This window comes from Nicotiana tomentosiformis, chromosome 7, assembly GCF_000390325.3.
Source record: "Nicotiana tomentosiformis chromosome 7, ASM39032v3, whole genome shotgun sequence".
Taxonomy (NCBI): domain Eukaryota; kingdom Viridiplantae; phylum Streptophyta; class Magnoliopsida; order Solanales; family Solanaceae; genus Nicotiana; species Nicotiana tomentosiformis.
In genome coordinates, this window is record NC_090818.1 from 56,373,411 (window position 1) to 56,445,499 (window position 72,089).

General features: G+C 40.7%; 3 protein-coding genes across 3 annotated transcripts; 1 reads left to right on the plus strand and 2 right to left on the minus strand.

The window, feature by feature from the left end:
- The first annotated feature begins 31,282 nt into the window (after positions 1-31,282).
- Positions 31,283-42,770, plus strand: LOC104101608 (non-specific lipid transfer protein GPI-anchored 11). Its single transcript, XM_009609090.4, has 3 exons — positions 31,283-31,755; positions 32,647-32,673; positions 42,406-42,770. The coding sequence occupies exons 1-3, from the start codon at positions 31,398-31,400 to the stop codon at positions 42,573-42,575; spliced, it is 555 nt and encodes a 184-aa protein (XP_009607385.1). The 5' UTR covers positions 31,283-31,397; the 3' UTR covers positions 42,576-42,770.
- Positions 42,771-43,551: 781 nt separating this feature from the next.
- LOC104101609 (sulfate transporter 1.3-like) lies at positions 43,552-48,313 on the minus strand. Its single transcript, XM_033657480.2, has 14 exons — positions 48,214-48,313; positions 47,444-47,786; positions 47,296-47,344; positions 46,485-46,692; positions 45,886-46,060; positions 45,741-45,806; positions 45,529-45,642; positions 45,312-45,428; positions 45,096-45,222; positions 44,715-45,001; positions 44,427-44,617; positions 44,274-44,359; positions 44,112-44,188; positions 43,552-44,023 (listed from the first exon to the last, which is right to left on the minus strand). Exons 2-14 carry the CDS (start codon positions 47,777-47,779, stop codon positions 43,886-43,888), a joined length of 1,971 nt encoding a protein of 656 aa, XP_033513371.1. The 5' UTR covers positions 47,780-47,786; positions 48,214-48,313; the 3' UTR covers positions 43,552-43,885.
- Positions 48,314-51,264: 2,951 nt separating this feature from the next.
- Positions 51,265-59,814, minus strand: LOC138895633 (uncharacterized). The gene is made up of 2 exons (XM_070180343.1): positions 59,515-59,814; positions 51,265-51,351 (listed from the first exon to the last, which is right to left on the minus strand). Exons 1-2 carry the CDS (start codon positions 59,812-59,814, stop codon positions 51,265-51,267), a joined length of 387 nt encoding a protein of 128 aa, XP_070036444.1.
- Between the last annotated feature and the right edge of the window lie 12,275 nt (positions 59,815-72,089).

A 72,089-nucleotide genomic window follows, 5' to 3' on the forward strand; every position in this document is an offset into this window, starting at 1 on the left:
TCACGATCCAAATCCTACTATATACTGTTATGGCGCCTACTGTCGTCGTTAGTTAAGCCAACAATTAAATCATCACATTGATAGTTAATCCAAAATGTTATTCGGAACAATTAAAGAAATAAGGAGTGGATAATGTTCGTTTTAAAGATAATATAAATATTATTATTTTCAATGTTCGAATAAGGTTAAAATATAAACCAAAAAATCATAGCGGAATACAATTAAGAGAAAAAATTTAAATCTCCAAAACCCGGTGTCACAAGTGCATGAGCATCTAGTAGACTATACAATACTACTACAATAACTATCTGGAATTGGAAGTAGACAATACAATAAATGGATAGATCAGGGACTTTGTGTGCTGCGGATCGTACATAGTAAGCATCTCACCACAAACTCTCCTCAGCAATTGCACCTATGCGCCCAAATGACCATCAAAAGTACATATCTCAATACCTGCATAATTAGTGCAGAAGTGTGGCATGCGTACGTAAATCAACACGTACCTAGTAAGTAACTAGTCTAACCCTGAAGAAGTAGTGATGAGGGGTCGATATTTGACATTTAGTAGTGGTCCAATAAATCATGTATAATGAAAGTAGACATGCATGAAGCATACGAAATAAAATTGTTAGAGCAGATACCTATATACGTAATACGATCACTAACTGGATGGTAAATACGAAGTTCACAAATATGGGATACTTCATGTAACGACCAACCGGTCGTTTTGAATATTTTAGCCCTATTCCCCTATTTATTGCTCTGCTATGTTCAATTGTGGCTATGTGACTTATCGAGGTTATTGGTTTGGTTTTGGGTGTATTTCAAAATGAATTGGTAATTTTGTATTTAGGCATATGTCCTAATATTGAGTTGAAGTTCCATAGGTTGATTTGTTGCTTTTTGGCGAAAGTTGACAAGTTGAAGGTTTGGAAGGTTGATAGGTTTAACCAAGGGTTGACTTTATTGATATCGGGCTCGGATTGCAAAATATGAGCTCATTCAAAGTAGGTTAGATAAGATTCGACATTAGTTTCAGAAGTTGAATGTTCATTGGTTTAATAGACTTGAATTGGTGTTTGATTCGTAGATTTTATGTTGTTTGATGTGATTTAAGGCCTAGGCATTCCCCCCTTTAGGCCTCTTTCTCATACCATGACTTGTGGTCAGAATTCTTTCAATTTCGTAACTATTGTTACCTTCTATCATGCAGCTTGTACGACTCTGACCTTGTATGTGCGCCTATGCGACTCTTCTCTCCTCTTTCCTCCAGCTTTTAGCCAATCTCTAGGCCTCACTTTGTAAACATATATATATCTTGACAAGATGTCCCTCTGGGCATTATAGGTATACTGAAGTTCTTCGCTCGGTACTTTGTTGAACTTACGGATATTGCTATATCTTATTTCATAGCATCCCAATGTGATTCACCTTACGTGAGTATTTTAATCATGTACAATTCATGAAATCCCTTCAAATCATCACTCAATCGAAGGCCCAAACGTCATCCTTCATTTATCACAATTACATCCTCATTCTACTACCAGGGCAGCATTCCATCTCTTTTAAATGCGATTAGTCTTAGACTCCTTTGAGTTCATTCAGGCTATACTGAGCTTTCTATAACTTAGAGAAACCATCAACTCTCTTATTTTCATGAGCTTAATCCCGAGGATTTATCTATTCTGGTCACCTTCTCACTCGCCTTTTCTTATCCTTACTCCTGTCTTCCTAAAACCTTGTCGCTCTACCATACTTTAGCTTGTGACCTACACATATCTATTAATACTACTCACAATCTTCCTTCAACTTGCTTGCACCATAGTTTCCTTATGTTATTCTGAAACATCAAGCGAGACATCACATTGTCTCAAACTCTTCTTTACTCTCTTAACTAGGCCTCTTAGTACCTAGAAACTATAGGCTGGAAGATATGCCACTGACGACGCCGCTATCACTCCTGGATACCGAATCCCAGCGCTTCTAGCCTTCTATCCGAAGTATGGACTATTCACGATCTTCTGCATTTGAGTATCTCATACATTGTTCACCTTTATCTTACTTACCTTAAAATCTCGCATCATATCTTCTATTTCTTTCATGACCTCCCTTCCATATAGTTATGATTCACATCCACAACTTGAAGCTCTATTATAATACTTGTACCCCTGGCGCATACACAATCCGGTAGGAGCTTCATACTGAAATCTTATGAGGCTGGTACTCTTCTAACTGGCTTTATCATAGAGTTATTATAGAATATGGCTACTGCACTATCTCTTTTGTACCTCTGATATTAAAAGTGATTCTACATTGTTCTCAATCACGATTTCTATAATTTTCTGGGTCTAATAATCAGACTCCTGATTTACTTAGTTGATGTAACTCTTTAGTTTCCTCTTCCCTCTGGTTAACCTTTATGTAGGCTTAAGCTATCTTCCGATCTGCGACTTATGGTATTAGTTATTACTTTAGCCTTTCATGGATGCTATGGAATATCCATGATATAATCTTCTAACAATTCAATCCTTTGTCTATGACCTGGACTCCATTCTTTCCTTTAACTTATACCGGAGTCTTCTACGACTATATGATTGTCAACATATATGTTACATGGATAATAATTCGAAATCTTAAATGCGTTCATAATGTAACTAACTCTGGATCATTGATCGAATAATTCCTTTCGTTCCTTCTCAGCTTTCTTTAAACGTAAGCTATTACTTTTCCTGGTCTTTCTTCCCCTTGTTGTGTGCATACTTAGCTTATCTTAATTCCCACCCATGCCGGAATTTTTGTGCAACTCATTTGATCTCGAATCCTACCTTTGATTTTACTTTACGTTCATTAGCCACGGTAGGTGCCACTTTTTTTTTGGAGTGCATACAATTTTGTAGTGGGACTGTTTTCACATGGCCATTTCTCCTTCAAGTTACCATGTTTAGGTTGAAGCTTTCTTCCTTATTTTCTCAGCTAGCCTTTCATTGTAGTACTTAGAGAGGACCCTTTGACTCTTGTAAAGCCGCAAGCTTATTACATCCTATACTTGACGGAATTTGTTTTTTGATGTCCTCCCTCGCCTATAATTATCCGTAGTTACTTACCTCCATGCCTTTATACTTGTAGGGTTGCTCCTGAACTGATATTTTGACTGTTTTCCCAGTGGCACTTTCTTTTATTACCATAACACTCATACGGTATCTTTAACTACCCCAACTTCTATCTGAATATTTCTCAAGGTCACGATGTCATATCTACGAGACTGGATTCTCCATGTTGGGGTTCACTCTGTTTATCTAGCACGATTTATTGATTTGTCTGTATCCTCTTGTCTAGCCATAACTAGGCCCTTCCTGAATCAACTACTAATTACTCGTTGGCCCATTCTCATATCAATATTCCGCATAATCTTTCTTGTGTCATTTCCTTTATCTTAAATTACATCCCGCACTAGCTCTTTATCTACCAATAACATTTCGGGCAGGAACCCTTACTTCCTCTCCTTGACGTCGTATTTGCATAATGTTCTGGAATCGTAGCATATCCGTAGGATTTGAGTAAGTGCAATCTCATCCCTTTCTCATTTTTATCGCATTCTTCCTTTACCATTCCATAGTTACTAGAACCACTTAATTTTAACTTAATGCCACATCACTCCATATTCCCCCCCCCCCCTTTTAGGGGTGTACTAAGATTTAGTGCTACGACGATCTACCTATAGATGTTTTACCTCTTTATCTTTGGCGTCTTTCCACATCATCGATGACCCTTACTCACCTTGCGGTAATCCTTCTGTACCAAGGATAACAAAATTCCTTACTCGCGAGGGTGACACATAGTGTAACTGGCACACACAGTCCCTTAAGCTTAACTGTACTCACATTGCTTGCTTTAGGGAAGCGTCTTCCTGAATGACCATTCTCTGAATTTCTCATGAATCTTCTTCTATTGTCCATTCTATTATCGCTGGAATGAAATCTGAAATTCCCATGATATCGACCATTATCAAATCACTCAGTCCCTAATTCATGTTCAGTTTATCTTGTTCACCAGCCCATCCTGATTTCTATTATTTTGGGGTCTAACTTTTCCTTCTGGTAGTCGCATTGGAGTCACGAACTTATTTCTCGAAATAAGGATATGACTTTATGGCCTATAATCTTTTGTTGCCTCAAGGCCTGTCACCTCTCGTCTTTTCCTTCACTTGACTATAGACTCTATAATACTGTCATTTTTTTAATCTACCGTTTTCATCCATGTATCACATCTTACTCATAATGCTTCATTAACTCTCTTCTTATTTCCCGCTAACCTTTATGTCTATCACTTTATTCTGAAAACTTCAACAAGACATTCTTTTGCTTTTAGATCCCCTTGCTCTATCCACTGGCTCTTCGGGTTGCCTAACATTCTCTCTCTACTAGGGACGGGAGTCACACTAAGATAATATTTATCCCTTCCAGGCTTCCAGTGCCTATCTTTGCAATACTCATATCTAGTTGTATTATTTTAGGGTGCACCATCTGGGCGTCTCACAAAGAAATCTATTAGCATATTTGCAATATCCTTTGGAAATGTCAACTAACGCAAACAATCCATCCACCATTTTGGGTTACTCTAATCCTAGCCGGATCTTGATATCCCGTCTTTCTCTTAAACCATATCTGTTAGCTCCCATAGGGCATATCTGAGATGGGTGTGGCCAATTGTACATACATCTGTTATTGTTAAAGATAACTGAAAATGCTTATATCTCTCTTCCTGAATTGTAGATAATGATCATCTTCACTAACTGGGTACCTCGTACCCTTCTTCACCTTGCTTCTTTTACTTATTGAAACTTGTATCTACCTTCTAAATCTCTCATTTCTTTCCACCATATGGATGGATAAATATTCTTGCCTTAGGGACCCTTATCAAGAAGCTTTACATGTCTTAGTACATACATGTTCTATTGGAGACCTTACACTTATTCATCATAAGCATGATGCAAAATCGAGTTCCTCTAACTCAACTCTTCCACAGTCATATTCAATCCCTTAACAACCGTATTTCTAGATATAGGCATCATCGTATTATGAATAAGATAGAGTTTAGGAAATTGAGTTCTTATAACTGAGCTCTACCACATGATCTAGAGTAAGAATAAAAAGTGACAGTCCTAAATGCCCTGTAGCCTCCTGCTTATAAGTGTGGTTCACAACACACCCATAAACAAGACTCTACTAGACACGGCTCACAGACTCCCTAGGACAGAACTGCTCTGATACCACTTTTGTCACGACCCAAACCGATGGGCCGTGACGGGCACCCGGTGCCTTACTCAATCGAGTACCAACGTAATATATCTTTCTTATCGTACAATTATTGGAAAATGGGCCAAACGGGTCGTCATGGGCTAACCACAAGAAACATAAGGGAATACTCAATATAGGACAACCCAAGCTGATATAAAAACATATACATGTGACAAACGGGCCTATAAGGCCAAAATGAGCACTCACACACTGAACATAGGCCGACAAGGCCATATAATCTTTCATATACATGACATCTGTCTACAAGCCCCTAAGAATACATAATTATCATAAAGGTCGAGACATAGCCCCGCCATACCAAACAATACACATCTAAATCATACAGACCAAACAAGCAACTTCGGAGCAAATGGAGCGCACCAACATCTTCTACTGAGCTGATAGCCTACTTGGAGGACTCTTGACCTGTCTATCGGGACTTGCAGGCATAAAACGCAGTGTCCCCAGGCAATAGGGACATCAGTACAAATAATGTACCGAGTAGGTAAGGAATGAACATCAGTAAATAATAGACATGAGAGAAACATGGAGTAAAAGACTCAACATGTAAGTCTGAATAACTCTGTGAATTATTAATATTTATAATGCCATGCATATGCGTATAAATGTCATACCATGCATAGGTAATGCGTACATAACATTATCAAGCCTCTGAGGGCATCCCATCATATCATCTCAGCCACTGTGGGCAAATCATCAACGTATACCAACTGATCAGGTGGTAGTGTGTATATAACGTCGTAACCTTTTACCATATCCCATATACATATATAAATACATATATACGCGTATATAACGCCATCTGGTCATGGTCAATGTACAAGTATAAATGAATACAATACATGAGAAGTACGTCAATAAAATCTTTCGGAATGTCATAAGACCATTATGTCTTTGATTAATATCATGAAATAAACTTTATCAACTTACATATTTTTCTGAGACCCATGAACAGATGATAGAACAATAGGACACATGGGGAATCAAGAACATAAGCATCTCTAGCATTTCTATAAATAGAGCCATTTATGAAAGTTGTGCATTTGCTCGTTTCGTTTGTATCGTATTGATCATGCCAAAAAAAAAGAAGAAGGGATAGCCTTAACATACCTGAGTCGATTCTCTTGATAATCCCTCTAACACACGTCTTTTGTGTAAAACACGTAACGGCGGATCGAAGTAGGATAAAATCCATATGATATTCTTGAGAAAGATTATACTGGGCTTCCTTAGAATTTGCAATTTGCACCTTGTAGGGGTTCATCAGAGTTCCTTGAGAATTCCATCTGTTAGCAAATAACAGGCCTATCTATTTCCTTAGTGAATTAGGGATCCTTGTAGGGGTTCACAAGAATTCCTTGAGAATTCCATCCGTTAGCAAATAGCAAGCCTATGTATTTCCTTAGTGAATTAGGGATCTCTTAAATGATATATAACAATCTCTTATCTTTGAGATTTGTGGGCCCCACCCTTTTGTGATGACTAAGCCACAATAATCCTCCAAATATATGAACTTAAGAGTCACAATTTGGGTCCTTAATCCTTGTTCCAATTGCTACCACGTTGGCTTAACTAAGCTTATCCATTATTTTTTTAATTAATTTGTTAATCCCTCATTAACCAATAATTATCCAATTATCCATATAATTAAGAATTATCTCAAATTACTTAAAATACTACTCATTTTTAACACACTTTGCACACCTTACTATTATGGTCATGTGGTACCTTGTATGGTACCAGTCCATAAATATCGTGTATTATAGCTCGGACCGTATTTTATCCCAAAATATTAAACTTCGATGAAACTCATTTTCTTCGATTCGCATACCCTCTCACCTTCACGAATTTACTTATCACTTGTTTTAAAATAGCATAAATCCTTATAACCTCAAAATAATCCCATTCTCGTGCTTGCGTCGATTAACTTACGACGAAACTTTAACGTACGACAATGCGGGATGTAATATCTCATTTCCGAGCTTTAATCAATTTACTTATGGCATACTTTTACGTACGAAAACATGGGGTGTAACACTGATACTGCTCTGCATTTCTTGTGCAGATTTTGATACCGATCCTAGCTGAACGTGAGGTTTAGCAGCTTGGATTTGCTATCAGGAGACCCAAAGTAGATCTGCTGGCGTCCGCAGACCCTGGAGTCTCTTCCTAGTTTTATCATTTACTGTTTCCTTACTCCAAAACAGTGTATTTTTCCTTTTCAGACTCTGTTTGTAGTAAATTATAGTAGCTCGTGAGTTGTGACTCCTGATCCAGTTGGTAGTATTTAATGAAGTTTTTATATTATTCCGCACTCATTGTATTTCATTTTAGCTTATTTGTTGTTATTTACTGAATTGAATAAGAATTGGCTTAATAATTCTCTAACGTCGGCTTGCCTAGCAAGTGGAATATTAGGTGCCATCACGGTCCCAACGGTAGGAATTCCGGGTCGTGACATAGATATGCTCTGCACTTGTACTATTATGGTTTCCTAGGAGCATGTTCCCTATAAATAGAAAAATACATATTGATAGGGGGCATATAATATTCATTTTTAAAGAATACATATTGACTTAAAGATTCAACTCTCACTTACTAAGATACAAACATCACATTTTCACTGAGATTCTTGTACATACTTTTTTACTAGATCCGAGAATAACTCGAATATTCAAGGGATTGTCTATCATTCATCATTGTCGTGAAGAACATTCATTTATTCCATCTTTTCTTGGGTGACTCATTCCCTCTATTTACTTAAATGTCATTTATTTCTATTCATTGTTATTAAATGCAACATTATTATTTGTGATTTGTAGAATATTTACTACATATCACTGTTACTGACCGACCACATTTGCGTGATGTTTATTGATCCTTTAAGAACCTCGTCTAAGGATATTATTATTAGCTAAGATTAACCCCTATTTACATCAATTTAATTATTTGAACCAAGATCTATATTTTTTGGTCAAACAATTTGGCGTCGTCTGTGGGGATTTATTAGTTAATTTTTAGTTTCCTCTAGATCTACAATTAACGCAAGTCACCAATGTCAAAAAATCCCGATATCTATTTTCTTTGTGTGTGCAAAACCCTACATGGCAGGTAACCGAGAAGAAAGGATGAGAATAACAGGTGACTTACCAACCAACCTCTTAAACGTCATCAATGAAAGCTATGAAATGGTAGGTGAGGACACGACGCCCAGTACATCCCCTAAGCGAGAGCAGTCACCGCTCTCACACTGCAGCATAACAAAACCCAATGGGAAAGGGGCCTCCACGTCTGCAGAGGAAGGGACACCACCAGCTGTGAAAAAACTACTCGAAGCATGGCTAACTGACATACTAACAAGCGTCCTCAACAAACTCACTCCAGGCATGAATGCAGAAGGCGCGAGGAATGGCATGATACAACAAATAGACGAGCAGTAGAACCGATCCTTCTTCCCAACGATAGGTATAACTCACAATGTTATTGATAATGCAAGTGACAATGCCCTCGCTACCATTCTAAAAAGGATGGAAGAAATGGAGAATGAAAACAAGGCACTCCGAGATCAGATGAAGGAACACCAAGAGCGAGTCGATAAGATACCGGGCGCTCCTAAGCTGCTACCGAAAAGGGACGCCGGCCGGTTCGTAGAGAAACCGTATAGTGATGATGCTACCCCGCATGCTATACCAAAGACCTTCAAAATGCTGCCCTACCTCAGGATATACGATGAAATGATCGATCCTGAAGATCATGTGACCCACTACGTCACCGTTGTGAAAGGCAACGATCTCGCCAAGGAACAAGTTCCTCTATTTTGCTGAAGAAGTTTGGCGAGACTCTCACATGAGGGGCATTAACATGGTATTCACAGCTACCAACATGCTCCGTAGAAAATTTCAAAATAATGGCTAATAAGTTCGTAACCGCCTATGCCATAGCCAAGAAGGCCTAGGCGAGAGTAAATGACATATTTGCTATTAAGAAGTCCCTGAGCGAGGGACTGAAGGACTGATTTGCCTGGTTCAACAGAGTAAGGATGAGCCTGCCCAACGTATCCGAAGGGATGGCGGTCACAACTTTTCAGAATGGGCTGAATCGAGAGGGTTCGAGAGCAACTAGAAAATTGTTTAGTCGATTGATGAAGTATCCCCCAACCACTTGGGATGAAATCCACTACGCTTATTGTGCTGAGGTCCGAGCATACGAGGACGATCTCAATGGACCAACTCATCGGCTAACCTCGGTACAAGCCGAATCCAGAAAAGAACGAAGAGACAGTACTAGAAGAGATCACCTGATTCCACCACCTAACATGGAACGGCACCAGCCCTATGTCAGGGCGGCCACTGCTTCCTTCCTCCACTATGAAGAAGGCCCACCCATACCAAGGACAGGGACTCATCGAAATGAAAGAGGTATGCCTCCTTTATTGTCTGCTCGCAATTTTTATGTATTGCCTATAGAGATAGTCTGCGCCCTGGAGAAACTCTGAACAAAAGTGAAGTGGCCGCCAAAGATGAGATCAGACCCTTACACCAGAAAGTCCGATGCCCTCTGTGAGTTCCACTAGGAACGCGGGCACAAAATAGAAGATTGCATCGCCCTCAAATAGGAAGCCGTAAACATGTTACGGCAAGGGCAGCTCAAAGAACCGTTAAGCGAAAAAGGGAGAACCAACTTCGCTAGAGGACGTGAATATCATAGACCGCCAAAGCCGCCTTCCCCAGCTTGTACCATCAACATGATCATCAGCGACAGTGACGATGCCTCTATCAACAGCGTAAATTTCACCACCACTCACAAACTCAAGCGATCGATCACCTGCGAACGACATGACGAACTCGAAGAGAGTATCATCTTCGACGAGTCAGACGCCGACGGTTTGACTTTTCCTCATAATGATGCCCTTGTTATTACTTTACGCATTTTAGATGCCGATGTGAAATACATCATGGTGGACGATGGAAGCGGTGCATGCATTATCCATCCCCGAGTCCTTACCCAAATGAGGCTCGAGGATAAAATAGTGTCATGCTGCATTACGCTAACTAGTTTTAATAATGCAGTTGAGCGAACGTCCGGGGAAATTACACTACCCGTCCTGGCCGGCAGCGTAACTCTAGAGAAAACATTCCACATCATGGACTAGGCCACTGCATACAATGCCATAGTGGGTCGACCATAGATACATCCCAAGAGAGTCGTCCCCTCTGGCCTATACCAAGTGATCAAATTCCCAACAACATAGGGATTATTCAAGATACGCGGAGAGCAGCGCACATCCTGGGAATGCTACCGCATTGCCTTAGACATCACGGCCACCAACAGAGAAAAGACAAGGGAAAAGAGATATAGCAATCAGCAAGGTCGAGGTCGGAGCAAGATGAGACCGAGGACGTCATCAAGCATCTCGACACGGTCGAAGCTGCAGGATCAACCATAGAAATCCTCGACCCCATTCAATTGGACCTCAACGATCATAGCAAGAAAGCCTATATCGGCTGCAAACTTCGGGAACCAGGTAAATTTCGTCAATTCTTAACAGCTAACACAGACTTGTTTGCTTTCAGCCATGCAGATATGCCAGGTATCCCAAAGGAAATTGCCGCGCATAAATTAAATGTCGACCCATTCCACCCCCCAGTGAGATAGGTCAAACATAAATTCAACCCCGCTATCAATGACGCAATCCGCGAGGAGGTGGAAAAGTTGTTAGAAAATGGTTCCATCAGGGAGTCAAAGTACCCTAAGTGGGTCGCCAACGTAGTGATGGTTAAAAGAAAAATGGGAAATGGCAGATATGCATGGATTTCACATATTTGAACAAAGCATGTCCTAAAGATTCATTTCCATTACCTCATATTGACTAACTCATCGGCGCAACAGCCGGGCACGAGCTACTAAGTTTCTTGGACGCCTACTCAGGCTATAATCAGATCCTCATGGAAGAAGAAGATCAGGAAAAGACCATGTTCATCACCCACCAAGGAACGTATTGCTATAGGGTCATGCCGTTTGGACTAAAAAATGTAGGGGCTACTTATCAAAGATTGGTAACAAAGATGTTCAAAGACCAGCTCGGCAAAACAATGGAGGCATATATAAACGACATGCTGGTCAAGTCCTAAAGGGGAGAAGACCACATAGACCATTTGAAAGAAACTTTCGACATACTCAGACGGTACGGAATGAAGCTAAACCTAGAGAAATGTGCATTCAGTGTAGCCTTGGGAAAGTTCTTGGGTTTTCTGGTATCGCAACGAGGGATCGAGGTCAACCCATACCAAATCAAAGCCATTGAGGGGATACCAGAACTCTTAACCACCAAAAAACAAGTCCAAAGGTTGACTGGTCGTATCGCCACCTTATCAAGGTTCATCTCGCAGTCGTCAGATAGGTGCCATAAATTCTTTGGCGTACTCAATAAAGACATCGACCTTGAATGGACTACCAAGTGTGTCCAGGCTCTGTGAGAATTGAAGGCATACCTGTCCTTACCACCCTTGCTTTCGAAATCCAAACATGGGGAGCAGCTCCTCGTCTATCTAGCCGTATTTGAGGTAGTAGTAAGCGCAGTCTTGATCTGCAAAAACAAAGGTACGCAATATCCCATTTATTACATTAGAAAAACACTCATTGACGTCAAAACGAGATACCCGCACCTCGAAAAATTGTCTCTAGCCTTGGTCGTAGCTTTACAAAAGCTTAGACCTTATTTCCAAGGTCACCCCATCTCGGTCGTCACAACTTTCCCCCTGAGGAGCATTTTGCATAAACCCGAGCAATCGGGAAGGCTGGCCAAATGGGTCATCATGCTAAGTGAGCACGATATCAAATGCCAGCCGCAAATGACGATAAAGTCACAAGTGCTCGCCGACTTTGTCGCCGACTTCTGCGCAAAAATAATGCCTGAAGTCGAAAAGGAAGCCATCCAAACTTCCATCCAAACACAAGACCTCTGGGTCCTATACACCGACGGCGCATCCAACGTATCAGGGCCCGGACAGGTACTCGTACTCGAGGTCCCAACAGGCAAAGTAATTCGTTTGTCCATAAGGTGCCCATATATAACTAACCATGAGGCTGAGTATGAGGTCGTAATTGCAGGAGTAAGGTTGGCACTTAAATATGGGAAAAAACGGTTAAAACTCGATTGTGACTCCTAACTCGTAGTCAATCAAGTCACGGGGAATTTCCAAATCAAGGAACAAAGATTGCAAAAATACCAGACCGAAATTTGCAGGCTATTTCCTCAGTTCGACGAATGCCAACTCGATCAAATCCCATGAGCATAGAATGCCGAAGCAGATGGCCTCGCTAAATTAGTTGCAGCTACCTAAGCATCATGACTCGAGATAAAAGCATAGACTACCTTCTCAATTCATCACTGGACCAAGTCGAGATAAGAATCATAAACTTAACTTGGGACTCGTGCAATCGTATTATCGCATATTTGCAGGACGGCACACTCCCAGGAAACAAAAAAGAGGCCAAAAAACTAAGAATGCAGTCGGCCAGATACAACCTCCTCCATAACGACCTGTACAAGAGGACTTACGGTGGCCCACTGGCGAAGTTCTTGGGCCCAAACCAAACCCAGCGCGTCCTCGAAGAAGTGCATGAAGGCCATTGCGGAGCTCACTCCAGTAATCGAGCACTAGTCAGATGCCTCATACGGGCGGGATAATACTGGCCCACCATGAAGAAGGATCTCGCAGATTTCGTGAGGAAATACGAACAATGCCAAAAGTACACCTTAGTGATTCACCAAGCGGGCAAACACCTCCACTCGGTCACCTCCCCTTGGATGTTCATCAAATGGGTAATGGACATTGTTTTTTCCCCTACCAACGGAGCGAGGTAACATGTGATTCCTTTTGGTTTTAACTGACTACTTCTCTAAATGGGTGGAAACAGGAGCATTCGCCCAAATACGGGAACAAGAGATAATCACCTTTATATGGAGAAACGTCATATGGTGATTTGGCATACCCAAGGAAATAGTTGTGACAACGGACCCTAGTTCACAGGAAATAAAATCGCCGAGTTATTTGAAAAATGGCATATCAATAGAATACTCTCAACCCCATACCATCCAATGGGTAACGGCTAAGTAGAATCCTCCAATAAGTCTATACTAAACATCATGAAGAAAAAACTCGAAGACGCCAAGGGATTATGGCCAGAGATGTTACCAGAAGTATTATGGGCCTACCGAACAACTCTGAAGACGAGCACATGAGAGACGCCCTACTCTTTGGTCTACGGGACTGAGGCAATAATACCGGTCGAGGTCAGAGAACCCAGTCTAAGGTACTCCCATAAAAGCGGCGCAAGTAACGACGAGAGCAGAAGGCAAGATCTAGACGAACAGAGAGACATCGCCTACATAAGAATGGTTGCCCAAAAACAACAAGCAGAACATTATTACAACAAGAAAGCAAAGGTACGGCCGCTTAAAGTCGGGGACTACGCACTGAAAGCAAAAACTCTAGCGAGCAAAGATCCCTGAGAAGGAAAGCTGGGAACGAACTGGGACGGTCCGTACAAAATCACAGAAAAAGCAAATAAGGGTTCATTCCAACTAGAGACAATGGAAGGAAAGCTACTACCAAACAACTGGAATATCAACCACCTCAAATACTTCAACTTCTTAGAGAAAAAGCGTCCCCCAAGTCTTACTTGTTTTTCCCTCACCTTGAGTTTTGTCCCATTTGGGTTTTCTCAAGGAGGTTTTTAACGAGGCGACGGAGGGAACACTTCGAGTCGAAGTATGCGAAGGAAGGGTCGTGATTACTATTTCATTGATCGACCTCTCAATACTCTCCAGGTTAACCAATGAAGGGACAAGATAGATTGGGACTGGGACTGGGACTGGAAAGCCAGCCAACACCCAAAAATCTGTAAATTTCTCCAAGTATGTAACCAAAGCAACAACATCAAAGCAATAAGAAATTTACGCTTACCAGCACACCTCTTCCGTGTTAAGGCTACGTTTGACATCGCTCGAATGAACACCTATCGGCCCTCGGCCGCAATACTAATAAAAGGTTACGTTTAACCTTGCACGAACAAACACGTATCGGCCCTCAGTCGTAATCTAATGAAAGGTTACGTTCGACCTCGCTCGAACGAACACCTATCGGCCCTCGGGCGCAATACTAATGAAAGGTTACGTTCAACCCTGTATGAACAAACACCTATCGGCCCCCAGTCGAAATCTAATGAAAGGTTACGTTCAACCCCGCTCGAGCAAACACCTATCGGACCTCGACCGCAATCTAATGAAAGGTTACGTTCTACCACACTCGAGCAAACACCTGTCGGCCCTTGACCACAAACTAAGGAAAGTTTACGCTCGACCCCATTCGAGCAAACACCTATCAGCCCTCGACCACACTTTAATGAAAGATTTTGTTTGACCCTACTCGAACAAATACCTACCGCCCCTGTCCGCAATTTAACAAAAGGTCACAATCGATTAAGATCAAACAAACACCTACCAGGCCTCGACCACGATCTAACAAAATGTTCCGCTTGACCCCACTTGAACAAACACCTATCGGCCCTCGGCCACATCTCAAAACAAAAAATAGAAAAGGAGAAAAAAGAAAAAATAACGCGTAATCGGCTTCAAGGCCATGACCAGCTAAAAGACAACACCAACGAGGGAAAGAGCGAAACAGGCAAATAATAGAAGCAAACAAACATACAAGTACAGAAACTAAACCACAGGAAGGGAAGAAGATGCAAAGAGTAAATTTGATATCACATACTTAAACATTTTACAAAGGCCCATGAAGACGCCGGCAAAAATACACAAAACATTATAAGGCAAAAATAAAACTACTGATCGCCACCATCACGATCTTTAGTGCCTTCACCACCTTGGCCACCGATTCCCTCACCATCCCGACCCCCTCACCATCGCCGCATACAAATCTCAAAAGACATCCAACTGAGCCTCGGCGTGAATCCATTCCTCATATAACTTCCGAGGAACATTGGGAAAATCTGAAGTACGGGAAGAAGATGGATGTGCAAGCAGTTGGGCCTTCTCAGCTTCCAAAGCGGCCACCTAATCATGAAGGATGGAGTTATCCTTCTCTAGCTCTCCTCTCCTCTCCTCTAGTCATTTTTCTTTAGCTTTCGTCATGGACTGTTTATTCTCTCGCTCGACTCGAAGGGCCCTGTTCGCCAACTCAAGCATCTTTGACTTCCTCCGAGCATCCAAACGGAAGGATTCTGCCTTCTCAAGCTCACTCTGTTTCTCAGCAACATCACCATTAAGGGCCTCCAGCTGAAGCCTTTATTGTTCTAATTGCCCGCGCAGCTCAACCACTTGTGCTTGAAGGTCACTGCATTGGGCCTCCACGCCCCTGCTGACCTCCAGCTCCTCTTCCCTACTCCTCAATGTCCCCTCAAGGATGCTACACTTCTCTATGGCTTTCACCAGCTCATCGTCCTTCTCTTTCAACTTATCGCGAAGGGCCTGCATATTGCCGCCTTCATGAAATCGCCTACGAAGCTGTCGGTACTTGCTGCGATACTCGAAGTAAATGTTTTTCAACCTCACAAATATTTCTCTATGCCTCTCCTCCCTTCGAGCGCTCTTGATCTCAAAAATCACCGTCTACAATCACAAAAAGAAAAAAAGTAAGTCAGAAACGAAAACGCCCCGAGAAACAAAGACAAAAAAGAGGAGAAGGACAAAACACAAAACACTCACTCTAAGAGCAAGACTGGCAATGCTCCTCACAAAGCGACGTCATCTAACTCTTTGAGATTCTTACCCTCTATCTCGGAACAAAGAGGACCGAGGGCAGGGACTATGTCCTCGGTGTTCTTCACCAAGTCACGATTCATATGGATCGCAATGGTCCTCGTAGACCTTTTCAACCTTATCTCAAGTTGGGTAAAACCTTCCTCCATCATCTTCAGGTCGTCCGCATCAACGTCTGACCCCGACTCATCACCCTCCTTAGCGACACCTTTGCCTCTCTCGTTGGTCGGTAATGAAGTATTAGCAGCTGGTCAGGAAGTCGATGCCTCCTCTCACCTTGAAGTGTCGAGACCGTCAGCGGCCGGTCCTTCTGCCTCCGTTACTGTAGAAGGAAGGAGCATACCCACGTCGGCTTCTGCCAACCTTGGAATATCGACTCAGGCTCGATATCGTCTCCAATGAGAATTGTCTTCGTCTCACACAGTGAAAAATCACCCTCCATTAAGTCAACGACTCGGGCGACTCCGTAACCAGCATCTACAAACCTCCTCTTCCCAAGAAGGAGATCACCATCACTAGGAAAAGTTTTGTCATCCTCGTCGATGAGAGAGTGCAACGGAGAAACCGAAGTCTCTACGGTTAGAACTGGAGCAACTTCAGATAAAGCAACATAGTAAAATGGGACAGAGGAAGGATGAGCCAAGACCGAAGTAGGGACAGAAACTGAGGACGCAATGGCTTTCCTCTTTCTGAACGAAGGCGTAGGAGCCCTCGACCTCCTCGTAGATCCCCTAGTCGAGGGTAAGAAAGAACAAGAAAAGAGAAAATTAATGAAGGTAAACAAAAAAATGAGGTTAAGACACAAATGGTAAAAGGGACTTACCAGTCGAAGAGAGAGCAAACCCAAACTTTTTGAAAAAACCTAGCCATTCGTGAATCCCAACGATATAAGGGAGGAGCCGATTGACCCAGTCAGAAATGTTGTCGACCAAAGGAGGAGGCGAGGTCTTGGCTGCATGAGAAGAAGACGGGATCAAAACACACGACCAAACCCAAGATAAAATCGAATACTTACAAGCAAGGAAATTAGGTACTTATGAGCATAGTTCCAAGCCTCTGGAAAACCGTCGACATTGGCCACCAAGTCCTCGGTTTTGATAAAAAAGAAGTTGAACCAGAATTGATAGTTGGCTTTGTCTCCCATCTTCACTACCAAGCAGTGCCTCCTCGATGGTGAAGATTTAACATCGTTCCCCTATAAAAGCTGGGGGCAAACAGGTATATTAAGTGTCGAAGTGTCAACTCGACCTCGGCTAGCTCGACAAATTTTGTAAGCATCTTTATAAGCTCGTAGACATAAGGCACAAGCTGAGCTATGCAAATTCCATAATAGCGACAGAACTTCTCAACCAATGGTAGAAGAGGAAGGGAATAGCCGATTTGGAAGGGGTATGCGTAGAAGGCACAATACACAGGACGATGAACCTGCACTGTATCCCACCCCGCCGAAATTAGCTCAATGTGATTGGGAAGGCCAAATTTAGCCTTAAGCTCTCCCAACTCCTTCACCGTCGCCACTGACCGAAAAGCTCCAGACTCAGCATTAGGTGATTTGGTAAAATCAGACCTAGACTCGGGGTTGCGTGGAATCAACTCCTCTACCGACGGAAAGGTTCTGTCCTCAATGGCGACAGGAACGCCCTCCTCAAGGGAAGGGAACACCACTGCAAGAGGGCCACATGACTTCCCTCGCCGGACTCAGAATGTAGGTTAAACATAGCTCAATGTAAGAGAGAAAAGTATCAAACGAAGAAGAACGAAGAACAATATAGATCTCAGAAATAGACAGAAAGAGGCTTTGCAAAGAAGATAAGAGATAAGCTAGTGCTAGAGGGGAAGGAAGAGTTTGAAAAGTTCCAAAATCGGAAAACCTTCTCCTATTTATAAGTTTTGGAGGCACCAGAATTGAAAGTGTATGGGTCATTATTAGCACGAAAATTGAACCAACAGAGCCAATCAAGAGTCACACCTAAATTGATGCAATGCATCGGGAAACGACGTCATCATGACGCATGATATCATGACGTCACCACTTTTCTTGGACTAGATGACTCCAATAAGCTTCCCACGTAATTCAAAAAATTCAAAATATGCGGACCTCAGAAGGCCAGGTAGTCCCGTCTCCACGACCACAACCTCCGCCAATTATGAAAGACAACGTCCGCTCATCGACCCCGTCCGCGGGGACGACCTCGATAAGAAGAGGGAATAACATTCATGCGATGCCGCATGTCGAAATGATCTAATTATCAATATTGCTAAGTGAAACATTCCAGCGATGCAGCGCGTCGAAATGATCTAATTATCAACAATGGTCGTGGTCGAAGACTTAGTGGGTCGTCGTAAAATAATCATCGAAGTCGAAGTCGCAGAGTCGTCATCAAGGCCGAGGTCGAGCATCCTTAATGGAGTTATAATGGTTAGTTTCAAGACAGGACATTAAAGAGAATATTCTAGTGGATATTCTCTGCACTTGTACTATTAGGGTTTCCTAGCAGCATGTTCCCTGTAAATAGGAAAAGATATATTGATAAGGGGCATGTGAAATTCATTTGTAAAGAACACATTTTGACTTAAAGATTCGGCCCTCACTTAGTAAGATACAAACATCACCTTTTCACTGAGATTCTTGTCCATACTTTTCCACTAGATTCGAGAATAACTCGAATATTCAAGGGATTGTCTATCATTCATCATTGTCACGAAGAACATTCATTTATTCCATCTTTTCTTGGGTGAATCATTCCCTCTATTTACTTAAATATCATTTATTGCTATTCATTGTTATTAAATTCAACATTATTATTTCTGATTTGTAGAATATTTACTACATATCAGTGTTACTGACCGACCATATTTGCATGATGTTTATTGCTCCTTTAAGAACCTCATCTAAGGATATAATTATTAGCTAAGATTAGCCCATATTTACATAAATTTAATTATTTGAACCAAGATCTATATTGTTTGGTCAAACAAATATAACTCCTAAATTTAAAAGGACTAGACGCTTAAATTTAAAAGGACTAGATGCTTAAATTTAAAAGGACTAATCCCTTCAGAGATTGGATTACCTCTAGTATTTCTCGATGGAATAGTTGATAGAGGATACAATTTAAAAGTCAAGTTTAAAACTTTGAATTTGCATTTGGTGGGCCAATAAGGGACTAGACGCTCCCTGTGAGATTTTCCATTTTGATGCTTTTAATAACAAATTTCTAATTAAGATGAAGTAACTGCTTTATTTACCCTAAACTTCGAGTAGCAATTAAACTTATTTAATTGTTTTAAGGATACATGATTTTATCCAATACCAATAACAAACAAGGAATTGAATAAATAATCTGAATAGTAAAATAAATCAAACCAGTATTTTAGCAGCGCTTTCGACCTCGATTCGAGATGGTCTCGAGGTTGGGTAAGAAGAACAGTAAAGAGCGGAAGATAAATAATGATGAACGGTAATGGATAGTAAGTAAAATAAAGAGCAATGTTTTTGTATATCTTTATCAGTAAATCAATGCCCCTTACAAATGAATAGGGCCCCTCTTTATATAGTAGAGGAATCCTAAATAAGGTATAATTCTAATAACAGAAACAGATCACATGATTGGCATCAATAACCGCTTGATTCGATCTGTTTCGGAATTTCCACTGAGATCTTCGGTCAGTTGCTAATATTTTGCCATTTCGTTATTATGCCTTACTCGAAGTCGGTCATGCTCGGTCTCGATCTTCAGTGAGCACTTCGATCTTCATGCTGTAAACTCTGCCATTGAGCTCGAGCCTGGTCTATCATGAGCTTACCCTCAAGGCAGCTCCTTGTGCCTACGAAATCTGACATGCCCGATTTCGACCGTATGCAGATAGTCCCCGCGTTTCTTGGAATAAAATGATAAGAAACTATTTGAGCCTTGATTTATCGAAACCTCGATTATGACATCGTCCTTATGACGTAAGTAACGGATGTGATCGAAACGTCCCATCAGTTCAGTTCCTCAAATCATTAATGCTTGTCAGTTAGCGGTTGGCCACTAACGCCACCAAACCGTCGCCGTGAATCTATAAATACCCGCTCCTTTATTAAATCAAACTTTACTTTGCTATAATCAATCCTCTAAATATTCTCACTTTTTTCGTCTCCTCCCTTTCACCGTCTGTAGAGCCACCGTCTATAGGACCGAAACCACCAGTTTTTCATCTTTTTTCGCTCTTCTTTACTTATACAAATGGCAAAAACTTCAAAGACTTTACCGTAGAAGGAGAAAGCTTCTTGCTCCTCTTCCCGGCCATCCGACGGCAAGGCGTTGGTGGAGCCGCTTCCCCATGAATATGTTCCCGGCCCGTGTACTCTAAAATCCGACTTCAAGGTCGAAAACCCTTCATCGATCCCGAGCCGATGTGAGCATGTGTCGATGTACATGTGTTTAATATCGAAGAGCCACCTCGAGGCCGTGAAGAGGGACTGCAACTGGGGTCTTGAGGTCATGGTGCAAATTCCTGCTCCCAAAGAGAGCATCACCGCTTATGTGGAGGGGTTCTTAAGTGTTTACATTTACCCCTTCACATTGGGTCCCCTCGACCCAGTGATTATTGATCTCTGTAAAAGATATCAGGTCACCCTCGGCCAAATCCACCCCTCTCTATGGCGCATAATAATCATGTTGCGCTTCTTCTCTAGCAAGGTCTAGGGGCTAGAGTTCACTCTAAATCACCTCATGCGATTGTACCGGCCTCGAATCTACTGAAGACTAATCAGGCTCCAATGCCGGGCAACGAAGGCCTTGATCTCGAGCATCGATGAGGACAAGGCTCGGGGTTGGATGAGCCATTTTAGAAGAGAAGACCTGCAACATTATCCCAGAAGAGGACATGTGACATTATCCCAGAAGAGAAGATGTCGTTCCCTGAAGAGTGGAACTTCAACCGGAAGTGATCTTTTAAACTTTGTCCTTCGTATATTCTTTGACTTCGCCTGACATCCCCTTTCGACATGCAGTTGTTCCTTGGATGCCTCAAGCGGTACCTAACCTCGAAGATTGGGTTTGGAAGTTAGCCTCAACTTCCATATATGCCGAACGCGCATGGCGTGATTTGGCAAAGGGCAGATGGGAGGCCAAGAACCATGGTAAGGATCTCCTTTTTCATGTTATGAAACACTTTTTATACTCCATTCGTCACTAATTTTCTTTCATGTAGGCCTAATTAAGGATGCCATTTTGAGGCCTTCAAGTGGCGAGGAAGAAACCATGTCTCCGGTTCCGAAGACGAGGGAAGACAAGAAGAGGAAAACTGCCTCGCAGTCCGAGGACCCCAGGCCCAAACCTCGAAGGGTGAGGAGGAAAATAATCGCTCTCATGATGGACTCGGTCAAAAAACTGAGAGAAGAAGAAGAAGAAGAAGAGGAAAATGCCTCGGCACTGACGGTTCGACCTAGGAAAGTCATCGAGGTCACCAAACCTTCTGAGCTAACGGCGGCTGCTAAAATCAAGCCTCATGTCGAGGAGGCTTCCAAAAGGAAATCAGATGAGGATCCCGAATTACCAGAGGTCGAGACCATTTCTCGGCCATTTGTAATTACACCGGACGGGGCCGGTTCTGATACCCCGAAGATCGATCAGAGCATCCCGAGCGACTTGCTCGGGACAATGACAGCAGGTCACTTGCTTTCTTTTCCGACCTTTTTTGAGGAGGCACTAAGGGAAGCTTGAGAGTTGAAGACCCCTGATATAGGCGGAGGCTCTAGTGTAGGGGATCCCTTTCGGGATTGCTTTGCTGGAGTTGATGATGCCTCTGATATCGGTGATGCCTCTATTCTTTTAGAAGAGGCCCAACATCTCTTATCTTTGGTAAGAATTAGTTTACTACACTTTCTTTTCTTTACTCCTTTTTCACTAAATCTGACTTGTATTTTTCTTTTTTGTATAGGCCTTTGCCAATTTTCGAGCTGACCTCAGCTAGTGTGAAACCGAGTTCCAAAAGGTCTCGGAGGAGAGGAATGCTCTGAAGCTTCTTTGTGGACAAAAAGGATGAAACTATAAAGGACCTTCAGGCGGATTTGGCCAAGGCTCATGAGGAAGAAGCCGAGTTAGATAAGCAGGTGAGCATCCTTTTGATAAAGTACGGGCTCGACCCAACTGTGGAGGCTAATGCTTTATTATCTCAGCTGCAGCAAAAGGTTGAAAGGATCGAGCTACTTTGGGGAGAAGTCGATCAGGTAAAGGCTGATTGTGATTGGCGGAGGGAGAATATGGACCGCCTGGTTGTGGAAAAAGAAACCACCTCGGCCAAACTGTCATCGGTCGAGGTTCAACTTTGAGGCATCAAAGAAAAAAGTTTGGCCCAAGTTAAGAAGATCGAGGAGCTTGAAACTGGGCTTGCTAAGGCCAAGGCGGAGATCGCGAAGACAAAAGTCATGGCGGATAAGTCCATTTCCATGTACCGGGCCGATGCTGAGGCTGCTCAAAAGTAGCTAAGGAAGGCTTCTGACCGAGAGCAATAGATCATTGACTTGGCAAAGTGTCAATCCTGGAGGGAAACCCTAGAGGAAATCCATACTCGAGGTTTTGACCTCTCCGAGGAGATAGCCCGAGCCAAGGTGCTTGAGGCTGAAGCCAGGCAGCTTGCCTCCTTTAACGACGAAGACGATGATGAAGAAGGCAGTCAAGGTAGATCCGATGAGGGGCCTGAAGGAGAAGTTGCTCCCGAAGAAAAGATCGAAACCGGCCGTATTTAGGACTTAGTTTCTCTTTTTGTAAGACCTTGATTGGCCTCTTGTACATAACCTTTTCTATCAATATATAATAGAAAAACTTCTTTTGAATGTCTTCTCAATTTTATGTGCAAACGTATTTTGTGCTTTTGCCTTGTGAAAGTTTTATTGTTGCAGCCTCCGTAATCGAGTGAACACTAGTTCGAACTTAGAACAAAACCCTTAGGTTTTTTAGACATGCAAGGGCGAGTCCCCGAGCTCAATAATATATTCAAGATTTCGGATGGCTTGATCGATGCCATGACTGCATTATTTTTATAACTGAGTTCGAGTATGTTTGGAACTTAGAATAGGATAAACCCTTAGGTGTTTTATCAAATAATGGGTAATTTTCGAACTTACAGTAACATACCCCTTAAGGTTTTATGGCGAATCCTTGAGCTAAGTTCAAATCAACTTTATTTGAACTCGGAATAGTGGAACTCGTAGGTCTGAGTTGAGTGAGAACAAAGTATCGAACTCTAAATGTATTGGCCCTTAGGCTCTTTTAGGTTGGGCCCATATGGCCTCTAAAAGACGGCTATTATTTCCCCCTTTCGGCTTATTACCTATTGAGTTTTTTGAGGGTCAGATGTCGGTTGAAACCCTTTTGCTTTTTATGCCTTAGCACGTTTGTGTTAAAGATAATTTGATACATATTAAGGTTTTTCGAGGGCTGATTTTATCGAAGACCTTTCTGATTATTTGCCGAGGGTAGCCTTTTTTAACCGGGTTTTCAGAGAACTTGAAGGCCTATCGTTATTACGGAATTCGGACGTCTCCGAGCCGCGTTATTTAGGCCGTAGCCTTTAGTTTGCCCGTAGCCTTCGGGTACGCCTCTTGAGCTTATTTCCCACTAATATTTTGAACTTGTTTGAAATATCAGTCCTCGAGAATGGTGGCCTTGGCCTATAGATCGAGGGGTGTCTCTTTGATGTCTTATGCATTTGTGTTTAGATAACTCGAATATGCCTATCATCGATGGTAGTCCCCGAGTGTATATTTGAACTTTGGCTCTTGAACAGTTTCTTGCAATATCATAAGCATGAGGTTTGTATAGTAGATAATTTTCTTCGAGACACAAAATGTTTAAATGAAGAGAGAATGCCTCTTTGAATAGTTTATACATGCGCACATGTTTTGCCATCGGGGCTCGACTAATTTATATGGACACAGTTCACTTGACCGTTTAGTCCATTACAAAGCTTCCCTATCGAGGCCCTTTGACATGAAGTACTATTCTCGAGAATACAACATCCGAGGGTGATGCCCTCCAATATTCGAGGTTGATTGCAAAGAAGCCTTGGATACTATTGAATTGTCCTCAGGTAGCACATAATTGTTGCCTCATTTAAAACCTCGCCGGGAAAACCCAGTTGGGACAAAAATCGATCTAAGAGAAAAAGAGTGCAACACGTACTTTAAAACCTGAGGTATCGATGTCTTTGGTCGAACTCCTGCAATGAGTTAGCACCGAATATATATAAACGAAAGAAGGGAGAAAGTCATACCTTAACAATAATATTATTTGAGAAGTGATATGTTCCAGTTGTTTGGTAATGGTTCGTCATCCATCGTTCCCAGTTTATAAGACCCTTTTCTGACTATATCGAGGACTTGATAGGGTCCTTCCCAATTTGGGCCGAGCTTCCCTTCATTAGGATCTCGAGTGTTAATTGTGACCTTCCTTAGGACTAAGTTCCTGATCTTGAAGTGGTAAAGGTTGGTTCTTCTATTGTAGTACCTTTCGATTCATTGCTTTTGTGTAGCCATTCGAACAAGTGCCGCTTCTCGTTTTTCATCTAATAATTCGAGGCTAGTATTCATAGCCTCGCGGTTTGATTCCTCCGATGTATGTCGAAACCTTGCGTTGGGTTCTCCGATTTTGACTGGAATTAAGGCTTCGGAGCCATACACTAAGGAAAACGGAGTTGCCCCTGTACTGGACTTCGATGTTGTTTGATATGCCCAAAGGACTTCGGGCAGAATTCCTCTCCATTTCCCTTTATCTTCGTTCAACCTTTTCTTCAGGTTTTGGATGATAGTCTTGTTCGTCGATTCGGCATGTCCGTTCCTACTAGGGTGATACGGTGTTGACAATATCCTTTTTATTTTATGGTCTTCAAGAAATTTCATCGCTTTACTACCGATAAATTGCTTACCATTGTCGCATACTATTTCTGCGGGTATCCCAAATCGACACACGATGTGATCCCACATGAAGTCTATAATCTCTTTTTCTCTCACTTTCTCAAACGCCTGTGCTTCAACCCATTTAGAAAAATAGTCAGTCATAAATAAAATGAACTTAGCTTTACCTGGTGCCGATAGAAGGGGCCGACGATATCTATCCCCCATTTCATGAATGGCCATGAAGATAGGACTGAATGATGTTGTTCTCCGGGCTGATGGATCATTAGAGCAAACCTTTGAGCTTAATCACATTTTCGAACAAACTCCTTAGTATCTTTTTCCATGCTATCCCAGTAGTATCCTGCTCTAATGATTTTGTGAATCAGTGATTCAGCGACAGAGAGGTTCCCACAAGTGCCTTCATGTACCTCTCATAAAACATAATCGGTGCCTCCTGGCCCTAAGAACACTGCCGATGGTCCATCGAATGTTCTTCTGTATAATGTTCCATCTTCAGCCAATGTGAATCGAGTAGCTTTGGTTCGTAAGGTCCTCGACTCTTTAGGGTCCGATGGAAGCTTTCCATTCTTCAAGTATTCAATATATTTGTTCCTCCAATCCCAGGTTAAGCTTGTAGAGTTTACCTCGGCATGGCCTTTCTCGATCATGGATCTCGAGAGTTGAACGACAGTCCTCGAGCTGATCTCATCTTCCTCGACCAATGACCCAAGTTTGCAAGAGCATCGACCTCACTATTTTGTTCTCGAGGTACATGCTGTAAAGTTCATTCCTTGAAACGGTGCAAAGTTACCTGCAACTTGTCCAAATACCTTTGCATTCTATTCTCTCAAACTTCGAAGGTTTTATTTACTTGGTTCACCACCAGTAAAGAGTCACGCTTGGCTTCAATGACTTCTGCCCCCAGAATTTTAGCTAGCTCGAGACCTGCAATCATGGCCTTGTACTCGGCCTCATTGTTAGTCAACCTAGAAGTTTTGATAGATTGCCTAATAGTGCTACCCATGGGCGGATTCAAAATGATGCCTAGCACGGGCCCCTTCACATTTGAAGCACCGTCTGTGAAAAGGGTCCATGGCCCCGATGACGTACCCGATTTTAACAAGAGTTCCTTTTTAACTTCGGGTACGAGGGTTGGCATGAAATCGGCCATGAAGTTCGCTAAAATTTGAGACTTGATGGTCGTCCGGGGTTGATATTCGATGTCATACCCACTGAGCTCGACGGCCCATTTGGCCAATCGGTCCGACAGTTTGGGTTTGTTCAAAATATTACGAAGTGGGCAAGTGTTAATACGCATACGGGGTGACACTAAAAGTATGGTCTTAACTTTCTAGAGGCGCTTATCAGTGCAAGTGCCAAATTTTCTAATTGTGGATATCTAGTTTCTACTTCTCCTGAGGTTCGACTTACATAATAAACGGGAAATTGCGTACCTTGATCTTCCCGAACTAAGACACCATTTACCGCGATTTATGATACTGCCAAGTACAAGTAAAGTTTCCCATCTGCCTTTGGAGTGTGAAGCAGTAGTGGGCTCGATAGGTATCACTTTAACTATTCCAATGCATGTTGGCATTCCGGGGTCCAGGCAAAATCGCTCTTCTTTTTGAGTAAAGAGAAAAATCTATGGCTTCGATCCGATGACCTTGAAATGAATAGGCCTAAGGCAGCTATCCGTCCAGTTAGCCTTTTTACGGCCTTTACACTATCCACGACGGCGATGTCTTCGATGGCCTTGATTTTATCGGGGTTGATCTCGATCCCCCGATTTGATACCATGAAGCCAAGGAACTTGCCCGAAGTAACCCCTAAAGCATATTTCTCGGGGTTGAGTTTTATGTTGTATTTCCTTAAAATCTCAAACGTTTCCTGCAAATGAGCCAAATGGTCCTTTGCGCGCAGGGACTTAACTAGCATGTTATCAATATAAACCTCCATTGATTTACCTATTTGTTCTTCAAACATTTTATTCACTAGGCGTTGGTAAGTAGCTCCTGCATTTTTTAGCCCGAACGGCATTACATTATAACAATATGTTCCATACTTCGTGATAAATGAAGTCTTTTCTTGGTCTTCCGGGTTCATTTGGATTTGATTGTACTAGGAATAGGCATCGAGAAAAGTAAGGATCTCGTGGCCGGCCGTGGCATCGATCATGCGATCGATGTTAGGAAGTGGAAAAGAATCTTTGGGGCACGCCTTGTTTAAATCCTTATAATCTACACACATTCTAAGTTTATCCCCTTTTTTAGGGACTACAACTACATTGGCTAACCATTCGGGATATTTCACCTCCCGAATGGATCCTATTTTGAGAGGTTTAGTTACCTCGTCCTTTATGAATATGTGCTTTACTTAGGACTGGGGTCTTCTCTTTTGCTTCACCGATTTGAATCTAGGGTCCAGGCTTAGCCGATGTGTCGTTTCCTCCAGTGGAATCCTTGTCATGTCTAAATGGGACCAAGCAAAACAATCTATATTATCAACAAGAAATTGGATAAGTGTTTTCCTGAGTTCGGGGGTTAATCCCGTTCCTAGGTATACCTTTCGCTCGGGCAGGTACTCGATCAATATAACCTGTTCCAGCTCTTCGACCATTGATTTGGTAGCGTCAGTATCTTTGGGAACAACAAAAGTTCGAGGGGTCAGAAAATCCTCCTCTTCTTCTTCTATCTCCCGCTGCCCTGATTCGGTCGAGGCTGGTGGCTGTGATTACTATTTGACTTCCTTTTTAACTTTGATGTTCGAACTTTTCAAGGTTGATAGTGTCAATATCGAGGTCATCTCATCGACCGCAAACAATTCCTTTGCAGCATGCTGCTCCCCGTATATTGTTTTTACACCGTCCGACGTCGGGAATTTCATCATTTGGTGGAGAGTCGAAGGGACTGCCCTCATATTGTGGATCCAAGGCCTTTCGAGCGGGGCATTGTACCTCATGTCGCCTTCGATTACATGGAACTTGGTATCTTGAATGGTTCCAGCCATGTTCACTGGTAGAATAATCTCCCATTAAGTTGTTTCACTAGCCATATTGAAGCTGTTTAAGACTCGAGTTGCGGGTACGATTTGACTTTGTAGGCCAAGCTGCTCCATGGCCCTCGATCGGATGATATTTGCTGAGCTACCTGGATCCACTAAAACATGCTTAACTTGAACTTTATTTAATAAGATAGAAATTACCAGAGCATCATTGTGGGGCTGAGAAATGCCTTATGTTTCTTCGTTGTTGAATGATAAAGTACCTTCGGGAACATAATCTCGTGTTCTTTTTTCCCTAGTGATTGACACCTTAGTGCGTTTGAATATGGGTTCCTATGGGATGTCGACCCCTCCGACGATCATATGAATGACATGTTGGGGTTCCTCCTGTTCATTTTTCCTGTTGGCGTCTCTTTCTCTTAAATGATTCTTAGCTCGATCGCTGAGGAACTCCCGAAGGTGACCCTCATTGAATAGACGGGCTACCTCCTCCCTTAATTTCCTGCAATCCTCGGTCTTGTGACCATGCGTGCCATGATACTTGCACATCAAATTTGGGTTTCTTTGGGAAGGATCGATTTGTATGGGTTTGGGCCACCTAGTATCTCTGATCCTTCCGATTGCCGAATCAATACCCGATGCATGGATGCTAAAAGTTATATTCCGATAACCAAGGTGCCTCTGTGGGATCGGCATACTTGTCGAAACCACTTTTGCTCATAAGTCCCCGAGAATTCTGTCCACGATCATTTCTTCGATCGTTTCGGGCGGAATTGCATCCTGAACCATTGTTCCTTCGATCTGCGGTATATGGTTGATATCGGTCCCTGTTCGACCTTGACTCCCTGTCGACGTCCCTCTGGTTTTTAACTGTTGACCTATTTGGATATACTGAACCGGAAGGGGCTCCTAATTGGTCGACCTCGACCCTGATCTTCGACTGATATCGATTGTGTACATCTGCCCAAGTTATAGCTGGATACTCAATCAAATTTTGTTTCAACTGCCGTGATGCTATCAAACTCCGTTCGTTCAACCCTTGGGTGAAAGCTTGAACGGCCCAATCATCTGTGACTGGTGGCAACTCCATGCGTTCCATTTGAAATCGGGACACGAACTCCCTTAGCATTTCATTATCCCTTTGTCTTACCTTGAAAAGGTCCGACTTTCTCGTTGCGGCCTTTATGGCTCCGGCATGTGCCTTTACAAAAGAATCTGCTAACATGGCAAATGAATCGATGGAATTTGGTGGCAGGTTGTGATACCAAATCATTGCTCCCTTCGAAAGGGTCTCTCCGAATTTTTTTAACAGCACGAATTTGATTTCATCATCCTCTAAATCGTTACCCTTGATGGCGCATGTATATGAAGTAACATGCTCGTTGGGATCGGTAGTCCCATTGTATTTGGGTATGTCTGGCATACGAAACTTCTTTGGAATAGGCTTCGGAGCCGCACTTGGAGGAAACGACTTTTGTACAAACTTCTTCGAATCCATCCCTCTCAAGATTGGTGGTGCCCCTAGTATCTGATCAACTCGAGAGTTGTATGTCTCCACTTTTTTATCGTTGGTTTCGATTCTCTTCTCCCCTGATTCAATTCTTTTTGTGAGCTCCTCAAGCATTTTCATTACTACAAGATTAGTCTCTGATTCATTACCATTCGACCTTTCCGGTACTGGCTCGGTACGGCAAGTAATTTTCGGCTCGACCCTATTCGGAACTCTATGTTGATTTTGTAACTGAGCAATAGCGGCTTGCTGAGCCTGAAGCATCTCGAATATCAATTGGAGACTGACGCCTTCGTCTTTTCTGCCATGTGTTCCTTGGTCACTAGATCGGCCTTCTCTGTGTACACTCCCATCGAGATCTGCGCCTAGGTCCGCGTTTAGAGCAACGTGCGAACTGACATCGACTGGGTTGACAACCGGTGTTGCACCGAGATTAGCCTGTGGCACCTCGATTCCTGGAGCGATCACATTTTTGTTTTCATCATGGAATCCGAGGCCATTGTTACCGTGTGTGGATGCGTTTTGTGAGTTTGACATCTTTTAACCTGAAAGCAAAGATACTCAACAAGAACAAACGTAAAATAGAGTATTTTACCAGAATTAGTACTGAACAATCACTATTATCCTTAGCCCCACGGTGGGCGCCAAACTGTTTACCCTAAAATTCGAGTAACAATTAAACTTATTTAGTGGTTTTAATGATACGTGATTTTATCCAATACCAATTGACAAACAAGGAATTGAATAAATAATCTGAATAGTAAAATAAATTAAACCAGTGTTCTAGCAGTGCTTTCGACCTCGATTCGAGATGGTCTCGAGGTTGGGTAAGAAGAACAGTAAAGAGCGGAAGATAAACAATGATGAACAGTAATGGATAGTAAGTAAAATAGAGAACAACATTTTTGTATATCTTTATCAGTGAATCAATGCCTCTTACAAATGAATAAGGTCCCTCTTTATATAGTAGAGGAATCCTAAATAAGGTACAATTCTAATAACGGAAACAAATCCCATGATTGGCGTCAATAACCGCTTGATTCGATCTGTTCTGGGATTTCCGCCGAGATCTTCGGTCGGTTGCTAATATTTTGCCATTCCGTTATTACTCGAAGTCGGTCATGCTCGGTCTCAATCTTCAGCGAGCACTTCGATCTTCATGCTCCATACTCTGCCATTGAGCTCGAGCCTGGTCTATCATGAGCTTACCCTCGAGGCAGCTCCTCGTGCCTACAAAATCTGACATGCCCGATTTCGACCGTATATATGTTTGAATCTGAATTGAATTAACAATGAGGAGCGATCAAATCAGTAACAATAACATTATGATCCTTCAGTACAGTATGCCACCAGCTGCCCTACTTTTAGATTAGTAATAGATAAAATAGATGAGAGAAGGTCTGAGGGACGATAAGATCAATTTTGTTTTTCATATTCAATCATGAAAGGGCAATTTGAGCAATCAAAACTATGCCTTCTGCATTGCTTACTATGAAGTATGAACAGTTAACAATCAATAATTTTTAATTTACTAAGCCAGTTCAGTAAGTTAAGATTGATGCTTGAAAATGTAAAATCCCTTAGTGGTATTTAATTTTGTTTGATAGTGAAAGAATTTTTACACAAATGAGTGCGAAGAGGAATTAGTAATTATCGCAACGTGTCTCTCTACATTCACATCGTAACCTTCTTTCAGCCCACTCCCACAGGACCCGAGTCCGGGAAAAAGCAACCGATTCTCTTTCTTAACAATAAATACGGCCCTCCCTTTCCCATCTTCTCCACTTTATATATATTTATCACTGACACTCGTTTCTCCACAACGCATCAACTCGAAACCTTTCCCATTTCCTTACAACTCACCAACTTTTACACCCAAAAAAAGAAAAAAAAATGGCTTGTGGGTTCAACTCAGTTACGGCTCTGTTATGCCTTGTTTCATTCTGGATTTTCACTTTCATTGCTGTGGAGTCAGCAGCACACCAATCGGCACCTGCTCCAGCAGCAGATTGCAACAACCTGATACTCAACTTGGCCGACTGTTTGTCTTTCGTGACCAACGGCAGTACGGAGAAGAAACCAGCGGGTTCTTGTTGTTCTGGTCTAAAAATGGTGTTGAAAACAGACGCTGAGTGTCTCTGTGAAGGATTCAAGAACAGTGCTCAGTTGGGTGTTGCTCTTAATATCACAAAGGCCTTATCTTTGCCTTCCGCTTGCCATGTCTCTGCTCCTTCTGTTACCAATTGTGGTTGTGAGTTACCCCGTTTACCCCATCTATCTCTTTATTTCTTTCTTAATCACATGCATAATATATTTGTTTTGTTATGGTGATTTCTCACCTGCTCTGTGATTTCATTTCTTTCCCCATATACTACCATCTATCTCCCCGTCTCTCTTTTTCTGTTGTCTGTCAGATTCTGAGAATGTGTTTTATCTAGCATCTGCAGTTGTTTATGGTTCTCATTTTGTACGGAAAAAATGTCTATACATCACTTTTAGAAATCATTATTCTGAGTTAAATGATATCCATACAATTAATGGTAATGTTGGATATAAATATATATGTTTTTATGAAATTCTTGCTTATTGAAGGTTGACAACAACTATGTCTAATTGTTGAATGAACATTTTATATTCTGGAATATTTGTTATAGACAACAATATATTTTTCAATTTTAGTGGAAAATGAAGAAAATATATATACTAAGGCCAGCCGGTGCACTAAGCTTCCGCTATGCGCGGGGTTCGGGTAAGGGCCGAACCACAATGGTGTATTGTCTGCAATAGGCTGTTTTACGGCTCGAACGTTAGAAGAAAATATATATACTGCAGTACCAAAATTCAAAGTAACCAAACAATGATTTCATTAAGTAAAATATTTTCCTTATTCTATGCTTTAGGAGAGAGACACATGTATGTTTTCCTCCTATATCTCTTCTGTTATCTTCTATACATAATAGTTTCTTTTTTTGGGATTCGATTTCTTGGCGTCTCTGTTGACTAATAGCTTTTAGGAGGCCGTTAACAGCTTTTTGCTTAATGAATAACAAAATTTTAAACTTAAAATTAGAGTAGTGTTCGCAATTCATTTCGAGATTTGAGTTGATATTTCAATTGAATAATTTCCTTTGTGTTTTTACAGTGAGTATTGGCTCTGGAGCTGCACCTGGTATGTACAATTTAAGCTTCTTTTCTGATTTTAATTTCGTTTCTCTACTTGCATTTGCGGCCTGCTTCTTTGGCTAAATAGAAAATTGCAACGTGCTTGAACAAGATTAAATGCCACACTAAGTCCTCAATATTTGCGAACACGAGTGAAGAAATAATCTTTTTTATGATACGCTTTATATTTCAAATTCTTAGGGCTTGACCTCTAGATGTATAAACAACAACAACAACATACCCAGTATTATCTCATACCGTAGGGTCTTGGGAGGTTAGTGTGTACGCAGACCTTACCCCTACTTTGTGAGTATAGAGTGTCTATTTCCAATATAGAGTCTATTTCCAATATACCCTCCGGAGGTATACCAGGCAAGTATTCAATCTATCCAAAAGAGATTCCTTTTCTCTTTTTTTCTTTTTGCTTTGAGTGTAAGTTTAAGGTGATATGCACTAATTTTTCTCTTTTTATGTTCCGAGGGGCCCTAAATTTAGTGTGTGTACAGTTCATAAAAAGCTGATTGTTCTGTTAAAATGGACCCAACCCTATTTTCACATTAGTCCATTCGATTGAAGATTGGTTTTGCACTAGTTCATTGACTAAATTAAAGTTTTTTTCTTACGTCTAAATCCGATATTCAACTTTTCTGTTCCACGGTGGATTAGACAACTTTGGGAAGTTGGAAGTTGATTAGTTTGTTTGTTGAAAACACTTTGTACCGAACAAGATAGTTGGGAAAATACTTAGAGTACGGAATTTTAGAATGAATTATTTGTATAAAATGAAGTTTTGATTATGGAGTTTTTGTTTAACCATGTACATGATTTTGAATGAGTCAATCCACCTTCTTGACAAGGATTCATTTGGAATCATTTAACGCACCATGATTAACCAGGATGTTTTGAGTGACCCACATTTATATTGCATTCACATATTAGCTTTGACCGCAGGAATGGGAAAGTTTTTCTTGAGGACATAACTATTGTAATATTTTGGGATTAATATATGATATATTTCCAGAGGGTATAGGAAGTACGTTTCAGTTGCCATCATGGCATATGATTCCTTTCAACTTTCGTGTTTCACTCTCATTTTAACTTTTATTGTTGGGAAGCCTCCACAATGCGATGAAAGTATGTTACTTTACATTTCAAACTTGCTTATATATCCTGGAAAAAGGTCTCGCGTTTGGGTTGCAATGATGTGACTGTTTTTCCGAAAAACGGATTGAGTTAAATTTGTACGTAGTTCTAAGAGTATGTGGTATAACTTGACACAAATCGTAAGAATGAATAGAAATATCAAGTGTTGACTATAGAGAATGAAAAATAAGCAAAGTTGGGAAGAAGATGATTTATAGATTAAGCAAGATGAATCTATTTATGGAGCTATAAAAGGATAACTCTTCAATATAGGACTTTATGATATCTCAGTTACAATGTATGCAAAACCTTGGTCCTTATAGAAATAACAAACATCCCCTTTATAGTGGAGGGATCCTACTTTAGATATAATTAAAAATTCATAGTGGGAGACCCATGATAAATCAGGTTTTCCATAATTCCTGCCAGGATTCTCTCTTCTAGTGGGATTGCAACGACTCTTGTCTATGATCTCGATATTGACTCGAGCTTGGTATCGACTCGAGCCCTCGATCTTGACTCGGATCCTTGTATTGATTCGGGGTCAGTGTTGGTCGGTCTCTGCCTCATAAGCTCGATAAGTTCATCATAGTTTGATTTGGACTCGAGCTCGACATTGATCGGTCCCTAGGGCTCGAAGTTTGGTGACCTGACTTCGGACCTCAACCTGATATTATGAAGACGCTTCTCCGATCCAATGCATTACCATTTCAACCAGTTCGTACGAAAGACTAACCGATTTTTACCGTATACAGATAGTCCCCTCGTTTCTCGGAAAGGATACAACGAGAAACGACATGATTTCTCAACGGCTCGATCAGATATAAGCTGACGTTTACATTGGGCTCGATCATGACGCACATGATAGCTGTCTCGCCGGTTTAGCTTTTCAAGGCATTTAATGCGTGTGAGACGGTGGTCGGCCATTATCGAAACTGAACCGCCATTGCTATACCTATAAATAACCCCTTTTTTGCTTTTAATCACTTTTACATCTTCAAACTCTAAATTTCTTAACTTCTTTCTCACACTTTCTGAATTTACTCGCAAATCTGTGATTCTTCTCTGCAAAATCTTTCTTCAAAACAATCAAATCTTTATTACCTCCTTCTATTCTCGATATTTTAATCCAAAAATGACGAAAACATCAAAAACCATTCCTCAGAAAGAAAAAGCTTCTTCTTTACAGCCTGCCGCCGACAAAACACCGGTGGAGCCATGGCCTGAGAAATACGTTCATGGGGCATGTGTTCTTACGTCTGATTTTAAGGTCGACAAAGGCTCGTCGGTTCCCGGCCGATGTGAGCCAGTATCGAGGTATATGTGTTCGATAACCGAGAGGCACCTCGAACAGCTAAAGAAAGATTGCAATTGGGAGAACAAAGAAATAGTAATCCCGTCTTCTGAAGAATATATCACCACTTATGTGAAAGGGTTTTTAAGTGTGTATACTTACCCTTTCACGTTAGGTCCCCTCGACCCTGTTATTATTAATTTCTGCCGTCAATACCAAATAACCCTAGGTCGGATCCATCCTTCTTTTTGGTAGATCGTTATTTTGATCCGTTACTTTGTGAACAAAATCGAGGGAATGCCTTTTACCCTCGACTATCTCATCCGATTGTACTGCCCTCGCCTCTTTCTAGGCGGATTAATAAAGCTTCAACGTCGGGCTACCAAGGTCCTGTTCTCGAGTATAGATGAGGACAGGGATCGAGGCTAGATCAGCAGGTTCGTTCGAGTAAATACTTCAGACCTGATTCCGACTGAAGTGGAACATGAAGCGTAAGTGTAATTCTGTTGTTATCTTCTACTATTTTGCCCCTTCATTCCTTTTCTCACCGATATGCCCCTTTTGTGATGCAGCGGTTCCTTGGATGCCCGGTGCAGTCCCCGATCTCAAGAACTGGGTACGGGATCTAGCTTCGACCTCCACATACGCCGAGCGCTTGTGGTGTGATTTGTCAAAGGGCCGATGGGAGGCCAAAAATCATGGTGAGCCTCTTTCTCGTATCTTTGGTAGTTCGAACGAGATGTTTTCCATATATTTAAATCAATTTTCATGTATGTAGGTGTGGGCAAAGATGCGGTTTTGAGGCCCTCATCCGTCGAGGAAGAGGCTTCGGCCTCTGATCCAAAGCCGGTGAAGGATAATAAGAGAAAAAGGGCCTCCGCCTCTGAAGATCCAAAATCGAAGATGAGGATGACTCGAAAGCCGAGGAAGAATACCATTCCTTTGACCGTAGAATCAGTACTGCGTCTAAGGGATGAAGACGAAGAAGAAGAAAACGACGGGTCCGTGTTGGTGGCCCGAATGAAGAAATCCATCGATGCCCCAAAGGCAGCTGAATCGATGGTGATTTATAAAGCTCCGCCTCAGACTGAGGAGATGTCGAGGGAAGGTTCGGGCAGAGTCCCCAAATCATTGGAGATCGAGGATGCTTCCCACCGAAGTCAACAACCGGTGGGTATATCGGAATGGGCCGGTCCTGAAGCTCTCTGAACTGAGGAGAACGCCCCAAGTGAGTCGCTTGGGGCAATAGTAATCGGAGACTTGCCCACTCTCCCTGCCTTTTCCGAATGGGCGATTCGGGAAGCCCAAGCTTTGGGGGCCCTTGAGATGAGCTGGTCTCATGAAGGGGAGGACCCCTTCAGTGGTTTGTTTACTGGGGTCGAGGACGCTGCTAGCCCTAGTGATGTGTCGGGACTTTTCTGCGAAATGCAGCAAGCTCTGAATCGGGTAAGCTTTAACTCTCTTCGTTGATATTATTTTTATGTTTGCTATTCTTTTCTAACTTATTTTCTTCTTTCTTCGCAGGCCGTCGCGATTCATCGAGAAGCATGTTCTCGGTCTCGAGCTGAGCTACATCGATTCGAGGCCGACCTCCGACGAGTTACAGAGGAGAGGAATGTCCTCAGACTCCTTTCCGATCAAAGAGAAGAAGAAATCAAAGGCATTCGAACTGAGTTGGCCAAGGCTCATCAAGACCAGACCGACCTGACCGAGCAGGTAATGATAATATTAAGAACTCATGAGCTTGATTCAGGATTGGAGGCTAATATTTCAATCTCACAACTGCAGTAGAAACTCTAGACGATCGGGCAGCTTCGTGAGGAAGTTGATATAATAAGGGCGGAGACCATGGGATGGAAAGATGGCATGGACTATCTTGCTAAAGAAAAGGAGATTGTTCGGACCCAATTGTCATCGACTGCAAGCCAACTTCAAGTCATGAAGGTGAAGAGCTCGGTTCAAGCGAGACAAATTGAGGAACTCGAGGCTCGGTTGGCCTCCGAACTTGCCAAGGCCAAATCTGATGCCAGAAAGGCAAAGTCCTAAGCGAATGTATTAGTGGCCGTCTATCGGGCGGATGTTAAAGCTTCTCAGGTACAAGCAAGAGAGGTAGCCTAGACCGCCAATACTCGAGCATATTGGGTTGCCGAACTTGCTAAATGCCGATCTCTGAGGGAGACCCTCGAAGAGATCCATGCTCAAGGCTTCGATCTCACCGAAGAGATAAAAAGAGCAAAAGAGCTTGAAGCCGATGCTGAAGCCTTGGCATCCGATGATGATGATGGTGGTGATGATGATGATGTCAATGATGGGAGCAAGAGTGGGTCCGAGAGCGGGGAGGAGCCCGATGGAGAAGAGACTGCCCCCGTAGATAACCAAGAAACTTATCCCTTAGTTTTCATTTTGGTTTTTTTGTGTAGTGTCCTGTTCGGACATTGTAAATATTCTTGTATATATAAAGATCTTTTCTTTTCCTGATTCGGCTCCGCTTTATTCTCTGCCTTTAGAAGATTTTGTTTTATCCATGTCTTATGAAGGTTTTCATAAGGTTTTGGCAATTTGATCGAATTTGGATCTTGTAGCCTTCATAACCGAGTGACTACTTGCTCAAAACTCGAAATAAGGTAGCCCATAGGCTTAGTAGTCGAGTTGAGTGATTGTTTGAACCTGAAGTAATGTGGCCCGTAGACTTAATGGTCGAGTGAGAGTTTGCTCGAACTCGAAATAAGAGTAGCCCGTAGGCTTAGTAGTCGAGTGAGTGATTCGAACTTGAGGTAATGTAGCCCATAGGCTTAATGGTCGAGTGACTGATTCGAACTTGAAGTAATGTAGCTCGTAGGTTTAATGGTCGAGTGAGTGGTTGCTCAAACTCGAGATGATGTAGCCCGTAGGCTTATTAGTCGAGTGAGTGATTCGAACTCGAGGTAATATAGCATGTAGGCTTAATGGTCGAGTGAGTGTTTGCTCGAACTCCAAATAAGGTAGCCCGTAGGCTTAGTAGTCGAGTGAGTGATTCGAACTCGAAGTAATGTAGCCCGTAGGCTTAATGGTCGAGTAGTGATTGCTCAAACTCGAGATGATATAGCCCGTAGGCTTATTAGTCGAGTGAGTGATTCGAACTCGAGGTAATGTAGCCCGTAGGCTTAATGGTCGAGTGAGTGTTTGCTCGAATTCGAAATAAGGTAGCCCGTAGGCTTAGTAGTCGAGTGAGTGATTCGAACTCGAAGTAATGTTGCCCTTAGGCTTAATGGTCGAGTGACTGATTCGAACTCGAAATAATGTAGCCCGTAGGCTAAATGGTCGAGTGAGTGTTTGCTCGAACTCGAAATAAGGTAGCCCGTAGGCTTATTGGTCGAGTGAGTGATTCGAACTCGAAGTAATGTAGCCCGTAGGCTTAATGGTCGAGTGAGTGTTTGCTCGAACTCGAAATAAGGTAGCCCGTAGGCTTAGTAGTCGAGTGAGGGATTCGAACTCGAAGTTTAGTTACCCCGTTCTTTATGAATGCGTGTTTTACCTCGGACTAGGGTCTTCTTTTTTGCTTCACCGGTTTGAACCTAGGGTCCAGGCTTAGCTGATGCGTCGTTATATCCGGTGGGATCCCTGTTATGTCTAAATGGGACCAAGCAAAACAATCTATATTATCAATAGGAAATCGAATAAGCTTTTTCCTGAGTTCGGGGGTTAATCCCGTTCCCAGGTATACCTTTCGTTCGGGCAGATATTTGAATAGTACGACTTACTCCAGTTCTTCGACCGTTGATTGGGTAGCACTGGAATCAGCGGGGACCACGAAGGATCTTGGGATCCCTTGCTCATCATCTTCGTCAATCTTCTGATCTTCTAGTTGGTTCGAAGCTGACGTCTGTGATTGCTATTTGGCATCGTGTTCCTCCTTCGAGCCCGAACCCTTTGTCGATGAAGGCGAGGATATCAGAATTGCTTCTTCGACGGCAAACATTTCCCTTGCGGCCGGTTGTTCCCCGTATACTGTTTTGATTCCCTCCGATGTTGAGAATTTAAGAACCTGGTGGAAGGTCGAAGGTACAGCTTTCATATTGTGTATCTATGGCCTTTCAAAAAGGGCATTGTATCTCATATCGCCTTCTATTACGTGGAACTTCGCTTCCTGGATAGTCCCGGCCACGTTTATCGGCAGAATTATCTCGCCTTTGGTAGTTTCACATGTCATATTGAATCTGTTTAGAACCAGGGTTGCGGATACGACCTGGTCCTGTAGACCGAGCTGTTCTACAACCTTCGATCTAATAATGTTGGCCGAGCTACCTGGATCAATTAACACACGCTTAATTTTAGTTTTATTCATGAGTACGGATATTATCAGTGCATCGTTGTGAGGTTGCATGACTCCTTCTGCATCTTCATCATTAAAGGACAAGGTTCCTATGGGTGCGTAATCCCAAGTTAGAGATCGCTTTTCTTTCATAATCGATGTCTTAGTGTGTTTAAGTACCGGCTCCTGAGGGGTATCGACGTTACCGATGATCATGTGGATGACGTGCTGTGGTTTTTTCCTGTTCGTTTTGTTTACCGAAATCCCTATTTTTGAAATGGTTTTTGGCTTTGTCACTTAAAAATTCTCGAAGATGCCCTTAATTGAATAACCGGGCTACCTCCTCTCTTAGTTGCCTACAATCTTCCGTTCAGTGTCCATGGGTGTCATGATATTCACACATTTGATTGGGGTTCCTCTGGGCATGATCGGTCTGCATGGGTCGAGGCCATTTAGTGTCCTTGATGCGTCCGATAGCCGACACGATGGCATATGCATCGATCCTGAAGTTATACTCTGATAACTGTGGTACTTCCTTAGGTCTGGTATGCCTATCAAATCCATTTCTGTTCATCAGTCCCCGAGACCGTTGGCTTCGATCATTTCTCTTTTCGCCTCGTGAAAGTTTGCTACCCCGGTGATCTCCGTTGTACGGCCGGTATCGATCCTTGCTTGACCTTGGTTCTCGATCGGTATCCCTTTAAAACCGGACCCGGAATCCAACTGGTCGTCTTCGACCCTTATTTTAGATTGATACCGATTGTGCACATCAACCCAAGTAATAGCTGGGTATTCGATTAGGTTATGCTTCAGCCGCCGTGAAGCCATCGAACTTTATTCGTTCAGACCTTGAGTTAAAGCTTGAACAACCCAATTGTCTGTCACTGGTGGTAGATCCACTCGTTCCATTTGGAAACGAGATACAAATTCTCTTAGCATCTCGTTATCCCTTTGTCTTACCTTGAATAGGTCCGACTTTCGGGTCTCGACTTTTATGGCCCCGACATGTGCTTTTACGAAACAATCTGCAAGCATAGCAAAAGAATCAATAGAGTTAGATGGTAAATTATGATACCATATTATTGCCCCCTTCGACAGGGTTTCACCGAATTTTTTCAATAATACGGATTCGATTTCATCATCTTCTAGATCGTTTCCTTTAATGGCACATGTGTAAGATATGACATGTTCGTTGGGGTCGGTCGTCCCATTATACATAGGAATTTCGGGCATGCGAAACTTCTTTGGGATTGGTTTAGGGGCCGCGCTCGGGGGGGAAGGCTTCTGTACGAATTTTTTGGAATCTAAGCCTTTCAATATCGGGGGTGCCCCGGGATCTGATCAACCTTGGAGTTGTATGTTTCCACCTTTTTGTTATTTTCTTTAATCCTTTTTTCTCCTGATTCTATTCGTTTTGTCAGTTTCTCGAACATCTTAACAATTTCGGGATTAGTCCCCGATTCTTGCTCATTTGGCCTCACTACAACTGGTTCCATTTTGTGAGTGACTTCCTGGGGCGGATTGGACTCCGGCCTGCTCGGTATCTGGGTTTGACTCTGCAACTGAGCTATTGCTACCTGTTGAGCTTGCAACATTTCGAAAATCATACGCAAGCTGACTCCGTTTTCTTCAACATTATGGGTATCTCAAGCTGCAGATCGAGTACCACTATGAATGCTATTTTCAGGTTCAGAACGTTGGCCTGCCTCGATGGCCACATGTGATTTAACATTCAAGGGTACTTCGACTCGAGCTCCAACGGCGTTGACGAGCGGCATTTCGCCACCGGGCGCCAAGTTATTGTTCTCATCTTGAAGGCCAGCTTCGTTGTTGATAGGCAAGGCCATTGATCGGGAATTTGCTGTTGCTAATATGAAATCAGAGATGCTTCAAAATAAGCGTGAAATGGCCAGTATTTCAGAGATTCGTGTCAAATAGCCACTGTTATCCTTAGCCCCACGGTGTGCGCCAAAATGTTTAACCGAAAAACGAATTGAGTTAAATTTGTACGTATTTCTAAGGGTATGTGGTATAAGTTGACACAAATCGTAAGAATGAATAGAAATATCAAGTATTGACCTCAGAGAATGAAAAATAAGCAAAGTTGGAAAGAAGATGATTTATAAATTAAGCAAGATGAATCTATTTATGAAGATAAAAAAGGATAACTCTTCAATATAGGAGTGTATGATATCTCAGTTACAATGTATGCAAAAACTTGGTCCTTACAGAAATAACAACCATCCCATTTATAGTGGAGGGATCCTACTTTAGATATAATTAAAAATTCGTAGTGGGAGACCCATGATAAATCAACTTTTCCATAATTCCTGCCAGGATTCTCTCCTCTAGTGGGATTGCAACGGCTCTTGTCTATGAGCTCGATATTGACTCGAGCTTGGTAACGACTCGAGCCCTCGATCTTAACTCGGATCCTTGTATTGATTCGGGGTCAGTGTTGGTCGGTCTCTGCTTCATAAGCTCGATAACTTCATCATAGTTCGATTTGGACTCGAGCTCGATAATGATATCGAGCTCGACATTGATCGGTCCCTAGGGCTCGAAGTTTGGTGACCTGACTTCGGACCTCAACCTGATATTATGAAGACGCTTCTCCGATCCAATGCATTACCATTTCGACCAGTTCGTACGAAAGACTAACCGGTTTTTACTGTATACGGTGACCTTTCAGGATAGTGGATTCTTAATTGGTCTCAACTTGTGATATCATCTCCTCCCAATTTTGTTATGTGAACAGAATGTCAATAAATATGTCCTTCTAACCATTTCTAGGATACTAGTTATACTGGACTTTAGTTGCCTTTTGTCTCTTCTCAAGGTTGGATCATCTCTTGCCTTAGAATGTTTATATACATAGTGAACTGCTGTTCAATTTTGCAACTCAAGAATTAAGAAGAGTCAAATGGATTGTGTTACAATGAAGTTGTACTAGTTCACCAAGTAGGTGAGATTTTTTGTTTTTTTGAACTTTTTAATGTTTTTTGTTGCAGCTCTTTCCCCAACTACTGTATCACCAAGCGCGACAGCAGGTGCACCAAGTACTGCTGCAGGGACAAACGTGGTTGCTCCAGCACCTGGAAGCTCCGGTTCAGCTTCACTTTGTCAATCTTTTGGGCCGCTGGCTCTGACCATAGGAGCTGCATTTTTCTCTTTATTCTAAGCAACATTTTTCTGTAATGTTTCTGGCGTAGATGAGATCTACACAGCAACTCGGGTTGGTTGTAATTGGGCCCAAGATTTCTTCTTTAAACAAGCAACTGATGCTAGTGGCCTTGTTTAACCATAATTGCATCCAATTATCGCATGACAGCTCAAAGTCAACTTTAATAATAGCATGTTTAGTCTGTTAGAGTAATACTAGCTTTTCTTTATTTGTGACAATATCATATTTTGAGATTAAGTTTGATGATTGGAGTATCTCATAATTATCTGGATAAAGGGTTTAAAGAAAGCTACATGCTATTTCACATTCCATTTTAGGTAGGTGTCATAATGTTTAATAAAAAGGACAACTCGATTCACATGCTTACTACATGTATTTTTCTGGCCTAGAAATTAGAATGAGTTCTTGCAGTTGGAATATCTCGTTATGATTGCTAATTATATGTGATGAACCAAATCTTATCATAACTGAAAATAAGATGTTAAGTTACTACAGAGAGTATAGATGAGGAACTATATACGAGTAAAAAATTGAAGGATTAAGTTACTTTCTTGGCTGTAAATGGGGGACTAAATTCAAGTGGAAAGTTGGGGAAGAAAGTATTTACCTCGGAAAAGATTCAATCCAACCACATATTTCCCTACAGCTAACTTGTTACGATATCAACCAAGTTAAAGACCCCATTGTGATATGCGCCAATAAGACCATAACCCCTAAGTTCTAAACCTATGAGTTAACTTTCTCGTATGAACATTCAATACATTTGTAAATCCTTGGGAGAGTGAAACACTCGATTGAATCTCCCTTTTTTTGTTCTGTTCCAAAGTCCCAAACTTATGGTTTCTGTAGTGAACCAATTCGTTAACATAATAACTAAACCGGACGAGTTGTGAGACTGAATATGCTATTGATAATTCAATAACAATACTATGAATTTTACATGTTTTTAGGTTGCATAAATGATCATTACAAGTCAAACAAGAAAGCATATTGTGCATTACTCAATCTTCCAACACATTTCTCATACCCAAGTCAACACACCAAAAATACAAGGTAAATTAGTTATGCAGTACTCTCTCTAAAACATTGTATGCGAAAGAAGTACCACCAAAGGAATACATGGAGTTTGAAAAAAATAAAGAAAGATACATATGTGTGAAAGGAAAAAAAAAAGGCAAATTTACAAACCCCCCCCCCCCCCCCCCCCAACCATCATATAGACACCTTGAACTTTCTTAAGTTAAACATCTGATTCTTTGATACTAACATAGTTCTTTTGTAAGTGTTTTTACTGTATTTGTCAAGATTCAGGGCTCCATTTTTGGGGCAAATGTCATGACAGCATCTGCCACAGTTAGGAAAATCTTGTCTTCTCCAATCATGTCTGGAAAACCAGATGCATGAAGCTTGTCATTCACCAGTGGCCCCGGATTTGCCAGAACAAGCTGTAAACAATCAAAAGTGTACATAAATATATTAGACCCTCAAAAAGATTGGTACAAATGTAAAATTTCTATACTAGTTTTAGCTTACTTGAACATCTCTTTTCTGGAGGGACTTGAACAAATCTTCTAAGGAATGAATTCCACTTGTATCTATATCAGTAACAGCTGCAAGAGAGCAAGAATCAAGTTACTCAATCAAAACCTCAGGGACAAAGAATTCGAAGAATATAGTTTTTGGAGAATTCCTTACGCGACATTTCAACTATCAAATACTGGATCTTTTGTTGGTTAGTTTCTTTTAGCATTTCGTCTTCATCAGTTAGCCATCTTAGTATCCTGCAAAACTTTGATTTTAATACGAATCCAACTTATATCGTCAAGCTAATGAAGTAGCAATTAGTACCTGTCCCTCATATAGTTGGAGTTGGAAAAGTAAATAGCAGAATCAACTCTCACAATAAGAATTCCAGGGACCCTTGTTGCTTCTGGATATTGCTGTATATTTCTGTATACAGTAGTCCTAGGGACCTTCCCAAGAACAGCAATCCGAGGCCTTGTAACTTGGAGGAGGATTTTGGCAAATGATATAGCAACCTAATAAATGAAAATTTTGAGGATCAAAAATTGCCTTAGTATTGATGTAATCAATCCAAGAAATTAAGATAAAAGAAGAATTGTCCAGCTTGTTTACCGCGATCAAGAGGCCTATTTCAACAGACTCGAAAATCACCCCTAAGAAAGCTCCCATGCAAGCAACGAAATCAAACTTGTCAATCTTATATAGGAGTTTCATTGCATCGATATCTATCAACCCGATAACTGCAGATATGATGATGGAAGCCAATATAGCATTCGGCGTGTACTTGAACAATGGTGTGATCAATTCTAAAGTTAGTAACACAACACAAGACATGATAATGTTTGAGACTGCCGTATGGCATCCAGCCATATAGTTGACTGCTGAACGAGAAAAGGATCCTGCGCAACAATTGCAAGTTCATTTGCAATCAATTTACTGAAAATTTTAGGTGGGAATTAGTAATAGACTTGTTTCGCTGTGTTTTGCACCTACCTGTAGCCACATAGCAGGATGTCATTGAGCCAACTATATTCATTGTTCCTAAAGCAACCATTTCTTTGTTTCCATCCAATTGGTAATCCTTCAATGCTGCAAATGTTCTTCCAATAGCAGCAGCTTCCTATAATTCAACAAGTTTGTACAATAAAAATAAGCTTTTTGATAACTGGCCAAGAAATGAATATTAATGTGATGGGAAGCATAACTTACAGTTAGTGCTATCAAACCAGAAATTGCACCAATTTTGAATCCTTTGGTTAAATTTTCACCACTGAAATAAATTTGCTTCAGTGATGGTGGATTGATCCCTCGATCGATGTGTCTTACCTTGATGTTATAAAAAGATCAAACGTAAGGCACAAAAAAAAAGGAAGATAAAAATAATACAGAGATAACATAAGAACTATGATAATGTAAAAGAACTCACAATTTGGACACCATGTTTTTCAGCATGGAAGATAAACACAAATAACGTCGAGAGGATAATGGATATCATTGGAGCAATTGCAGGCACCCAAAAGTATTTCTTGTTCTTTTTTCCCTGTTCAACAATAAAAGGCAAAACAAAAAGCATTAATAATTGGCAATCAGATCAACCATGATGGTAACATAATTAGTTGTACTTATTTTGATTCTTACAATAAACTTGGCGACTAGAAGGAAAGCCAAGAAAGATACACCAATCACAATAGTCTGCCAGTTCCACTGGTCCAAAAGAGAATGATAGTTAGCTCTATTAACAGTTGAAGAAAACAAAAAGGGAATACATTGAGATTTGTCTGACCCCATGATGTGCTGCAGCAAAAACTGATCTCATAACAGAAACAATACCAGTTTCCTTTGTGAATTTCTTTATGCCAAGCAGACCTTTCAGCTGTTGAAGACTGATAGTAATGGCTGCTCCAGCCATGAAGCCAACTATGGCAGCATGAGACAGAAAGTCAATCAAGAAACCCAACCTAATTAAACAGAGAAAAAAAGAATACAAGTCAGCTTATTCTAGTGCTAAAATGCCATAGGAAAGAATTGAGATTAGTAACATACATGTTAAAGCATCTAGCCTATATCTAATACTATTTCTATATATCCATTTGTATGTAATATCTATTTGTACAGTCAAACAGTTTTCTCTAACTATGAACCTTTTAAGGATAACAATTACAAAGCTTCAGTTGAATTCAGCTATATGTATCTTCACTGTCCATGACGCTCCTTTCAATTATGAACCTTTTTAGTACTATTTATGTACCTTTTTTACTATGGCATTTTAGTTGAAACAGAGTACAGTTTAATTTACACCGAAAATTAAAAGGTCTGACACTCATAATCTGAGCCCCTTCAAGGAATTGTAATTGTTCCATATTCAAGGAAGCAGAATATAACCTGAAAAATCCAAGAATGAACTGTGTAATCCCTGCAAAAAATGTAGCAGTGAAAGCAAGGCGCTGATACTCGAGTTTTTGTTTAACAGGATCAAATTCTGCCTGAAGCATGCTTCCAAGCAAGAGTGACACCACAGCAACTGGCCCTATGGCAATATCTCTTGAACTACCCATGAAGGCATAAACCAAGGGTGGCACAAAGCTACTGTCTGTAATAAACAAATGAAAATTAATCTTTCAACCTGATAGTAAAGGCAAGTAATAAAGAAGGGGAGCACCATCGGGCCAGAGTCAAATCCAGAATTTAAAGTTGGTGGGTGCCAGAAGTGGATCCAGTATTTAAAGGTAGCGGACGCACATTTGCATTCAACCAAAATTTGTTTTGTATATAGGGTGCCACTACTAATTTATTACTAATTTTTAAAGACATATACATACATACATATATATATAGAGAGAGAATTTTTATCGAACTTCACGAGTGTCGGTGACCCCTCATTCTGTAATGTAGGTCCGCCTCTCTTACTATATTTATATATTTTAGTATATATTGGTGGAGCCAAAAGTAACGAGTTTAGTTGAACCCACATAATCCGTTCTAAATCTGCCTTCTGGGTAGGGCTAGAGGCGGATGGAGCTACTATACTATGGTTTCAACTGAATCAAATATTTACAACACATATTATAGATATCTAGTGAAGAACAACCAATATTAAATTGTGAACCCATAATTTCAAAAACAGGATGGGTTAGTCCGTCAAGGATGTTAAAATTGAGAATCTGCGAGTGATTAAAAGGGGGAGTGAACTTACATAGCCCATATTGAGGATCCAAATTTGCAAGTTTTGCATAGCCAATATCCTGAAAGGCCAACACTAGGTAGTTAATTAACATGGCAACAAATTAAAAAAACAGAAGAAAGAAGTCCAAATAATGAATGACTAGTTTCTTGTAATTTACCTGAGGGATACACAAACTGGCTATAGTAAGGCCAGAAATAAGGTCACCTTTAAACTTGGATAAATTATAAGACCTTCCCCAATCAAGAATGGGAAAAACAGCTTGAATGCCAAGACGCAATTTCTTAGTCTTAGATTGGTCCTTAAAATGTCGCAAAGGATCATCATGAAAAAATGTTTCCTTAACACTTTCAGTAATTTCCTTGAGTAAGTTTGGTTTAGGAGGAACTCCAACTTTGTGAACATAAGGCAAGTTGTCTGAATGTCTCCTTGAGGAAGCCACTCTACTTATGTCTGTATCCATCTCCCCAGAATAGTCATTAACCCGATGACTCATTCTTTGCCTTCAAAGTTCAAATATACAAACGGAGGATGAATAAATTTCAAGCAATTAAAAAACAATATAATCTACTTTGGTTTTGTCTTCATGGGCCATCACTGTTTTCTGTCACTTAATTACTAACTATACACACCCACAATTTAGATGAGTTGAAAAAGTAATATTTAGTTTTTGCCTAAAGAAATATGATTCGGCCTCGAAACATTAACATAGACACCACTCATTCAACTGAACCCAATATTTTTATCGTAAAGTATGAATAAATAATATATGAAAAATCACTAAAATTTTCAAAGAGTGACAAGTTATGAACCCATAATTGTAAAAGTGCAACGAGCTAGTAGTGAGAATATAAAAACTAAATGCAAAAAAGTTTTTAAAAGAATATGCATTTATCTAGGAATCAAAACAAGCACGTCTAAAAAATGTACCTAGGGAAGAAGGATGGTGAGGAGTTTAGCAGGAGAGATACTTACGAAAAGGGAAAAGGGAAGTGTTGCTTATATAGGTTTATAGAGTTTTCAAAAGTCAACTGTTGTATTGATTCAAGAAGACCTTACCAATGAACTTAGATCGAATTTATTCCAAATACAGAGGGCCGAAAAAAGGGCTGACCCAAGATTTTAAGCATTTAAAAAAAAAATGCAACTTTTGATTTATTTAATACACAATGATTGTATGATATATAGATAATCTAATATAAACTTTATCTTGGGTGATTAAACGATAGCAATTGCCTCCCCAGGGTATTGACTTAAATATTTGAGTTATATCTTCAACTTCAATGGTATATAATACTCCATTATTATGTGTTAAAAAAGTCTTCTCTGGCTTGTGACTACATGGTTTATTATACATTCTGGATTGGATAAAGTTAGACAACTTCTGTTTGCCACGCCCTATGCCATTGGAAGTGCTTCCAAATTCCCATCATTGTGTCGATAGACGTTGCATATTGATCACCACCTCGTAAGGCAGAACGAACAGTACACCTCTTTTGAGAATAACGAAATCAAGTGAATTTAAACGATATATCATAAATAAAATGAGATGCTTCGATTTCTAGCTTATAGATGCAATATCAACATTGTTACAGGTCTTTCAAATACCTAATGAATAATATAAGTTGAGAATTGAAAGAGATAGTGACTCTTATGAACTTTTAGCTTAAATTAGTACTTATTCTAAAAGGCCATGGAAGAGGCGAGGCGCATTTCCCATTATTACTATCCTTCTGACCATATTTGTTGATATTACTTGTTTCTACTTGTATACGGTTAAAACCGATCCTCGATCATGAAGATCGATCGAGGATAGCATCTCAGTCAAGGGGTATCGTCATGAAGAACCCGAACGAATTCCGAGATGGGGGCGTCGAGCTTGGGGCGTCCGAATCGACCGAGGTAACATCGACCGATACAGGTCCCGAACATCGATGCCCGAAAGTGATCACCAAGCTCGAAACCAAGGCCGAGGTTCCGATCCGACACCGAGCTCGAGTCGGTATCGAGCTCACAGACAAAAAGTTGTTACAACCGCACCAAAGGAGAGAATCTTGGCGGGAATTAAGGAGGAGACACACCATCGTGGGTCCTCCACTAGTAATATTATTCCATTATGTTGCTATAGATAAAGTAGTGATCCTTGGCTATAAAAGGCAAGATAGATTGTAATAGAAGACATCTTCCTGGGGATTAAGAATTCATTGTGTTTATCTTTCTAAAGCTCACTAAGTATCTTTGTTCATCATTTTCTATTTTGCATCATAAATACGTGTATTGTTGTCTTCAGATCAAAGGAATCTACTTACTCTTAGAACCATACATAAATTCAACGTTATCCGATTTTTTGGGTAAACACTACTGTTTCTTTTCATCTTTCTTGAGCCGATGGTCTATCGAAAATAAAAATTTTATATTCTCACGGTAGGGGTAAAGTCTGCATACATATTATCCTCCCTAGACCTCACTTGTGGAATTCCATTGGGTTGTTGTTATTGCTAATTTATAATTACAGAAACATGAGTGTAAAAAATAGAAAGAATTATGAAAAATACTTTTAAAAAATAAAATTGAAAAATTACAGTAAGTGTCATGAAATTTAACATAAATTCTTAAATACTATAACTATGAATAATACGACGTCCTAACAACTCAAACTGTAAAAGAGAAAAATACCATCTTGGGGGGGAAATGTATAAAGAAACAATCTTTAATACTGTAATCCGATTTTTTTTCCTTGAAACTATTCTTTTCATTTTTGATTAGTTTTTTTATTTGAGAGGCAATCAAGTTTCAGATAAATCAGAAAATGACTTTTGGTCTTATTGGAATAATTTAAAATTACATAATATTTAATTGTAAGTGATTCCTTACTAACACTTAACTATTACTCCAATTAATACAAGTTCCACACCCCATAGTAAAAGACGATATTGCTGTCAAACAAAATAGAGTGAAATGCACTATTTGAAGAGAAAAATATGGAGAATTAAATAATGAGGACCCATCAAAAGTTAAACATGAAAGATTATTTAGATGAGAGATTCTATCAAAACTCATTCATAGTGTTCTTAGTAGAGAATATGTGATATTAGGTTTCAATATTTTCAACTTCTGACTTGTGATCAAAGGGCCTTTTGAAGAGTCAAGGTTTAATTAAAAATTTCAAGAGTCTACAAGACTAATTATTACACACAATTGAACAAAAATTGGTGGGCGAGCCTCATGCATTGGGTGTTGGAAGCAACCCGAATTATGTCCGAGCGCTAGCACTTGATGCGTAGGCCTTGCGAGAAAAGAGCCCCATGTTTTGCTTGAGGACATTTTACGTGTGCCTTGCCCTGTATCGAGTTCCTATTTAATATTTTGCCTTTTGAAATATTGGCTTAAGTAACTTGTTATTAAGAAGGATATATACTGGTGGAAATTAAACTTCGTCATGTTAGGGAATTGCTCTCCGTGCAAGCTATCAGCTCATGATTTTGTTGTAGTAATCACGTGGTTATGACTTCTGAAGAAAACATCTAACACCATTATTGTTCTCACTAAGAAATCCTAGGTAGTGAAGAACCCTCGTTAATTATGATATGAAATTCTTGAAAGTGATAAAAGAAAAGAAGAATCAAGAAAAAATTAAACTACATATATTATTGTCCAGAATGAATTGAAACGTGCAGATAAACTTTCACAAAACCTAGTGAACAACTCTTTCTACATGATATGAATTAGTGAGAAAAAGTTAAACTGACAAGCGAAAATGAAATTAAGGAGATTCTAGAAAACGTCAAACTCCATTGTCACTAGTCGGATAACACAATGAATTGAAACGTGTACATATACTAGTAACAAAAAATAATGAAGTACTCTTGGTAAATATGATATGAAATTCTTGAAAGTGGGAAAAGAGTAAATTGATAAGAGAAAATATATAAAAAGAAGAAATGATAATATGGTATCAAACCTTGATCAATCTGTTTTGCCTTACGACTTTAAGAGACACTTGAGAAGAGGAGGGATACCATCCAAATTCAATGAATCCAATGGTTTTAATTTGAATCTTTCTCCTTCCTGCAAAATACAAAGACAGCCTCAAACTTACACCTACACATCTTCTATTAGAAGTATACTGTCATTGTTATATACTAATATTAATACTTAATCAAGATTCTTCACTATACCCCCATTATTGGGTGGCTGAATGAGGGGTGTTGAGTTGGAAAAAGAAATTATCCATCGTGATGTTTACACGAAATTAATGAATATATCACAAATTTATTTATTAATAAACTATAATTAATTAGCATTTTCTTTCGTTCTGATCCATTTATGTGGCGCTGTCTTTTATTAGTTCATTTCAAAAATGAAGTTTTTCTATATTTGGAAGCAACTTAATTCTAAATTTTTTATTTTACCTTTAATATTATGTTTTCACTGTCATAAAAATCTCGTGACATATTTAAGTTCACAAGTTTTAAAGTTTATATTTTTTTTTAAAACTTCGTGTCTAATCAAAATACGCCACATAAATAAAAAAATAATAAAGTACAGTATATATTATTCGTTCACTTAACCTAGTTAATTAATGTACCAAGTGCGTGTAAACTTTTTCCTAGTTGAAATTTTCTCATCAGCAAGGATCTAATCATGTCCGACGATTCCAAATTCTCTTGTCCTTCTCCCATAGTCTACACTCTACACTTGTTTGCAAATTATCAACCTTGCCATCAAGTTAAATCACCCGTCAATCCTTGGGTGCTTCGACCATAGGCAGATCCGATCCAGGAAAGTAATTTCGGGTGCCATATCACTTTGAGTTCAATTTAATTTATTTTGGTCTTCAGTTCAACTTATTCGTCTTTTTAGCTTACATTGACAGACCAATCAAAAGAAGTTTTTTTTTAATAATTATTACAACTTGGAGCAAAGCATAAAGTTTTAAAAATAATATAAATCATAAAAATGCATCATTTATTTTCAATTATCCTTGACGAATTTTCATATAGACAACTGAAACTAGAACTCGGTTAAAAACTTAGTTTAAAAGGAGTTCGCTGTAGATATATAGATAAACAGAGTAAGAATTAATAAACTAAAAGACATTTAGTAGGAACTAATATGAAAAAAGGGTCAGCAGCGCAAAACAAAGTCCTTTTTATACTAATATGGAGTACCTTTTTGTCGTATTAGGTCAGCAGCGCAGAACAAAACAAAGACAAAAATAAAACTCCTATAAAGAAGAAACAAGGAAAGGACAAACAAAAAAATGAGAAGAACTCGTCCCCTCAAATGATCACTCAACTTTGTAAAATTACATAGTAAAGTCATTTATGTTTATTTTGTCCAACAAAGTCACTCAAGTTCATACATTTGTTTTTATAAAGTAATAATGGCTAGAAAACCACATAAAAATGACTTGAAATTGTTTTGAATATAAAATCACTTACAATTTATAACCATATGATATTTTTTATAGATCTCCTCTCAGGTTTGTCTTGATAACACTAATCTCTTTTGTAGTTTGAGATATAATGTTAAATTATGCACAAATCTATATATTCCTCAACTCCCTTTCACAATGCATGAGGCGTTTAATTTAATGCAAAATATCTAATATACTTAAATAAATCAAATCGTAAAGGCTTAAAAATAATTTTGCTGTGTGAATTAGTAATGAGAATTTTAATTTCAATGTTCCATGAAAAGTATACAAGCCAAAGGAGATTGAGAAACCAAAGATTAAAGTTTTAAATTTAATAGCAAATATTCGACTTAAGAATATTTTTTCACATGTTTGCTTAAATTACATCGGTAGGCTTTAAACTATATAAAATTGATACTTTTTTGCTGTGTTCGGGTCTATCGGGATGGTGCGTTAATGGGTTGTAATTGTAAAGATTGTATATACTCACTCGGTTTCAATTTAGGTGGACTCATTTGACTGCGTACGGAGTTTAAGAAAAGAGAGAAGACTTTTAAACTTGTGGTGTAAAATGAGGCACATATATTTTGTGTGACTATAAATTATTGTATAAAGGTAAATTGTTTCCAAATAAGGAAAGATGTCATTCTTTTTGGCACGGACTAAAAAGAAAATAGGTTCACATAAATTGAAACGGAAGGAGTATTTGTTTAAAAGTGGAGCCCATGCTTTGTTATTAAATAATTATGCTTATATGATATGGATGGTCAAAACTACTTAAGTCACTTTTAAAATGGTTTTGTAGCCATTGTTACTTTATAAGATAAATATATGAACTTGAATGACTTTATTGGCCCAATAAAATAAACATAAATGACTTTATTAGGTAATTGTGTAAAATTGAATAACCATTAGAGAAATTAACTCCCAGTATCAAAGTAAAAATAGCACGGACTAGCCAGTTTAGGGCTGGTAATTCAAAAATAGTCAACATTTGCAAAGTCATTGAAAAATAGTCACTATTTTAGTGCAACACGGACCGGTCCAGCATAATATACTGGAGATTGGTGCACCTAAGTATGAACTTCCAATATATTATGCTGGAACTCCAACACGCGAAAAGTTTCAGCATAATATACTCGAGATTGGAGCACTTGTGTATGAACTTTCAGCATATTATGCTGGACCGTTATATTATATTGGAACTCCGGCATATTATGCTGGAGTTACAGTATAATATGCTGGAGTTCCAGTATATTCCAGTATATTATGCTGGAATATTTTTCAGATTCTGAACAGTATTTTCGTTCAGATTTATCTTTTCATGAAAAGTGGCTAAATTTTAATTACTTTTGAAACTGTAACTATTTTTTAATTATCACTTGTAAATCTGACTATTTTTAAAATTCTCAAACTCATGTATCTTAGGTGGAAATGTTAGCCCAACGCTAGTGGCATCCGGCGATCTTTTGTGAATCCGGATAGCAATTGATTTTATTTATATGCGTATTATATGTGTACACCATATATACAGAGTCCTGAAAGAGGTGTGTAGGTGGCGTGCCATCCCCTATCTCCTTACTAGATCTGCCCCAAGCTTCGGTCCTGATTAAGAGTTCCCAATAATCCGTTCCTTTCTAGAAATAAAAGTTCTACTATCAAATTCATCAAATTTTCTTATACGAGAGATCTGAGATAACTCCATAAACTAATAAAGAGCTCATGTTATATTTGAAGTGGACATATTTGTCGATATAAACGAGTTTAGCATCGTCACGTTCGATGGAAAAAACAATAGGAGTTACTTTTAGCTTTTAGATATAATCCATTTATTAATTAATTTAGGTATTAGTAAATTTTACATATCTTATTGTAATCTTTCATCATAAAAGATTCGTTTTATGACAATAACAACTCGATTTTATTATTCTTGAAGTATTAGTAATGTATGCCATTATTGCTTCACGTAGGATTGTATACGGGTAGAACCGAGCTTTATGTTTGATCGAGGCATCTGGAATAATAGGTCAATGCTCGGCACCTACATAAGAGGCCGAAGTTACAAATGTAACTGAGCTCGATATCGAGGGTCAAAGTTCGAACAAGGCCATCAGATTTGCCCTCGAGTTTATCGGGGGCACGCCCGACCCCACTTCTAACAACCTCGAAGAAAAGCTTTGCCAACTCACACGACAAATATCCGTGATTCTCGCCATTGACCAATCATTATGACAGAAATTACGGGATTAAGTAAAAAAGGGAGCCAACGGTCTACATAATTTCTTATAAAAAAATGTCTTAAAGGGTTCATCCCCCTCTATATATAAAGGGAATGGAGTAATTCATTGGACACATGGTAACATACTTCAAAGAACAACATACTATTTTTTCCAGCTTTGTTAATATTATTCTGTTCAACAATATCACATATAAATTAGAAGGAAGTTAACCTTGCGAGGCTTAAGTTGTTCAATCTGCATGGTTTGCATTTATATTTCTATTTATTCTTGCATATTAAATCAGATTTCTCACTTTGTATCGAATTAGATCACATATCCTTAAAACCGCGTATAAATTCAATTGTAATCCGATTTTTCGGGTAAACAGTTTGGCGCCCACCGTGGGGCTAAGGATAATAGTGGTCATTTGATATAAATCTTCATAACACACACTACTTTACACTTGCTCTTTGAAGTATCTTTGGTTTCAGGCCAAAAATGACAAACTCTCAAATAACACCTCTACATATTGACAACGAGGCCGGTCACCAAGGTGAGAATAATAACATGGCGCCCGCTAATGCGAGGCCACCCGTTGATGTCATTGGAATTCAGATTGCGGATCCAATTGATGTAAATTCACATGTGGACATCAACGCGAACTTGCTTACCGACCCTGAAAATAGCGTCCGTGGTGGAGCCCGATCTGCAGCTCGAAACATAGAAAATATTGAAGAAGACGGGATTATCTTACTATGATCTTCGAAATGCTGCAAGCTCAACAAGTGGCGATAGCTCAGCTACAGAGCCAAACCCAGGCACCGAGCAGGGTTGAACCCGATCCGCCCCAAGAAGTCACTCGCAGAACGGAACCGGCCATGGTAAGGTTGAATGAACAAGAATCGGGGACTAACCCCGAAATTATTAAAATGCTCGGGGAGTTGAAAAACGGATAGAGTCAGGGGAAAAGAGGATCGAAGCAAACTATAAAAGGGTTGAAACCTATAATTCCAGAGTAGATCAAATCCCAGGAGCACCCCCGATATTTAAATGATTGGATTCCAAGAAGTTCGTGCAAAAACCTTTTCCCCCAAGCGCGGCCCCAAAATCGATCCCCAAGAAATTTCATATGCCCGAAATACCTAAGTTGTCATGACCCAAACCGATGGGCCATGACTAGTGCCCGAGTCCTACCTGTCGAACACCACTAAGCATGAGTCTAAGATATAAACATGAATTAAGGGTAGGTCATGAATAACATCTGTCAATAAACTGTTGAATCACGTGAAAAACATACGTGAGGAAAACATGCTCAAAAGACATATATACATATACATGCGGAATATGGTAGTGCGAGCCGACAAGGCTGCTATAGACAATTATATATCCAAAACTGGAAGCCGACAAGGCCATATACTATCCAACTATACATGATTACAAACCTCTAATAGAGTGTACAACTGTATAAAGGATAGGACTGGGCCCCGTCGTACCCATATCTACATATCAAAACATCATACCAAAACTAGTAGCAGCTCTGGATCAAGTGGAACACACCAACTCTCGCTGATCAAAGATCCTAAAAAGGGGGACCGTCAGTCTGTCTACCTACACCCGCGGGCATGAAACGCAGCATCCCCATGCAAAGAGGATGTCAGTACGAATAATGTACCGAGTATGTAAGGCATGAAAATCAGTACATAAAGACATATATGAAACATGGAGTGAAGAATTCCACCTTTGAGTCTAAATAACTTTGTGAATCCTGAAATATTTATAATGTCATGCACGTCCATATAAATGTCGTATCATGCATAGGTATAGGTGTACATAACATTATCAAGCCTCTGAGGGCATCCCATCATATCATCTCGGTCACTATGGGAAAAATTATCAACATATACCAGTTGATCAGGGGGTGGTGCGTATATAACGTCGTAACCTTTTTCCATATTCCATATACATATAATATATGCATATATAACACCATCTGGTCATGGGTCAATGTACATGTATAAATAAATGAAATACATAAGAAATACGTTAATAAGATTTCTTGGAATGTCATAAGATCAATATGCCTTTCGGATAAACTTTATCAACTACGTATTTTTTCTGAGACCCATGAACAGAAGATATAATAATAATTCACATGGGGAATCAAGAACATAGGCACCCCTAGTACTTCTATGAACATAGTCATTTATGATAGTTGTGTGTCTGCTCGTTTTGTTTGTATCGTATGAATCATGCCAAAAAGAAAGAAGGGATAGCCTTAACATACATGAGCCGATTCTCTTGACAATCCCTCTAACACACGACAATTGCGATAAACACGTAACGGCGGATCAAATTAGGAAAAAATCCGTATGATATTCGTGAGAAAGATTATACCGTACTCCCTTAAAATTTCATCTCACGCTGTTGTAGCACTAAAAGGGTTCATATGAATTTTTGAAGCTACACTCGTTACTATTGTTAAAGATCTCATCCTTTACTTTGTTGAAGCCTTCATCCATCTCCCCTTAATGAATTAGGGAGGTTTTTTATTATAGGAGTGGGCCCCACTTCATGTGATGACTTAGCCAACAATTTCCCTAAATATACCACCTAGATACCTAATTTACTTAGTCATTATAAGACTTGATTATCAGTCCAACTTGCTGCCACGTTGGGAGATCTAATGTCACCACCAAACTTATCCACAAATTTTTAATTAATTAGTTAACTTCCCACTCAAATCAATAATTATCTACATAATTAAGAATTATCCAAAATTACTTAAAATACTACTCACTTTTAATATACCTTATACACCTTACTATCATGGTCATGTGGTACCTTGTATGACACTAGTCCATAATTATCGGGTATTATATCTCGGACCATATTTTATCTCAAATTGACAACCTTCAACGAAATTCATTTTCTTTGATTCTTTTACCCTTTAACTTTCACGACACTTACTTATCGTCTGTTATAAATAGCATAAATGCTTATAACCTCAAAAATAATCTCATTCCCGAGTCTACGTCGATTAACTTACGACGAAACTTTAACATACGAAATGCGGGATGTAACATCCTTTCCCCCTTAGAAACATTCGTCCTCGAATGTTTAACTCCCCGGGATCTATATAAATTTTGGCTGAGTCGCCTTTGTAATAGTACTACTATCAACCCTTCCTGTGGAAAACTCAATAATTCAATGTGACATATTGCCACAATCATCAACCATGACAATGGCCTCACACGACCAATGAAAATAATTAACACAAGAATCCATACTCGTACCTTAAGGTTGTGATGTCTCAGTCGGATCCTTATTTGGAAGAGGAAACAAGTGAGGATACCTAGACTTCATGTCCTCTTCAACTTCCCAAGTCATTTCTTCCACATTTTTGTTTCTCCAAAGTACTTTCACCGAAGCTACGTCGTTAGTCCTCAATCTCCGAACCTGTCTATCTAGTATAGCAATGGGAGTTTCCTCATATGATAGCTGCTCTGTGACCTGAACATCGTCAGCTGACATGACTCTGGAAGGATCTCCGATACATTTACGGAACATAGACACATGAAAGACTGGATGTACTGACTCTAAGTCAAAAGGCAAGTTTAACTCATATGCTACCTGGCCTACCTTGCGTATGATCTTATATGGCCCAATGTACCAAGGGCTAAGTTTTCCTTTCTTTCCGAACCTCATAATGCCTTTCATCAGTGATACCTTTAGGAATACCCAATCGTCAACCTGAAATTCTAAGTCTCGTCGTGGATTATCCGCATAAGACTTCTAACGGCTTTGAGCTGCTAATAGCCTTTCCCGTATAAGCTTAATCTTCTCGATTCCCTATGGTACCAAATCTGATCCTACTAACTTAGTTTCCCCAACATCGAACCATCCTATAGGCGACCTACACTTCCGTCCATAAAAAGCTTCGTATAGAGCCATCTGAATATTGGAATGATAGCTATTATTATATGCAAACTCAATAAATGGCAGATGATCATCCCAGCTACCCTTGAAGTCTATCACACAATCCCGTAACATATCCTCAAGTGTCTGAATAGTACGCTTAGCCTGTCCGTCTGTCTGGGGATGAAATATCGTACTAAGACTTACCTGAGTCCCCAATCCTTTTTGGAAGGACCTCCAGAAATTAGCTATAAACTGAGCGCCTCTATCTGAGATAATAGATATAGGGACACCATGAAGTTGTACTATCTCCTTAATGTAAAGCCTTGCATAATCCTCTGTGGAATATGTAGTCTTAACGGGCAGAAAATGGGCTGATTTTGTAAGTCTATCAACAGCCACCCATATATAATTGAACTTACGCTGGGTACGAGGTAAGCCTAAGATAAAATCCATATTGATTACTTCCCACTTCCAAGTCGGAATCTCTATAGCCTGCAATAATCCACCGGGTTTTTGATGCTCAATCTTAACCTGCTGACAGTTAGGGCACTAAGCAACAAACTCCGCTATATCCTTTTTCATTCCGTCCCACCAATATATTTCCCTGATTTCATGATACATCTTTGTTTCTCTTGGATGGATAGAATAACGAGAATAGTGAGTTACTCCCATAACCTGCCGACGCAGCCCTACAACATTAGGGACACATAATCGTCCTTGATACCTGAGGACCCCATCTTCTGTAATCTCAAATGGTGTCTTCTCCTTCTGAGGGGTCGTATCCCTATAATGATCTAACACAGGATCCTCGTACTGGCGTTCCTTCACTTTAGTTACTAAAGAGGATGTTGTCGTGTCCTGAATAGTAATTCTAATATCACCTGGGTTCAGTAATCGAACTCCAAGACTAGCTAGCTGATGAATGTCATGGGCTATCCCACTCTTCTCTGGTTGTAAATATGATATGCTACCCATGGATCTACGGCTGAGGGCATCGGCTACTACATTCGCCCTCCCCTGGATGGTATAAAATATCAACATCATAGTCCTTCAGTACCTCTAACCATATCCTTTTGCGTAAATTCAATTCCTTTTGCTTGAAGATATACTGAAGGCTCTTATGATCCGTATAGATATCAACATGAATGCCATACAAATAGTGCCTCCACATCTCTAGTGCATGAATCACCACATCTAACTCTAGATCGTGGGTCGGGCAATTCTTCTCATGCTTTCTTAGTTGTTTAGAAGCATAAGCTACAACCTTACCATGCTGCATCAGTATACAACCCAATCCAATGCCCGAAGCGTCACAATAGATAGCATAACCATCGGTCCCCTCTAGGAGCATTAGAATCGGTGTTGAGGTTAATTTGTCCTTCAATGCGTGGAAAATCTGTTCGCAAGCATCAGTCCATTGAAACTTAGATCCCTTCTGAGTCAACTTTGTCAATGGTGCTAAAAGAGAAGATAATCCCTCTACAAATCTCCTGTAATACCCTGCCAAACCAAGAAATCTACGAACCTCCGTCAGTGTTTTAGGTCTACGCCACGTCTTTACTGCCTCAATATTTTGTGTATCATCCCAGATACCTTCACCTGAAATAATATGCCCAAGGAAAGCTACATTCAACTAGAATTCACATTTAGAGAGTTTGGCGTACAACTTCTCCTTTTGTTGAACTTTGAGCACAATACGCAAATGATCTGCATGCTCAATCTCTAAATGATAATAAACCAATATATCATCGCTAAATACAATCACGAACAGATCTAGAAAGGGTCTGAACACACAGTTCATCATGTTCATGAATATTGCCGGGGCATTGGTCAAACCGAACGACATAACATGAAACTCAAAATGCCCATATCTGGTCGTGAATGCTGTCTTCGGAATATCTTTCTCCTTAACCCTTACCTGATGGTACCCAGACCTCAAGTCTATCTTCGAGAAACACTTGGAACCTTGCAACTGATCAAATAAATCATCAATCATCGGGAGCAGGTACTTATTCTTGATTGTCACCTTATTCAACTGTCTATAATGTATACACATCCGTAAGGAACCATCTTTTTTCCTCACAAATAACACAGGTGCTCCCCACTGTGATGTACTAGGTCTGATAAAGCCTTTTCAAGCAAGTCCCTTAGTTGTTCCTTCAACTCTCTCAGCTCTGCTGGTATTATTCTATAGGGAGGAATAGATATTGGCTGAGTATCTGGTAATATATCAATAGAAAGCTTAATTTCTCGCTCTGGCGGAAGACCCAGAAGCTCATCGGGAAACTCATTAACCACAGGGATAGATTGAATGTTTGGTGACTGTACCTTCACATCTTGAACCCGAACTAAGTGATAAATATATCACTTTCTGATCATCTTCCTTGCCTTGATATAGGAAATAAATCTACCTCTCGGCGATGCCATATTACCTTTTCATTCCAAATTAGGCTCCCCTAGAAATTGAAATCGGACCATCTTTGATCTACAATCAACGTTGGCATAACAAGAAGCCAACCAATCCATACCCATTATAACATCAAATTCTACCATATCTAACTCGATTAGGTATGCTACTGTAGATCGACTATGAACTAGTACTATACAATCTCTATATACCCGCTTAGCTATCACTAGATTCCCAACAGGTGTGGACACCTCAAAAGGTTTAACCAAATCAGGTTTTATTCCAAACTTACTAGCAACCAACAGAGTAACATATGATAAGGTGGAACCTGGGTCAATCAATGCATATACATCATATAAGGAGACTAATAATTTACTTGTAACAATATTAGGTTACGACTTCTGATCCTGTCGACCTGATAATATACCTGTAACAATATCAGGTGATGACTCCTGATCCTGTCGACATGCTAATGCATAAATGCAGTTCTGAGGACCGCTCGAGCTAGATGCTCCACCCCTGCCTCTACCACGACCGATTGGTTCTTGTAAACCTTGCCTAGGCGGGCATACTAATGATGACGAACCAACTACAAATCCCGCTGGCTGAACTATGCTTGTACCACCTCTCGTCGGACAATCTCTCATAACGTGGCATGGATAACCACAAGTATAACAAACACCCAGTCCCATATAGCACTGCCCGACATGCTGCTTACCACACTGAGCACATCGTGGCAAGGGCGACCTCATCTGACTTGACTCACCCCTATATTGAGAACTTGGGCCCCTGAAATTCTGACTAGGCCCTGAATATGTGGAATGATCAAATCTCATATCAGCAAATAAAGGGGGTGCGCTAGCCGTTGGCTGGGCTGGATACCTCGGGTATTGTTGTCTCTGACCACCTCGAAACACACCAGAAGGACCCGAAGATCTTTCTCTCTTACTCTGGCCCCTATCATGCTCATGATCGGCCCTCTACTTCTGTTTACCCTCCTATACACCCTGAGCGTATGCCTGAATACAAGAAATATCTATGCCTAGCTGAAGTGAGACTGGCATACAGTCGTTAAGCAGGTACAGTTCCAACCCCATCACGAACCGGTGAACCTGATCCTCCATCTTAGATACAATAGTGGGAGCATACCTAGACAACAGATCAAACTGAAGGTTGTACTCCCGAATACTCATATTACCCTACCGAAATGTCAAGAACCTATCAACTCTGGCTTGTCTAAGCTTTGGTGGCAGATAATGACGAATAAAAGCCTCTATGAACTCATGTCATACTGCTAGAGGGGCATCCTCACCTCTGGACAACTTCCAAGACGCGTACCAATTAACTGCAACATCCTGAAGTCTATAGGAAGCTAGCTCAAGTGACCCAGTCGCAGTGACCTTCATTACCCTCAAAGTCCTCTGCATCCTATCGATAAATACCTGAGGGTCTTCGTTTGGATCTGCTCCAGTAAATACCGTATGGCCCAGATTAATGAAATCATGAACCCTCGCACTGATGGCCCTATCTGCATGACCAATACCTACTTCCTAACATCGAGATTGTGTGGTTACTAATTGAGTCAATAGCTGAATAGCATCTCTCATCTCTTGACCCGGTGCATATGGCTAAGGAGCTGGGTGTACAGGGGCACGCGCTGGAGCTGGTGCCCCTCGGAGCTCCTTTGGAGAGGGCAGGGTATGTGAAGTCTGAAATGGAATCTCACTGTGAGACTCTCCCCGAGCCTTGGTAACTCATGGCGCTCGACTAGTAGTCTCATCAGCCACGGAATTGCCCTTCTATGCGGCTGTAGCCTTCTTAAGCATCGCTAAAAGCATAACATATCGTTAGAAAAATGAATTATTATATCGCACGATCTAAGATAAGAAAGGAGGATAACATCTTATATGTCCTATAGCCTCCTGTCTATAAATGTGGTGCACAATATACTCATAAACAAGACTCTACAAGACACGGTCTGTAGACAACCCTAGGACAGAACTGCTCTGATACCACTTTTGTCACGACCCAAACCGATGGGCCATGACGAGTGCTTGAGTCCTACCTGTCGAACACCTCTAAGCATGCGTCTAAGATATAAACATGAATTAAGGGTAGGTCATGAATAACATCTGTCAATAAACTATTGAATCACGTGAATGACATATGTGAGGAAAACATGCCCAAAAGACATATATACATATATATATATGCGGAATACGGTAGGGCGAACCGACAAAGCTGTTATAGACAACTATATATCCAAAACTGAAAGTTGACAAGGCCACATACTATCCAATTATACATGATTGTCTACGGATTTCTAATACAGTGTACAACTGTTTAAAGGATGGGACTGGGCCCCGTCGTACCCATATCTACATATCAAAACAATGTACCAAAACTATTAACAGCTCCGGATCAAGTAGAGCACACCAACTCTCGCAGATTAAAGATCCTAAAAAGGGGGACCGTCAGCCTGTCTACTTGCACCTGCGGGCATGAAACACAGCGTCCCCATGCAAAAGGGACGTCAGTACGAATAATGTACCGAGTATGTAAGGTATGAAAATCAGTACATAAAGACATAGATGAAACATGAAGTAAAGAATTCCACCTGGGAGTCTAAATAACTTTGTGAATCGTGAAACATTTATAATGTCATGCACGTGCGAATAAATGTTGTATCATGCATAGGTATAGGTGTACATAACATCATCAAGCCTCTGAGGGCATCCCACCATATCATTTCGGCCATTATGGGCAAAATCATCAACATATACTAGCTGATCAGGTAGTGGTGCGTATATAATGCTGTAACCTTTACCCATATCCCATATAAATATAATATACACGCATATAATACCATCTGGTCATGGGTCAATGTATATGTATAAATGAATGAAATGCATAAGAAATACGTTAAGAAGATTTCTCGGAATGTCATAAGATCAATATGCCTTTCGGATAAACTTTATCAGCTACGTATTTTTTCTGAGACCCGTGAACAGAAGATATAATAATAATTCACATGGGGAATCAAGAACATAGGCACCCCTAGTACTTCTATGAACAGAGTCATTTATGAAAGCTGTGCGTTTGCTCGTTTCGTTTGCATCGTATGAATCATGCCAAAAAGAAAGAAGGGATAGCCTTAACATACATGAGCTGATTCTCTTGACAATCCCTCTAACATACGACAATAGCGACAAACACGTAACGGCGGATCGAAGCAGGGAAATATCCGTATGATATTCATGAGAAAGATTGTACCGTGCTTCCTTAAAATTTCATCTCACGCTGCTGTAGCACTAAAAGGGTTCATATGAATTTTTGATGCTACACCCGTTACTATTGTTGAAGATCTCATCCTTTACTTTGTTGAAGCCTTTATCCATCTCCCCTTAATGAATTAGGGAGGTTTCTTATTATAGGAGTGGGCCGGATTTCATGTGATGACTTAGCCAACAATTTCCCTAAATATGCCACCTAGATACCTAATTTACTTAGTCACTATAAGACTTGATTATCAGTCCAACTTGCTGCCACGTTGGGAGATCTAATGTCACCACCAAACTTATCCACAAATTTTCAATTAATTAGTTAACTTCCCACTCAAATCAATAATTACCCACATAATTAAGAATTATCCAAAATTACTTAAAATACTACTCACTTTTAATATATCTTATACACCTTACTATCATGGTCATGTGGTACCTTGTATGCCACTAGTCCATAATTATCGAGTATTATAGCTTGGACCATATTTTATCTCAAATTGACAACATTATTCGATCGAAGGTCGTAGAACAACTCGGTCTATAAGACAAGATCATGCCAGCAGTCCGAGTCCTAAATGGGTTCAACATGGCATGTGAAACCACCAAAGGGGAGATGACGTTACCGGTCAATACCGCCGGAATCGTACGAGAGGCCAAGTTTTATGTAATCGAAGGGGATATGAGGTACAATGCCCTTCTCGGAAGGCCATGGATCCACCACATGAGAGCAGTACCCTCAACTCTTCACCAAGTGTTAAAATTCCCAGTCCCAGGGGGGATCAAGACAATCTACGGGGAACAACCAGCCGCAAAAGAGATGCTTGCCATCGAAGAAGTGGTTGCGATATCAACGCTCACAACACCGAAGGAACCAAATTATGGCGTCGATCCAAAATCCAAATAGCAATTACCAATTCCGGTAACGATCCGATCAGATAAGCAAAAGACTTACGAAGACAATGATTACGGGGTTCCCTGATCTTTTATAATCCCCGACGACTCCGACGCAACCAAATCAGTGGTCGAAGAGCTGGAGTAGGTTGTATTAATCGAGCATTTGCCCTATCGGAAGGTATACCTGGGCACAGGATTAACTCCCGAGCTCAGGAAAATATTTATTCAATTTCTTATAGTTAACAAAGAATGTTTTGCTTGGTCTCATCTTGATATGACAGGGATCCCACCAGAAATAACCACTCACACACTAAGCATGGACCTAAAAATTAATCCGGTCAAGAAGAAGAGGAGGCCCCAGTCCGAGGTTAAACATGCTTTCATCAAGGATGAGGTATCTAAACTCCTAAAATAGGGTCCATTCGAGAGGTTAAATACCTGGATTGGTTATCAAACGTAGTGGTAGTCCCTAAAAAGGGAATAAACTAAGAATGTGTGTAGATTACAAAGATTTGAATAAGGCATTCCCCAAAGACTCTTTTCCTTTGCCCAATATCGATCGTATGATCGATGCCACGGCTGGCCATGAGATCCTCAGTTTTCTCGATGCCTATTCCGGGTACAACCAAATACGGATGGACCCGGCTGATTAGGAAAAAACCTCCTTCATCACTAAAAATGGCACATATTGTTATAATGTAATGCCGTTTGGATTAAAAAAATATCGTTGCCACATACCAACGCCTAGTAAATCGGATGTTCGAAGAACAAATAGGAAAATCGATGGAAGTTTACATTGACGATATGTTGGTTAAATCTCTGTGAGCAGAGGACCATTTAAAGCATTTACCGGAAACATTCAGTCTATTGAAGAAGTAAAACATGAAGCTGAATCCGGAAAAATGCACGTTCGGAGTCGGGTCAGGTAAATTTCTCGGGTTCATGGTATCCAACCGAGGAATTGAGATCAACCCTGACAAGATCAAAGCTATAGAAAATATCATGGTAGTGGACAATGTAAAGGTCGTGCAAATGATAACCGGATGCATTGCCACCATGGGGCGATTCATCTCGAGGTCCTCCGATAAGAGTCACCGATTTTTCTCGTTGTTGAAAAAGAAAAATAACTTCACATGGACCCCGGAATGAAAACGGGCCTTGGAAGAACTTAAGCAGTATTTATCGAGACCGCCACTGCTTCACATACCGAGGGCAGACGAGCCACTATACTTGTATTTGGCAGTATCTGAGATAGCGGTAAGTGGAGTCCTAGTTCGGGAATAACAAGGTATGCAATTTTTGATTTATGATCGGCGTCGGGTCAGGTAAATTTCTCGGGTTCATGCTATTCAACCGAGGAATCGAGATCAACCCTGACAAGATCAAAGCTATCGTATATATCACGGTAGTGGACAACATGAAGTCCGTGCAAAGGCTAATCGGGCACATTGCCGCCCTGGGGCGATTTATCTCGAGGTCCTCCGATAAGAGTCATCGATTTTTCTCGTTGCTGAAAAAGAAAAACAACTTCACATGGACCTCGGAATGCAAACGGGCCTTGGAAGAACTTAAGAGGTATTTATCATTACCGCCACTGCTCCATACACCGAGGGCAAACGAGCCACTATACTTGTATTTGGCAGTATCTGAGATAGTGGTAAGTGGAGTCCTAGTTAGGGAAGAACAAGGTACATAATTTCTGATTTATTATGTTAGTCGGACCTTGGGTGAGGCAGAAACTAGATACCCCCACTTAGAGAAATTGGTGCTCGCTTTGCTAAGTGCCTCTAGAAAGATAAAAGCATACTTCCAATGTCACCCCATATGTGTCGTGACTAATTACCCGTTAAGGAACGTTATGCATTAACCCAAACTCTCGGGTCAATTGGACAAATGAGCCGTGGAAGTAAGTGGGTACGATATTGAATATCGATCTCGGACTGCCATTAAGTCTCAAATATTGGCAGACTTTGTGGCCGACTTTACACCAGCCCTGATACTTGAGGTCGAAAAAGAATTACTAGTTAACTCAGGGACATCTTTAGGAATCTGGACCCTCTTTACAGTTGGGGCCTCGAACGCCAAAGGGTCCGGACTTGGTATCGTACTAAAGCCATCAACATGTAATATAATTAGACAATCTATTAAGACTGTGAAATTGACTAATAACGAGACCGAATATGAGGTCATGATTGCAGGCCTTGAATTAGCCAAAAGCTTGGGAGCAGAGGTGATCTAAGACAAGTGTGACTCCCTCATTGTGGTAAACCAAGTTAACAGAACATTCGAGGTCAGAGAAGAATGAATGTAGAGATACTTAGACAAGTTACAGGTGGCATTACATCCGTTCAAAGAATGGACTTTGAAACATGTATCTCGAGACAAAAACAATGAAGCCGATGCCCTCTCTAACTTGGGATCGTCGGTCGAAGATATCGAGTTCAATTCAGGGGAAGTCGTGCAGCTTATGAGATTTGGTGGTGGAAGAAGGCCACACCGAGATCAACTCGACGATCCTAACTTAGGACTCGAGGAACAAGTACGTGGAGTATATCAGGACCATAAATTTTCCATCAGACCCAAAACAATCGAGAGCCCTGCATACAAAAGCAGCCCGATTTAGCCTGGCCGAAGACGGAACCTTGTTCAGAAGAACATTTGATGGTCCACTTGAAAAATGTCTAGGGCTAGGGGATACTGAGTACGTTCTGAGGAAAATCCACGAGGGTACTTGTGGAAATCATTCGGGCACCGAATCATTAGTTCGAAAAATAATCAGAGCCGATTACTACTAAATCGACATGAAAAAAGATGCAAAGGAGTTCGTTTGAAAATGTGATGGATGCCAAATGCATGCTCTGATGATTCATCGAACAAGAGAGTCGTTACATTCGGTCTTGTCATCATGGCAGTTCATGAAATGGGGGATGGACATCATCGGCCCCCTTCCACGGGCGCCCGGTAAGGCCCAATTATTTTTTTATGACTGACTATTTTTCTAAATGGGTGGAAGCAAATACATATGAAAAAGTCAGTGAAAAAGAATTCATCGATTTTATCTGGGATCACATTATATGTCGATTCGGAATACCGACCGAGATTGTGTACGACAACGGGAAACAGTTTATTGGCAGCAAAGTAAGCAAGTTTCTTGAAGACCATAAAGACAAAAGGATCTTATCCACTCCTTAGCACCCCAGTGTGAACGGACAAGCAGAATCCACCAACAAAACCATAATCCAGAACCGGTTTTGTCCTAAATGGATTTTCCGGTTAGATTTTTAATGAGGCAACAAGTAATCATGCTAAATTAGAATGATCACGATAGCATTCGAGGCCTTTCATCGGTCAACCTCGAACAATGGGGGCAATATCCTCGGGTATCGGATTTTACAAGGCATTTCCTCGGGTATAATATTTTACAAGGCATTTCGACTTCGTGATTGAAGGGCCTCGATCAACGAAATTTATTGTAAGGGCCAAACGGTCAAATGAATTGTGCCCACTCAAATCACTTGAGCCCTGGCACAAAATGTGTATATGTGTACAACTATTATGCATAGGAATAAAAAAAAAGACTCTTCTTTGCAGATAAACATCTCGTCTTCAAAAACGTCACTTGCATTTTTCAAAGAATTTCCTACACCTGATCCCCAAAAGATATCGAGCTCAAGGGCCACCTTAATCCTAGTTCAAACATTCACTGCACTCAGGGACTGTGGGCATTGCCTAACTTAAAAGGCTAACGCTGTTCCGAGTTAATAAAATTCGAGGGCATAAAGCTTATTTGGCATGCCCGAACTTAATGATTAAGTCCATTCCGAGTTAATAAAACTTGAGGGCACAAAGCTTATTTGGCATGCCCAAATCTGAAGGCTAAGGACATTCCGAGTTAATAAAACTCGAGGGCATAAAGCTTATTTGGCTTGCCCGAACTTAACGGCTAAGGCTATTCCGAGTTAATAAAACTCGAGGGCACAAAACTTATTAGGCATGTCCGAACTTAACGGCTAAGGCCATTCCGAGTTAACAAAACTCGAGGGAATAAAGCTTTTTTGGCATGCCCGAACTTAACGGCTAAGGCCATTCAAGTTAATAAAACTCGAGGGCACAAAGCTTATTTGGCATGCCCGAATCTGAAGTCTAAGGACATTACGAGTTAATAAACCTCGAGGGAACAAAGCCTATTTGGCATGCCCGAATCTGAAGGCTAAGGCTATTCCGAGTTAATAAAACTCGAGGGCACAAAACTTATTATGTATGTCCGAACTTAACAGCTAAGGTCATTCCGAGTTAACAAAACTCGAGGGCATAAAGCTTTTTTGGCATGCCCAAATCTGAAAGCTAAGGCCATTCCGAGTTAAAGATACTCGAGGGCATGAAGCTTATTTGGCGTGCCCGAACTTAACGGCTAAGGCCATTACGAGTTAATAACACGCGAGGGTATGAAGCTTATTTGGCATTGCCCGAATTAAAGGCTAAGGCCATTATGAGTTAAAAATACTCGAGGACATGAAGCTTATTTGGCATTACCCGAATTAATGGCGATAAAGGAAAGGTTTGTTCAAACATTCGAACAAAACCTAATTATTTCATGCTAAGGCATCTTGACCTTTGTGAAAATAAATAATAAAGCAAAGAAGAAATTTGAAAGCTATGAAAGAGGCCTTATATATATATATATATATATATCAAAGGTTTTTACAAAGGTTGAATACCCCATTACATGTCATATATAAAGGCCAAATTGCCTCAAGAAAAAAAAAATAGTACAAAATTTGAACGACCTAATCTTCACCGGGGGCTGCGTCATCGCCTTCGGAGTCTCCCTCACCACCAGACTTGCCCGACTCTTCAGACGCATCAAAAACGTCCTCGGGAAAATCTAGCCTTCGAGCATTGGCTTCGCATGTCTTGGCGTTCTCAATTTCATTCAATATGTCGAAATTCTGGGCATGGACTCCCTCGAGGGTCTTCCTTCAGGATTCCCACCACGCATGCTTCACCATTCTTTTTGCCTGCTCATGTATAGCCTCGGCATCAACTTTGAGCTTGGCTACCCTTTTATCAGCTTCGTTTCGGGCCGTATTGACTTCTAACTTGGCAGCCTTGAGCTCCTTGGCCAGATCCTATTGGCCAGAAACAACTAAACTCAGCGGAGATTGGAGTACCTCGATCATTTTGGCCTGCGCTGAGTTCTTCTCCTTTGCATCCCGAAGCTGAATCTCAGCAGAAGCCAATTGTGCCCGGGCAGTTTCTTTTTCCGAGGCCAGACGGTCCATATGTTTCTTCCATTTTTCGGCCTCGGTCTTCACCGCATCCATCTTTGCCTGAAGCTGCCCGACCTGGTCGAGCCTTTTTTGAGCATGTTGTTTCGGGTCGTTAGCCAGAGTATCCGAATTATCATCACTAAGATCAAATATTCGTATTACGTGCTCAAGCAAACTGGCATGCTCCTTCCGAGCCGCTTCTAACTCGGCCTGAAACTTCTCATTAAGAAGCTTGTAAGTATCCTTCTTCTCAGCAAGATCCCGAGTCTCGGCCTTGTGATGCTTGGACTCCTCCCGGTATCAGAGAAAGACCTCATGCTAAAGCACCGAGGCCTGTAAATGTGAAGGAAGATGTTAGGATTATTCACTATTGAATCTAAGTATATTACAAATTACTCGATTTAGCACATGTTGAGCTTCGTTGAAAAGGCAGGGCGCCTCTACCTCATTCATTTTGATTTGATCCTCTTCGGTCACCAATCACCGAAGATAACTAGAAATTCCCACCGGGTCGGAAAGAACCCGGGCGTCCTCCGTGATGGACATGTAAATTTCTCGCCTCCGAGTAGGATCAACACTCAGAGCAGGGAACTGGTTCACTAATTTCGGGATCGAAGAGGACCCGCCAGCTCCCGGGGATGGCATCTTCCTTGGTACCGGTAGGTCGCCCAAACATGTAACATCCTCTGAAGTAGTGGAATCTAGGCCGTCAAAATAATTATGGAAAGAATCGGCTACTCTTTGGGACCCATTCGCTGAGGTTACCTTTCAACGCGTGGGCCTCGTTTATCATAGAAGTTGTAAACGAAGCCGACCCAGAAAGTTCAATCACCCCAAGCGCCTCTTTGGGTACGTTATCTTCTGACCGGGATGTGCCGATCACATTTTCTTTCTCGACCTCACTGGCTCGGGCCAAATCGGTCTCGACCCTCTCGGAGACTTCAACCACTGTTTCTTCTACGACCTCTATGACTTGACGCATTTTGGAGCCTCTTCTCACGCAGTCCACTAACTCAAAATTTTCTTCTTCCTCGGACTCATCCCCCAAATGATTGAGCAATTCCGATGAAAGAACTCGGGCGCTGGTTTTCTTAGGGTTCTGCGCATGTCGATTCCTCAGTCTTTTCCTTTCAGGGGCCGAGGGACTCGAAGCTTTTCTTTTCTTTTTATCTTTGCCCTATTTCGAAGCAGGGGGATCGGCATGTATATCATCGTCAGCTGATGGAGGTCTCATCTCGACGTCCTTTCCTAATCCTATAAAATGAAAATATAATGGATCAGAGACTGGTGATGAAAAAATGACATCAGATATATTATTAGAGAAAAACCTTTACCATAATTACGGGCCTCCCATCGGCCCTTCGAGATCTCACGCCATAGGCGTTTGGAATAAGG

Coding starts and splice junctions, on each gene's coding strand:
- LOC138895633 (XM_070180343.1), bottom strand. CDS start 59,814: ATGGGTAGCATATCATATTTACAACCAGAGAAGAGTGGGATAGCCCAT. Junction 51,352..59,514: donor TTGTAGGGCTGCGTCGGCAG/GTTATGGGAGTA, acceptor TGTATTTTGCAG/GAAGGAGAAAGATTCAAATT.
- LOC104101608 (XM_009609090.4), top strand. CDS start 31,398: ATGGCTTGTGGGTTCAACTCAGTTACGGCTCTGTTATGCCTTGTTTCA. Junction 31,756..32,646: donor TTCTGTTACCAATTGTGGTT/GTGAGTTACCCC, acceptor GTGTTTTTACAG/TGAGTATTGGCTCTGGAGCT. Junction 32,674..42,405: donor TGGCTCTGGAGCTGCACCTG/GTATGTACAATT, acceptor TTTTTGTTGCAG/CTCTTTCCCCAACTACTGTA.
- LOC104101609 (XM_033657480.2), bottom strand. CDS start 47,779: ATGAGTCATCGGGTTAATGACTATTCTGGGGAGATGGATACAGACATA. Junction 45,807..45,885: donor TTGCTGCAGCACATCATGGG/GTCAGACAAATC, acceptor CTTTTGGACCAG/TGGAACTGGCAGACTATTGT. Junction 45,002..45,095: donor ATCCTGCTATGTGGCTACAG/GTAGGTGCAAAA, acceptor ATTGTTGCGCAG/GATCCTTTTCTCGTTCAGCA.